Source organism: Saccostrea echinata, unplaced genomic scaffold (genome assembly GCF_033153115.1).
Source record: "Saccostrea echinata isolate AGI-Se365-2 ecotype Australia unplaced genomic scaffold, CSIRO_AGI_Sech_v1 ptg000011l, whole genome shotgun sequence".
Taxonomy (NCBI): domain Eukaryota; kingdom Metazoa; phylum Mollusca; class Bivalvia; order Ostreida; family Ostreidae; genus Saccostrea; species Saccostrea echinata.
This window is the reverse complement of record NW_026889760.1, coordinates 1,567,229-1,639,317: the sequence shown is the minus strand read 5'-3', so window position 1 is coordinate 1,639,317 and position 72,089 is coordinate 1,567,229. Positions and strand designations below refer to the sequence as shown.

Here is a 72,089-nt window from a genome sequence, read left to right as displayed (position 1 = left end):
GCCAGTTGACCTACCAAAAAAAAGAATAGATATCTATGTGAATATTTGGTCAGTTGAAGATATGAAGCGGAGTATATCAAATTTATCATTGACCCTCTATTAATGTTGTCTTGCCGATTACAGTTTATATGTCTTTTACGTGTTGCATCTTATATCTCTCTTTTGTTTAATTTTGAATTCATTTTATAGACCATATCAACCATATTGTTTACATTGTTACTTTTCAAATAATGCGGTCGAAATAGTGACATTTGTTTCCTCTTTCTAAACCATCCTGCGCTATATATTTATATGAAAATTTCCGCAATGAAAACGTTTATATAAATTACAAAAGTACTTAGCAATCAATTTTAAACATAAAAATTTATTTATTTCGAAAAAAAGTTCACGTTATTTCCTTTACTTGCATTTACAAGATCAAATGCAGGAGTTCATATTAACCTATTGGCAATATGTAATTTAATTGCGATATTATACATTTTTTTGCATGAACTTGGGGGAGATATGAAGATTTATTCAGCCGAGAAATATCTAATTCTCCGGCTTCGCCTGAGGGGAATATGATATTTCTTGGCTGAATTAATCTTCGTGCTTCCCGAACATTGTCATGCAATAAATTGTTTATTACACCGACACAAGCAAAAACTTGAATGAACATAAACTTTCAAATTCTGTACCACTCTCAAATTCACTTTCCCTGAGTGCCGAGTATCCTGTCTAAATTTGAAGATCTTCATCAGCATAAGGTGACGTCTCTATATCAGTAAAAAATAAATAAAAAACAACAAACAATCAATCAATTTTACCGTAAAATTAATGAAACAATTTACGGAAGTCCAATTTTTTCGAGGGGTGAACATTTTCAATGTTACATTCAAATGCATGCAATATTTATTATATTATACTAAATGATTTATACAATTACATATAAAAGTGAACCTTTCGCGCAGAAATTCTGTGCAGTCACTATTTTGGGATTATCACCCGCGGGCCGTCGTCAAGCAATGTTGACTGTTGCTACGCTGGAGGGCATGGCTTATCATTCAGTGAGTAATAGTGTTTTTTAACTAATGTTTTTTTAGAAGAATCAGATTCAACTAATTTACATGAAAGTAAAATATGAAGCTTTATGACCCTTTCACGTAATACTGTTAACCAACTATTAATCGTCTCATCTTTTATTCGGGAATCGTCAGTTCGAAATCAGTTCACGACAATTAATTTTCGAGACTGAGGGAACATAACTTACAAATACAAAGCAAAATAATTGTTTCGTGGCGATCAATATTCGCGAGTTAAAGTAGGTCGCGAAACTCGCGAATAAAGTAGGTTTACAGTTATCTAGAACCAATCAGATAACACATTGTATAGAATAATTATAATGAGGTATAATAATAAGTTTACCTTGAAATGCTGTGTATGTAATCGTACAGATGAAGATATTATGGTATAATTTAATTTTTGCCATTTCAGGGGAGAAAAAAAACCACCACCAATTCTAATTATGATGATGTTCCAGCTATACAAATAAAGGTTCATGTTTATTAAAGTATTCTAAATAAAATTTTTGGTATATGAATGGTTCTTCTCCTTATCCGTTTGTTTATCTGCATGGTGGGGAGTTATGATTGAATTTCCTTGATATTTGAAAAAGGGCGTGAAACTTGGAATACAAAAAATAGTTTATATTGAAAAAAGATCAGTTAACAGATATGAAAATGCTGTAATCTATGAGGGACATTCAAAAAAATTATTGATACTAATTATTTTATTTTCAGATTTCAGAATTCAACAGAAATTAGTAAACAGAATTGACTTTTGAAACTTATCATATCCGATGATACCGAAGTTCACCTGTACATCACTTAACTAATCAAAAAGATAATCTATTTGAATAGCATACGCTTGTTATGACAACCAGGAAATAAAGGCATGGAACATTATGATACTTTTTAAAATTGAAAATTGCAAACATTTAGTAAAATCATGAAGATTTTTACTTCCAGAATACTTGTGGGAAGAAGTACAATGGAAATGCAGTTTCAATAATATCATGGTGTCGTTAGACAAAGGTGATTCTTTGAAAATTAAATCACTTGTTTTTTTTCAAGCTGTTATTATAAAAGCGTTTTATTTCTCGAATTCTGTTCTATATGCCAATAGTATGATGACGGAAAGCCACCTAGGGTATAACTCAATACATACATGTATAGAATTGTAAAATAAGAATTGAGAACCCTGGACCCATTGATTACCATATATATATATATATATATATATATACATGTATATATATATATATATATATATATATATATATATATATATATATATATATATATATATATATCCAAATTTGAAACATTCACAGTGTCCGGTTTTTATGTAGATAAAATTAAAAAAAGAAAGGCAACACAGGTTGAAACGTTAGCGCTTTCATTATCATCTAATACATAGTAAAGTTTTCTTGACTGTAATGTCTAACAAAACTATTAATATTTTAAAAATCATTATCTATAATTGAATCTGACGACTAGCTATAAAATGTTGCCGTATGTTCACACCTCTGAAACCAAATCCAACATACATGTGTTTATATTACTAATTGGAGAACATGGGAAGGTTATACTCTGTGTGAAAGTTTTGTCAGAAATCACATTAAATCAAACTGTTAAGACTGGGTTTAGATTTTTGGATAAAATGTTTTTCTTTTTCTCTTCTTTCAATTATATTGTCTCTAAAAAGTTTATAAAAAAGAAATACTATAAATTGTCCGTGTCCGCATATATCTATATGTTTGCTGAATTTCATCTTGCGGTACTCGGGAACTTGAATGTGTTGTTAATGCAACATACTATTGTGCATATTCTTCGGGCTAGGTGTATGGTATTGCTCTTTTAATGTGTCGTGGGTGGGAAGAACCAAAATGCAAATACTGATGAGTATCAGTATTTTTATAAAATATATCTGTAGAAATTTTGTTGTTTTCCTTACAGATTAAAACATCTAAAAATGGTAGTTGAGTGGAACTTTTTTCTATTGTAAATTTAATATCTGAATCTAATTCATTTAAGATATTATTTAAAATGCTCAAATCTGAATCATCTTTTTTCCATATAATAAAACACTCATCTAGATATCTTTTCCAGTTTTTCTTAAGATATTCGCCAAATTCTTCATCAAATTGTTCAATGGCTTTTTTATAAAGTGTTTCTCCTAGATATCCAAGAGTGAGAGTTGCATATGTAGGGGCCATTTTGGTACCCATGGCTGTGCGTTTCACTTGATGAAAATATTTTTCATTGAAAGTAAACACATTGTTCTTTAGCCCTTTACACCCCCCCCCCCCGAGAAGCATTTGGACGCATTTTCAGCATAACAGATATTAATCTGTTGACGTTTTCTAAATATTCGGGTTACAACAAAACAATTGATATTTTCTGAAACTAGAGAAGAAACTAAACATTTTTTCTGTTCAAAATTTTTCTGTGCGATGTTGAGAAATTATCATAAACTTGATCTGAATATTGCATATCATTCCAGGAAGTTGATAAACCTACACATAAATGACCATTTTTTTTATGCTATCTTCTGTTTGCTTTATCTAAATTACAAACACAACAAAATGAAAAATGAATACCATAACCTGAAGGCTGGGAATATGCCCTACATTTTTTATTCGGGACATTATAAGGTACATGCATCCTTTACAGAGATATTTGTTTTTTAATTATTGGAACTTCTACGAGTAAAACACACAAAATGCACTATGACGTCATTTGACGTTTTACACGCACAATGAAATCGTTCATGAGCTTAGTGTAAAACAAACTGGCTCTCTTGATATATGGAACAGATTTATTTTTTTTTTAAATAAATTATTTGAAAAGAAGAGTTAATGTACGACACGTTTTGAGCCATAAACATGTAATAAAAGGAATTTTCCATAGCTCCGGGAGATACATCCATGTAGTAATAGTCTTTCACCCAACGCCCCGATTGCGTGCACCCATTGTATCAGAAATCCCTGTCGAATTTTGTATCAGTCCTACGTGTAGTAGAAATAATAAATCAAATAATTTAATATCATCCTTACCATTTTCGAAATCTTCAGATTTATTATTGAAAAATGAAAAAATAAAATATATTAATCTTTTTTTTTTAGTACTTGGTGTACTTTGAAAGGAAAAGTGCATTTTTATTAAAGCAACAGGATAGATAACGCAGTTGTCCTTTTATAATGATTACAAGATTAAAAAATAACTGTCACAATGAAAAAATATATCAAAAGTACTACGTCGTACGTCGAAAACGTAGCCAAACAAACAGCTGATTTTAATCAGATTGCTATATTTATAGAAATAATTTCTGAATAAACACACAGGAAACTCAGGTTTCTTTGTTCGTGTTAAATTCATTTTTCAGTCTTCACAGAGCAAAGAACAATATCAAACTGGATAAAAATGGAAAACTTGGGATAAACTAACAAATTTTCCGTCATTGCCCAATCCTTTAAAGATTAGCCGGGATTATAAGTATGTGTATTGAAGAAACTGAACAGTTGAATCTGCTGCTACAACAAAAATAAAACGGAGCAAATATGTAAAAGTATTTGCCAGAACATCGAGCGAAAATAGCAAAATGCGCTTTTGAATATAAAAACCGCCATTTTACTATTTTCTAAAAGCTGTGGAGAAATGTTAATGAAAGTACAATCAGAAGTATTCAGAAACTATGCCTACGCTCTATAATTTTGGAAAAATTTGTGTTTTTCACTATAGAAATCAACGGAAAATGTTTTTAAAACATCCCCCTTTCCTTTTTACAGCAATTTTGAATTATTATTTAACAAATTCATACTAAAGCTCTTGTTGTTCACGAGGATGGGGGTGGGGGTATGTATACAGATAAATTACATGAGTTAATCATATAAAAAAAAATGAAGAATAATTTATCCATGTTTATGAGTATTTTAAAATCAGAGTACTAATTTAAAATCTGTTGATGTTTTACATCGTCGGATACCCACGGGTGATCTCGTCTTTACTCATCACCAGTGGGCATATCGCCGTAAAATATGCTAAGAAGAAAGTACGGTTTCAGCTTTATTGTGTCCTAAAAATTTAATGTTTTCAAAAAGTTTTGAAACCGGCTTAAATATCAGTTGAGTATATTGCTGTGATAAATCAGGAAAGAATATGGCATGAAGGAGTACTATTCTTGAACTATGACGTCATTAATTTGATGCATTTCTCTATTTTAAACAGAAGAAGCCTCAAAATGACCCATTTCAAGAGCTATTTTCCTTAAGAAAATAATGTCCTCATCCGTCGCCCACTTTAATTTTCGGATATGTTGTGTAAAATTCTTTGAAAAATCACATATATCAAAATCTTTGTGGGCTATGCCTGTGGAGAATATTATCTGAAAGAAAATTTCATTGAAAATTGGTGTCTTCTGCAATTTTTTAAAAAATACGGGAAAATGCACAAGTTTATGACGTCACAATTAGCATTTAGAAGGTCATATGAGAAAAAGGATTTGTATGATCTTTCTGCATGGAAGTTCAATGATTCAGAAAGCATGAGTTTTAATTTTTTACATCACTTTAATTTTTAAGAAAAACACAGGGCTAGATTTGTATTGAAACCGTACCTTGTTCTTTGTTGATTATAGACAACCAATCAAAAAGTTGGAACTCTTCAATTTTGAAAATACGTTTTTTAGTTTGCTATTTATGGTAAATATTTTGACGCTCGTTAAAACGTGCGAAGTTTGTTTTAAAACTAATAAAGTCAATTCGTACAGGTCACTGACATTAAATACCAGTCGGAAATTATATGGGAGTACCTTTTTCAAACTGCAAAATGCACCGGTGAGTAGATTTATTAGCAATCGGTGTGTTAACTACTAACTAGGGCCTGTTAACTACGTTTTTTTTTGGCATTGCCGAACATACATACATAATGTGAACTTTGATTCGTTGATTTGCCATCGCGACTCTGTTCAGCAGCCAATCAAATGACCCACGCATATTAATTACATACCGATTTTTGACGAGTTTGCCCACAGGTGATGAGTAAAGACGAGATCACCCGAGGGTATCCGACGATGGATGTTTTAAAGCCTGAATTCAATGGATACATCTTCTAGACCCCTTATCAAAAGAGTTGTGATTAAGAGCAATGAACAATTTGACACTGGTTTTAATAACGTCATATTGTCATTTTTGAATTTACCGGGTGGTAGTAAATACAACAAGAGGCTGGGCCACATCGCTCACCTGAGCTCATTGGCTAAGAAGAAGTAGTAATCAGTTCAGTATTGAAGGGGGAGGGGGGCAAACTTTAATTTAAACTACCTCAGGATGCTTCCATATCAATATCAATAATCATGGCTTTGCTGTTCTTAAACAGAAGAATTTTAAAGATTTTTTCCCTATGTTTTCCACCGTCATGGTCGCTCATTCTGTAGAGCTCTCGCTCCGTGATCGAAAAGTAAGGGGTTCGAGCCCCGGCCGCGACTGACATAATTCGATAAAAAAAAAAAATAGGTAGCAACTGTTCCTTCGCCATGCGCTCGGCACTTTGAAGTGAAAGTTGCAGGTCCTTCAGATGAGACATTAATGACCGATGCCCATGTCATGGCAGGCGTAGACACGATAAAGATCCCCCACTGCTCAATGGCCCTGAGTGCCGAGTAAAGGTCTAAATTTGAAGCCCTTCACCGGTATATGGTGAAGTCTCTATACGAATGAAAAATTCTTGTAGGGAACGTTTGTTTGTTTTTTGTTTAACGTCCTTCTCGAGAATTTTTCACTCATATGGAGACGCCACCACTTGCCGGTGGAGAGCTGCAAATTTTGTCCTATACTCGGCACTTACGCCTATTGAGCAGTGAGGGATCTTTTTCGTGCCAGCACCTACTGCGACACGGGACCTCGGTTTATACGGTCTCATCCGAAGGACCGGTCTCCACGTCCCACAGTGGGATTCGAACCCGCGACGTAAGGATCAACTCCTTACTCCGCGACTCTAGAGCAGACGCTCTAACCACTGCGCCACGCGGGCGACTGTACAGAACGTACAATCAATCAATCCTATGTTTTCCTAAGTAAAACTCTGATCTCTCATTGTGGCCCCTCACTACCCACCCTAAATTTGAACAAAATTGAATCTACATTACCAAAGGATGCTTCTATAACAATATGACTAATCATGCATATGGCTTTGCTGTTCTTGAACAGATTTTTTCAATAAGAAAAAATATATTTTTTCTTATACAAAACTTAACTGACCCTCTGTTGTGCCCCCATGATTTGAACAAACTTGATTCTATAATACCTAAGGTTTGCTTCTGTATAAATATGACTAATAATGGCTTAGTGGTTCTTGAGCAGAAGATTTTAAAGATATTTCCTATGTAAAGGCATTTTATAGTAGAAAAGGATTAATCAAGAGAAAGTTTCAAAAATGTAATTAACTAAGCAGTAATTAGTTAACAAAGATTGCATTAAAGTCTAAGGGGACAAGGGATTTTTCTTTGAAAAATAAATATTTAAATAAAAAGAATTTTAATAAATGCTGTGGTGGAAAGATGCATAAAACATTAGAAAAAGAATGACAATTGAAAACTTTTTTTACCAGATAAGCTTTTTATAATTGAATTTTTCAAATAAAAACAGATAGAGATAACCCTTTCCAAAATTGAAGGTCATAAATTAGGACACATCCCACCCTTACATGGTAATAGTAATAAATGAGAAATATGTCTAAATATACTGAGTATTAAACACCTATATATCTGTCGAGTATTCAATTTCATTGAATCTAATGCTATTAGGGATGGAATACCTTTGCTTCTTTATTGCTGATTCAGCATCTAACTTCTTCTGCTAGCTTCTGAATGCCTGAGTTTCCCAAAGCTTTGGCTTATATACCCTTTGAGTTGGCTAGTCCATTCCAAGGGTTGCCAGGTCATTCCACTATTTCAGGTCCTCAATGCATTTTACTCGAATGCCCCTTAACCATTACACCTATATATTCCCATGTAAAACTCTGACCCACTGTCTTGGCCCTGCCCTATCCGTGGGGTCTTGATTTGAACAAACTTGAATCTACACTACTTGACGATACTTCTATATTAATATGACTAATTATGGCTTAGCTGTTCTTGAGAAGAAGATTTTTAAAGATATTTCCAATATTTTCCTATGGTGAACTTTGACCCTTTGTTGTGGCCCTTGAATCTTGAATCTACATTACCTGAAGATACTTCTATTATGATATGACTAATCATGGCTTTGTTGTTCTACAGAAGAGGATTTTAAAAGACATTTCCTATTTATTCCTATGTAAAACCTCGACCCCCTCTTGCGGCCCTGCCCTACCCTCGGGGGTCATGATATGAACAGATCGGAATCTACAGTATGTCATGAAGCTTTCACATAAGTCAGGCCCGTAGGAAGCAAATTCAGTTGTTTTTTTTTTTTTTTTTTTTTTTTGGGGGGGGGGGGGAGGGGCACAGCCATACATTTTCTTTAAGGGTGCACTACCAAAAATTTCCTGACAATCAAAAAAAAAAAAAAAAAAAAATGGGGGGGGGGGGGCATCAGACGTTTTTATTGAGGGGGCACAAGCATATAGAGTATCTATGTTTACTATAGTAATCTATATATCGGCAAAATTATTGGGAGGGGAGCAGGCCCCCCGTGCCCCCCCCCCCGGTTCCTACGGCCATGTAAGTTTCATCTTTTCTTGCCCAGTTGTTCTTGAGAAGAAGATATTTAAAAGAAGCCACCAAATTTTCACGAATTCTTAATTATCTCCCCTTGAAAGAGGGCGCGGCACTTCCTGTGAACCAACTTAAATTCACCCGAGGATGCTTTGTGGCAAGTTTGGTTGAAATTGGCCCACTGGTTCTTGAGAAGAGGTCGAAAATGTGAAACATTTACGGACTACAGACGACAGACGGACGCCGGACACTCTTTTATCAGAAATGCTCACTTGAGCCTTCGGCTCAGGTGAGCTAAAAAAATTACAATATGAGAAGTTGTAATATTGTAATTTTGTATTTACTTTCATCCGGTAAATTCAAAAATTACAATATGACAGTAATATAATTCAATCACTAGTAAACTCTCGTTTGGAATATGAAAAAATAAATTATTGAATAAAAGGGTGTAAAATATAGGCTGGAATCGAGAGTTAGTGTGCGTAGTTCTTTGCCATACTCTCCACATGACCTTCTTTTAAAACTTAATGATGAACTAGTGATAATGTATGTTCGAGTACATATCAGGGTGTTGTGAATTCTCAGATGCAGGTCTCTGGATTAAGGTAAGTAATTTTATTCAGTTATAAAAATCTTCTGAAAGTAAATGGGGGACCATTTGATGTCAAAAACGACTAATCATTCATATTGTTTATTCTAGAACACATGGGTTTTCCAAAAAGAAAAAAAAAAATATTTAATGCAAGATATTTTCTCGCATGATTCCCCGGACATCAAATCAACATTTAACAAACGAATTAGAGACAATATTCAGCAATATCCCTCCTCCTCTCCGTTCGATCAACGCTTAATATATGTCAACTTTTGTAACGTTGATATTTGTAATTTTAATGTGTACCATGGCGTTAAATATAGTATACCCATGTTTTGTTAGAAATTCCCCTTCTCAAATTGCTATTTTTGTAACCATGGCAACACTGTTCATTGAAATAAAAATACTAAAATACTGAATTTTGTATCTTAGTGTTCTTTTCATGTGTACAAAATTTTATTGAAGTCAGGCAAAAACTGTAGGAGGGAAAGCGATTTAAAAATTGCTGAATATAGTATACCGGTGTTTTGTTAGGAAGTCCCGTTCTCAAAATTGTTATTTTGTAATCATGGCAACACTGTTCATTGAAATAAAAAAAACTTAAATAAAGAATTGTGTATCTTAGTACACTCTAAAAGTGTACCAAATTTTACTGAAGTCAGGTAAAAACTTTAGGAGGGAAAGCGATTTGTTAATTGCTTGTAATTACGACAATCAGAGAGCTGTAAAGCCATAGTCATTACGGATGACGGATATTGTGTAGTTGTATTTAAACCCTTTCTATCAAATAAAATTGGCCAGTATAACTAAAAACTAATTGTTTGCATGCTTTGTTTTAACAGTATCACTAAATCCTCTGTTGCGGAAACATTATTTGTAAATTTGTTTGTATTTCTGTGATGTAAAAGGGGGGGGGCACATATTTTGGCAATTATGGGTCTCATTCGTTGCTATGGCAACCACGATGTCATTTTACTCTGCATAATTAAATACTTTAAGATATTACCTTTCAGAAAATGTATAGGTTGCTTTATGTAAAAGTGACTAGAAAATGTTAAAATTTCAATTCGAAATTTTTAGGCAGTTTTGCAGAAAAAATGCAAAATCTCTGGTAGTTAAAGGGTTTAAACTAATTCTGTAGCGTCTAATAAAAACTCCGTTTTAAATCGGTTGTCAATTTCATTTCTGTTATTTTCAATCCAGAAATTTATTTACCCTTGTTTCCTAGGGTACTGGTTGTATTGGTGTATAAATTCACTACAGTTTTGTGCATAATCGACTTGGTTAGGTAGATGTCGTAAAAAATCTAAATCGTCTCGGATAAAACTTTTAACGTGTTGGCTGAGAGATTTCAACACTATATCTAGTAGATTGCTGAGACGCTGTAGGTGCTGCGGGTCCTCAAACAATTAGTCGGAATGTTAAATCCTGTGGATTTTCACAAACAATGTATTCCGAGTTTAAATTGTTATTTATATATATATATATATATATATATATATATATATATATATATATATATATATATATATATATATATATATATATATATGTGTGTGTGTGTGTGTGTGTGTGTGTGAGAGAGAGGGTGTGTGTGTGTGTGGGATATTTTCAGTCTTTTTTATGTTGGTTGTCAACGTAACAAGCTAAAAGCAATCATTGCTTTTTGCTTTTTGTATTCAAGGATTGTCTCTCAAATCCCAATATATCAAAGATTATTACAACTATTTAATTTTTTTGACAAGATATGTACATGTATTCGGCTTTGTAAGAAAAAAAATGATTGAAAAAGAAAACTGTTTGCATCATTTTATTTCTTACCTTATTTCTGGGTGGAATTTTAAACTACATATGATACTCAAAAAAATGTTATAAAGTTTTGTAAAAAAAAAAAATACTTGGAACATTAATTCGTTGGTAAAGCTGAAGAATGTGCACGATTTAATGCTCTCTAAAATTAATTTAGTCTAACATAGATAATATAGTAGTTTTAGTATAAAATGCCAAAGTATACTTAATGAATGTCATCCATCAGCTTCTGAGAAAAGTTCGCTTACAGCCTTAAATATCAAAATTTTCAACTACAATTTAATTTCAACATATTTGAATTAAATACTACGAATTGTACAGGGTTCAATTAAAAACGTCGGAAAGAAAAAGAATTATTGGGAATTATGTCTTATAATGGAATGATTATAAGATGAAAATATTCAAAGTGAACAGATTTGATTTTTTAAAAAATTGTTGGAACTTTGGACCTACATAATTTTACTCACAAAACTTTTTTTTGCGTTTTGATGTAATATGCCAATTCAAATTAGATTGCATCTATTGCTTATGCTCATTGTCTGAAGCACAGAAGCCCATGATTCTCATGCTTATTTTGCAGCAGTATTAAGCAGTTTGATTGTTTTCAGGCAGGAACGTGAGTGTGGTCATAATCATCAAGGTCTCGTTCTTCAGTCTTTTCATTTAGATGATTGTATATATCTTCCCTTTCTCTCTTTGTATTCTGGAATGTAGAATACTCTTCGTTGCTTTCGCTGAATGGTCCAACTGGCGATTTTTTCTATTACAACCAAAATAAAACATTGTATAACGATTTCATAATGAAATTTCAGATTATCTTAAGGTATGTCATTCGTCAGCTTTTAAGAAAAGTTCAGTCAGAACCTCTCACATCAAAACTATTTATAAAATTCAATTTTTATAACATATTTGACTTAAACAAAGCAAATTATACAACATTTAGTTTAAAAACTGCCCACAAAATTATACATGTAAAGAAACAAGATTTATGGGGGACTACTCCTTAGTTCTGAATGGAGGAAAGATATTTAGAAGAAAATTCTTCAAATCTATGCATTTGTTAAATTAGATATCTGGAATTTTAGCCCTTCATATTTTTACTCAGATCAGAGAATTTTTCCATTATTATATGCAAGGGATGTTAAATTTAGGTTTTATTTAATATTTTTAGAACAAATTTTACACATTCAGTCAAAAAACTTTGCCAAGAAATAAAGATACATTGAAGAATTCGAGACAAAATTTACACTGTGATTTTTTTTCCCCTGAAAATCGCATATTTTTACCAATATCTCAAAATTGATATCACTGGCCCCAACTTTTTCTTTCATTATTTTAAACTACATGATACGTCCAATCGTAGTTGGATATGATTTTTATCCAACGAGTTGTGTGTGTGTGTGTGTGTTTTTTTTTTTTTTTTTTTTATCCCTGAGCCTTGGCGAGGTGATTAAAAACCTAAAACGAGTTGGAAAAAAAATCATATCTAACTATAAATCATGGGGGATTCTTTTTATCCCACTTTTTATACATCACTCTCATTATTTTACACTGTTTTATGTAGGAATCCACTTCATTTTACTTCATCACTCTCACGCAAAACGCATTTTGACGTCACAGCTGTGGGATATGAATAAAATATCCAATGAGTGATATTCACGGGATAAAAGGGTAAACATGGGATAAATGGAAATATTTTATTGCCTATTTAGCTTCTTAATACCCCAAATATGATTATTTTTAAGTGCAAACAGGTCACAATAATGTATGCGAATTAATTTTCATGATTTGTCCAATTAATATTATTCAAACCATTTTTTCGTAAATAAGAATACATTTATTGCCCTGATTACATCTGGTAAAATATGATAAAGGTTAAAGTGATTAACCTAAGCGTTACAATTTAAGTGCATTTTTTTTACTGGTGCAAGAAAAGGTCAAGTTATTTTGTACCGTTGCTCAGTAAGATGCACACTGACCCCCAATTCTCTTTGCGATTTTGGGTCATGCTTCATGAATACTTATTTAAAATATACTTCTCAAAAAATCCCTGATATAAATAATGTCACGAGTGACATACCTTAAACAAAAAGTATTATTTTCGCTTACGTTTTCTGCGGGTTCGATGGCATTTTTGCTGATGTTTACCTCCATATCTGTTTTACAACTGCTGTTATTTGCTAAATGCAAGTCAAGATTTCTATTAGAAAGAAGAAATAATGCTAGTGAGTAGTTCGTATGCTGGAAATATATACAATGCTGACAGTTTCACAGGGTTTTTTTTAAAATTAAGTTTTGATATTAAATAAGCAGCACGCTTCTGGTAGATCAGATTTCCTGTAAATTTAAGCCATTTTCGACCGACTGGCAGTCAGATATTGATGCTCTACAATTCTGAAAACAAAGCTTACTCGGATTTTTCCTTGATGTGTTTTCGGTTTTTCATAATGCAGATTACTACAACAGCACATACTGTTAATCCTAACACCAAACCACCAATAGCTGCAGCAACAATATAACCGATCTGAAGTCCACTGCTCTGTATTTTAACAGGGAAAACAGTCGAAACTTCAAAATCTAAATCATTGAAAAATAGAACAGCACTGATTCAATAAGTAATTTTTGAGATTAGACATACGTGTATAAAAATTGAAAAATCATTGAAAATCACTGAAAAATCTCCTTTTTAGATTAGTTTTTGAAATAGCTCGAGCATTTAATTAGGAATAAATTTACAAAACTGAAACATGAAACTTTGTAAAATATAAATAGCGAATTTGAAAAAAAAATCTTCATAACATATATAATTATTTTTTGTGACACTTTTTTCATATAGTCCCTGAAACATTCTACTTTTCAAATTTTCCGTTTGCTTAACATTCGTACTCATTCTCACCGTTCATAGTTTTGCGTTCAGCGTTCACCAATCGCTCGCGTTAACCGTTCACAAAATGTCATGATCAGCGTTCGCTCACCGTTAAACGTTTTGAATCAAGTAAATGTTGTTGTAAGTATGTAGATAAATTTAATTAGAAAGATACTGAAAGATTAAATTAAATACGCAATATGCAGATATTTCAAGGGCCGCATCATTTTCTTGTTATGTCATAGACGACATATCATTGATAGAGAGATGATATTCCAAGTCGTTTGATTAACCACATTTAGCATAATTACAAGTACAAATATATTCATTTCTACCACGCTTTACAGTTACTATAGAAATACATCTAAGAATAGTTTTGAGAATTAGATAACATTATGGTTTAAATATTTATGGTGTGATGGACAGTAATAGTGTTCTTAAAAATATTTATGGAAATTGTAATACACGGAAAAAAGCAAATTCTTGGAGGAGCTAAAAGGGGATAATATTTTCTTCCTTACATATAGTCTACACATGAACTATGTATGTTTATTTATTTTAAACAGTATTTTATTCGCAGAGGTGAGTAACTATGTATGTTTGCCGTTTGATCTAATTAAGAACACCACTCTCCCTTTTTTGAAATCAGACACTTAGCTTATTCAGTATTTGCAGTATGGGTGGGTGGATCAAATTTGCAATTGGATTGTGGCGTTCATTTTGTTTTATCCCACCCTTTTTTGATGGCACGCATATCAGTGCCTGCTTTATGGTATGTTTATTTTAAAGGGGATCAGTTTGCATAATATGATGCCAAAGATTTTTGTGTTCTTAGAAGTTTTTTCTAGTCTCTTCTGACCCCCTTACTATGTGTATTTTTGTTTTGCATCATTTACTGAAATAAATGACATTTTTTCACTTTCAATACTGTTGTTATCTTCTTCTATCCATCAAAAAACTAGCTCAGTTGACTTGGCTTCAGACTTGCAACAATAACAAAGGAACATAAAGTATAACTTAATAAACATTAAGCAAGAGGTCAATGAGATTTATACATTAAAACGTCACTCTCCAGAATGCATATATCTAAGAAAGTCATTTGAGGGTCGTAGTTCAAAATACACGCGCCAGTGTAAAGACGAATAATGTCCTCCGTAGAAAAATGACCGAGGCTATTTTTCGACGTAGAAAATTGTCCACCTAGCCGTAGAAAAACGCAATTATTTGTAGAAAAAAAACTAAGGGTCCGTATTCTCCATTTCTACGTTTTGAACAGCCTATATGAAATTGAACCCCATTGTAAAATAAACACCATCCAAACAGAATGATACAGAATTTAAAAGAGGTGATTGATGACAATGTTTGGGTCTCAGTGCTTAATTCTCTTGCGTTTTACTGACACACAATGCACGAACACGCAATTAAAATGTAATAAAACACATCAAATGTAATTTAGATCTATTATACCCATTTGGATATTTAACATGTACTAAGTCTAGCAAAAGATACATATAGCAAACTAACAGTAACACTTTATGATAAATGTGATAACTTCAACTTTTCTATCGTCAACTCCCCTTAATTATGTACCAATATACCATTGCCTGTAAATGGAGTATGTCTCCATGTTGATTCGATACGGAAGAGTGTGTTCTACTTACGAACAATTTTAAGATCGAAGCAAACTATTGACAAATAAGTATATGATACAAGGATATCAAAGTCTCGTTTGAAGGCAACATTTTGCACATTTTGTGGTCGATACAATGACCTTGTTCGCAAATACAATCTATCCGTAAGTCGAATGTTTACTGACTTTTTCATACAAATTGTTAGGCAATTATTTTCCCACTGAATTGTCTACGGATTTTTTTTCCATTTGCCCGATCATAGCAAGGAACACATAGTGGGTGTGACCGGTCGATTGGGATGTTTAACTCTCCATGGCACCTATTCCAACTCTCATGTATTTTTTAAAAGTCCTTGTTTGTTCTTCCCCCATGTAATGTTCTAATGGATTTGTGAGTTTCCTTACTGCTGGTTATCTTCATATTTCACCTATTTTGATTTCAGAAAACAGTGCAACCGCACAATAGACATGTCACGCTGGCTATTCGTCAAGACTGCTGTCTTAATTTTTCATTCATTTTATGTTTGGATATTTTAGCGATTATAGACAATTAAAAACTAAACTCCTATGACAATCGGAATGACGTCCAAATCTGCTTTCCATCGCAAACTTGTTACATATATATATATATATATATATATATATATATATATATATATATATATATATATATATATATATATATATATATATATATATATATATATATATATATATATATATATTCCACTATCACCTGCACATGGTATTTATGTCTCCGTACTTATTTGGAACGCTAGAAAATTCTCTTGAGTACGATCGTCCTTTAAACAGAGGCAGAATACTGACAAATAAGATGATGTTACAAGGCTTTCAACAGTCTCAATCAAAGTCAGCATTTTGAAAAAATTCCTCGGTCATTATAATGACTTTATTGTTTGGATATATGTTTGGGGAACTTAGCGAATTACATAATCGTTCAAACAGATTTGATGTTTTTTTTTTTTATATAAGATTTATCATTCCTGATTCCTCTTATACCGTTCACGGTAGGTCAGTAGGTACAGCTCGCTCTGCGATCGGGAGGTCGTGAGTTCGAATCTCGGCCGCGACTGTCCTAAGTCGATAAAAAATGGGTAGCAACTGTTCCTTCGCCATGCGCTCCGCACTTTGAAGTGAAAGTTGCGGGTCATTCGGATGAGAACCTTAAAAACCGAGGTCCCGTGTCACGGCAGGCGTTGGCACAATAAAGATCCCTCACTGCTCAATGGTCCTGAGTGCCCAGTAAAGGTCAAAATTTAAAGCCCTTCACTAGTATATGGTGACGTCCCTATATGATTGAAAAATTTTTGAATGGGACGTAAAACAACAATCAATCAATCAGTCCTCTTATAAAGGAGAGCATCTAGAAAAAAAAAAAAAAAACAAAGATGTTACATGTACTAATCACATGGATTAATTGCACTTTGGGGATAAGATTTGGATATCTGCACGATCAATTTCAATGGATAGATAATTAGTGATTGTTCTATTGCGGTAAGTTAAAATGAACCAAAGTATCTAAAATATCACACGATTCTGCTTATTCAAATTGTAATATATATTTACTGTATGTCCGAAAGTTACATGTATGTACACTGTTAAAATCATTGACATAAAAATACTGTTACTCAAACACATCCACACAACCTCTTTAACCGGTAGAGAGACGTTATAAACAAATCTCTCTCTCTCTCTCTCTCTCTCTCTCTCTCTCTCTGCGTGTGTGTGTGTGGAATATAAAAGGGAACATTTTTTAAATATCTACTTGAAAACCAGAAGTCTCTGATGAGACTGTAGCTCTACTGGTTTGTACGCATAAAGGAAAAGTAGCACTTGGATTTGAAACTTTGTAACATGCAGCAATGAATATAATTATGTATCTTAATGTAGTCTACTTGTGTGCCAAGTTATATTTAGATCATAAGAAAACTGTAGGAGAAGTAGCGTTTTGAAAGTCTTTCACAGAAATAACTATTTTTAGTAACCATTGCAACACCATTTACTGAAATCAAAAACTAGATACTATTATGTTTCATAGTGTAGTCTAATTGTGTGCCAAGTTTGATTGAAATTAGACCAAATCTATACATAGGAGGAGTAGCATTTTAAAGGAATTTTACAGAAATTTCTATTTTTAGTAACCATGGCAACACCGTTCATCAAAATCATAAACCGATGCACTAAATTATGTATCTTAGTGTAGTCTCCCTCTGTGCCAAGTTATACTGAAATCAAACCGAAACTGTAGGAGGAGTAGCGTTTAAAGGAATGTTATAGAAATTTCTATTTTTATCAACCATGACAACACCGTTCATCAAAATTAAACACCAATGCTCTTAATTATGTATCTTAGTGTAGTACTTTTGTGCCAAATTATATTGAAATCAGACCAAAACTGTAGAAGCAGTAGTGTTTTGATAAATTGTTTACAGACAGACAGACAGACAGCTAGACAGACAGACAGACGGACGGACGACGGATACCTTACTATCGCATAAGCTCTTCTGGTCTCTGACCAGTAGAGCTAAAAATGAAAGATTTGTCATATCAAAATGGAAGCATTTCCACATAGAGTTGATTGATATTGATTAGTGTTGTCTATTTATCATAAAAGACAGATCATATATTCGAAAGATTTAATGAGACCAGCATATCAACCCTAAAACTTCATTTTACGTATACAACATGTGAACATTTTGGTCCACAGGCCTTTTTATTTATAATTTTAAAACTTTTTTTATCCAAAAGGAAACATACATGTATATCCCTAGCAAAATATATAAGGGGTCATTATTTTAGGTCATTTTTCTTCACGTAGGGAATGCACATTTTAAAGGATGCCACTTTTCCTACAAGCAAAACAGTCAATTTATAACTGGGGTGATTTTTCGACGTGGAAAAATGATTGACCCCTGGTCATTATTCTAAGGGGTCATTATTCGTCTTTACTTCAAAATTTAAAGTTTGGCAGGAAGTAATCTGTGTTTTCAAATTCATGGGTCATGATCATGTGTTTATGTCCAAAATATTTTTGAGAAATGTTAAAATTACTTCTGGAATTGACCAATAAATATACCAAACTACATTGGAAATATTAGTACATGCACTTCGCCTTTGGCGTGACTTTCACAGCAACATAGTGTCAAATGATTTTGACTTACAGGACAAGCACGTGGACTCCATATGAACTTAAAGCAGAAAAAAAAACTGGTTGTGACTAACAAACAATATACAATTATTGCCCCCCCCCCCCCGATCAATTGACCTGAAAACAGCTAAAATTATTCAATGATTACATGATACAACTCATTTAAAGCAAACCATCTTTTTAATATTTGCAGATGTCCTAGAAAAAGGCAGTGAGAGAAGCAGGGTTAAAAAACACTAACACCTTTATTAATTTGGAATTTTTAAATCTACTTTTGGTGCGATGTCACGCACGTAGCATCGATTTTGAAAAAAAGGTGTGGGGGGGAGGCATTATAAGAAAAAAAATGACAATTTACCAGAAATAATTTCTGGCCAGCCCAAACAGAGAAGCCCTACGGGTTCGATGAATATTGCACTACTCAGATGACTAAATCATCACACTGACCTCAAAGCAGCAATAATAATTATTGTATATTATTGTAACTGCAGTGATCAATGATCTGTAACTAAACAGCTTCATTTAAATATATTATTCATATGCAGAAACTATTATAAGAACATAAATATGCATACATAGTGTGCATGTACTGGTATATGTATCATGCAATGAATGAATCTATTTTAATTATTATCATTATTATTTATTCTTGATTTAGTGTTCAGAACAAAAAAAAAATAATTTGGTCTGGTTATATATGTCGGCACTATAAAATACAATGCAAGGAAAACATCAGAAACATTCCGGAAAAAAAAATTATATTGCGTTCCCTGTTCGTTTACCGTTCACTTTGCGCTCGCGTTTGCTGTTCGATCTAGTTCTGCGTTCGATCACCGTTCAATGTTTGCTAACCGTTCACCAAAATGCGTTCAGCCTTACACAACCATTCATTCACTTTTTGCTCTGCGTTCTTTCAGCATTCGAAAATTTGACTCAGCGTTCGCTCACCGTGCAAGTTGGAAAGTAAAACGTTTCAAGGACTGTACAAAGGACCAAAGTCTTGCAACTGAATTATCTATGAGTAATTTCTTTCTATCCAAATATTCTTTGAGTACATCTATTATCAAATGTTCCCCTCGGCCGTTGTTGATAGCTCTCCTTGGCGAGAAACTGAGATCATTGAAAATTTTGCCTTATAGAGAACTGCAATTTAGACTCTCATAACAATTCGACCCACTATTGATTCGCAAATTGATACTAAATGACTTGTACTGGTCAGTTCATTTGTTTTAAATATTCAAAACATATATTACTAGCAGTATCTAAGAGCAGGAGCCACTTAGGGCCTTTTTTAGCCCTGAGAATTTCTTAAAAATCGAAACTGCTCAGTTTTGGTTGAAAATGCAGTATTTATAACTTGGACCCTTGGTGACCGTGTATTTATTGAACATGACGTAATTTTCTCTCTAGTCAATGCATTATGATGTCATAAAATGCGTCATTTTCCCCATATCATGTAAATTCCTTTAAAATTGGCCAAAAGTTGAGGTATTTTTTTCAATATTTCATATACAGCACAACCTCTGATCCAAAATATGCAATTACGTAATGAAAGATCTGTTTCTATAGATCACAAGACATGTTATAATTTTTGGATCGTGGGCTGTGCTCATACTTTAATTCTTTGTTGAAGGTAGTCAAATACGCATGTTTTCTGCAAAATTCAAGAACATTGTATTTTCTCAAAGCCTGTTTTCCGATACCTTGATTCTCAAAAAGAAATTTTGTTATAGGAATTGAAAGCACCAAGTCTCTACTTTATTTTGATATATGAAATGGGACAGAGGGTGATAGTCAATTAATTGATATGAGGACAGGACCGTTTTATGCATAAAGTGAATCTAGCTCTTTAATTCAAAATCGTAAGAAAATATTTTCAGCGCTTGTTTGAATATGAGCTACGAGGGTTGTTCAAAAAGTAATTTCACAACTGCTATAAAATCTTAAATAATCGAAAGCGTTGAACAAAACTTTATATACCGGTACTTATACCTTTATTGATTTTGGCTTTCGTCCTTAAATTTCATTCAAATTTGCAATACTTTATTAGTCATCTACCGGTGAAACCGGAGGGGACTATAGGTTTCCTCTAAGTCTGTCCGTCCGTCTGTCTGTCTGTCTGTCTAACTGTCCGACTAGCTGTCCCTTTGGCTGTCTGTCAGTCTGTCCCACTTGGTTTTCCGCACATTTTTTCTAAACGCTTGCAGATATTGAGCTGATTTTTGGTATCTGAGTGTATCGTGGTAAGTTACAGATCAAGTTTGCATTTCGTTTCGCTTCAATGATTTTTGGCGGAATTACGACCTTTTCAAATTTCAGGGTTTTCCGTAATTTTTGCTAAACGCTTGCAGATATTGAGCTGATTTTTAGTATGTGACTTTACCTTGATGAGTTATAGATCATGTTCGCATTTCATTCCGCTTCATTGATTTTTGAGGGAATTATGGCATTTTCAATTTTTAGCGGGAACCAGATTACATTTGCTGGTTGGGGACTAGTATTACTGATGCAATACTCTCAGAATGCTTGTTAAACATTAAATATAACCACAATCTTGGGTCTCGTCTATCGTCGCACGGCAAGAATGTATCGAAGTCTTTGTGACGTTTAGAACTCTTCGACACTCATTTCGAATCCGATGGTACATAAGATTTGCGGAAAAAGATATAAATTTAGAAATAATATTTAGACAAAGTTCAAATAATTTCAATACTTCAACTCAAAATTGTTTGGAGCAAAATGGCAGTAAAGATTATTTAAAAGAAGCACGTGAGAGGTTAAAAAGATATGCGGATGACCTAAAAATGAGTGCCGAAAACTCACGACATAACGAAGTCGGTAACATTCTTGACGTGCAACAATAGACAAAACCTAATAACGTCTTTTTTATCTTAAAATTTCGAGAAGTATTTTATGTAATTGAACGAAATTTTAAGGCAAAAATCGAAATAGATAGGGATATTTGAAATTTTATTGATAACTTTGGATTATTAAAGTGACACCGTGACGCACATTGAGTCAAAGTTACATAGTTTGTTTCAAACGATTGTATAACTAATCGAAAGAATTATGAAAAATATAAGTTTTACGAAGATTTGACGAAATAAAGTGTCTTGCAAAGCATGCAAAAAGTGCTATTTACAATGCCGGAAAAACAAAGGTTTTGTCATTCGGATCGTTTTTTATCGTCCATGTCAACGTCACCTGGCTTTCACTGACAGCAAGAAAACCCACGTGGAAAGATGGAATCGGAGCATGCAGAGGTAATAATGCATCTGTAAACGAGTTTTGTCCAGAATATTTTTATTCAAAGAAAAGTATACGTATAATGTGTTGCATATAGATGTAATGCGACCTGAATTGCACATGATTCGTTATAACAAACTTCATAAATGGTGTCGGGGCGCCATGAAGGGACACAATAAACTGACATATCCGCGGGAAAATAATATGGAATAGAGTGTGCATGTAAGTTGCATACTGATATAAGTTTGTATTACGTAGAGCACCGACAGCGAAAAATTAGAAGAGGTGCCAGTGCAGAGAAGAGGACGTGGAAGGCCAAGGAAACATAGAGGGGGTAGAGGACGACCCAGATCACTGCAACCTCGAGCACCAAGGCAAAACAGACGTAGAAGTAGACAGCAGCCGCCTGTGGACGAGGCAGTCGTTGCACTTGAGGAGAGAAGGGGAGACATTGAGGTACACAAGTCAATTTTTTTTAAACGAAGATCTACCAGAACAGTGTACATATAGGAAAATGTAAATAAATGAAAATATATGAATCAATACTTATTTTTTCAGAGAAGAGTAAATGCCCTTTCCCCTACTGAGATGAGAGAAACCCTTATGACAGTTGTCCAGGAGAATCCAGAGTATCTTTTTAATATCCTTGGCACTAAAGAACCTCATCTACCTGAGGCTTCAGGACCATCACAGCCATCTTGGTGTGTGTGTACCTTTTGTAAAGAAATGCCCACAGAGAAAGAGCAACTGTGTTGTCAAAAAAGTGAAGACAGTTGCATTTCCAGACTTCCTGTAAGTTAATTATCTGTATGAAATAATGGATTATTGGGTCTTATTTTAAACCCATTGTGTATTGAAATTTTTTATCTCACCTGAGCTGAAAACTCGAGTGAGCTTTTCTGATCACCTGTTGTCTGTCCATCTGTCTGTAAACTTTTCACATATTCAACTTCTTCTCAAGAACCACGGGGAAATTTTTAACTAAAATTGGTAGAAAGCATCCATGGGTGAAGAGAAGTCAAAATGAAAAAAATTAAGGGCCAAGACCCTTCACAAGGGGAGATAATCAATATCTTTTTTTAAGGAGCACTAGGCCAGAAATGCTGAAACTTATGTGGGAGCATCCTGAGGTAGTGTAGATTCTAAATTGTTCAAATCATGGCCCCTGGGGGTAGGGTGGGGCCACAATAGGGAATCAAAATTTTACACCGAAATATATTGTAAAAATCATCAAATATCTTCTGAAGAATCACTGGTCCAGAAAAATGAAACATGTGGAAGCATCCTGGGCTAGTGTATATTCTAAATTGCTCAGATCTTGACCCCTGGGGTTAGGGTAGGGCCACAATAGGGAATCAAACTTTTACAGCCAGGAAAGCTGAAGCTTATATGGAAGCATACTGGGGTAGTGTAGATTCTAAATTATACAAATCATGATCCCCGGGGATGGGTGTGACCACAATAGAAAATCAAATTTTTACATTGATATATATATAAGGAAAATCTTTAAAATTCTTCTGAGGAACCACTGGACCAGAAAAGCTGAAATTTATTTCAAAGCTTGCTGAGGTAGTGTAGATTCTAGATCATGTAGATCATGACCCCAGGGGGCTAGGGTGGGGCTACAATAAGTATGACAAGGGGTAAATCTGGTGAACATTACTCAGGTGAGCTTTGTGGTCCATGGGCCTCTTGTTTTACAATGTATTTTTTTTTTAGGATTTCAACATTCTGATGTTGGATGAGGCAGTCCTTGCTTTGGCTAGACTATATCGACAAGATATATTGGCCATGCTGGAGGATGAGGACAGAAACAGAGCCAACAGGCATACGGCATATAGACAATTTGTTCTTTGGCATCATGGAAAACTCCAAGTGGGGGACAGAAGGGTTATTCCCAGCTGCTGAGTGTGTCGGATCAGGGAGAAGTTTCCTGATCCTTATGGACATTATGAAGGGTTTAAAGATGGCCTATTACAATAAATTCCTATAGAATATGTGACTTTGTTAGTATGTACATGTTATAAATTGAAGTTTTAGATAATATGTCACTAAAAAATTGAAGCATTTATTACAGTACTAAAATAAATACAACTGTGTCTAAGTTTGCATCATTACAATACTATAGAAAGAGGGTTTTGGGGGTTACAAGTTTCTCTTGCTATGGCCATATTGGGCCTACTTTGAACTGAACTCTGTCTTCTATGACAACAATTATATAGTCTAATGAGGACTATGTAACATTATCATAAGCTTTCTCTTTGAAGTTTAGGAGATGCACATTGTATAATAAACATTTCAAGATATGACCAAAATAGGCCCACCCTGGGGCCTGTTACCTGCATCAATGGACAGAAATTTTAGAATTTTTGTAAGAGGCTATCTTCACTGTATTTAAATCATGCAAACAATTTGCCTACTATTATTCAGAAAAGGAGATATAAAAGGTTTTCAATACATGACAAACTTAGCCGTACATAGCTGAAGGCTAGGTACATGAATTTCACAATTTTGTAAAAGGGCTCATTATTGTCCCCCGCTTTCACAAAAGCGAGGGGACAAATCTCATTCATCTGTCTGTCCATCTGTCTGTCACAAAAACTTTAACATTGGTCATATCTTTTGAATGAGAAGAGATAGGGCTTTCATATTATACATGTACATTACCTGTGACAAGACCTTTCCAAATATACTATGATTTCTGACCCCTTGACCTTGAAGTTTGACCTACTTTTCTAAAATTTTTCTTTACTTATAACTTTGGATTGAGAAGAGATATGGCTTTCATATTAGACATATGTATTACCTATGACAAGACCTTTCCAAACATAAGTTGGTTTTTGACCCCCTTGACCTTGAAGTTTAACCTACTTTTCAAAATTTTTATCTTTGCTTATAACTTTTCATTGAGAATAGATAGGGCTTTCATATTTGCCATGTGCATTACCAGTGAGAAGGTGTTTCTGTGCATGCTATGATTTTTTACCCCTTGACCTTCATGTTTGACCTAATTTGCAAAATTTTTTTAACTTTGGTGATTACTTTTGAATGACATAGGATGGTGCTTTTATATTAGACAAGAGCATTTCCTGTGTCAAAATGTTTTCGAATATGCTAAAATATCTGACCCTGTGACCTTGACCTTCAAGTTTGACTTATTTTTCAAATATTTCATCAGTGTTGCTAACTTTTGAAGGAGCAAAATAGGGCAATCCTATTTCACACGTGCATTACCTGTGACAAGCATTTCCAAATGTACTTTCATTTGTAATCCCATGACCTTGAAGTTTGACCTACTTTTCAAATATTTTAACATTGCTAATAACTTTTGATTGGGAGATTACAATTGACATGTGCATTACAAGGTTCAAGACTTTTCTAATTGTATACTCTGGCTTTTGATATTTTTACACATGTGCATTACTTGTGACAAGACCTTTCGGATTTTAGTATGATATTTGACCTCATGACCTTGATCTTGAAGTTTGATGTAGTTTTGAGAAGCTATAATCTTTGTCATAACTATTATAATTCAATAATTTATATCTTTTTTGTATAGTGCACAGACAAGACAGGACACACAATTAAGACAGTTACAATATGCCATAAATAATGGCATCCCATCCACTAAGACACCGAAAGCGGGGGACCATAATTCTTTGAACTTGCTTGTTTTAATTGTGCCAAAAGTTTGAATGTTATGCAGGAGTACAGATTTTGAAAATGGCATCAGTTTTGATGGTTTTGGTTTCAGAAAACAATTAATGTTTCCCTTTTAGAATAGACGCTACATGTATATACAAAATTTTGGTATACTAAAGGTAAAATCTCCTACTAGAAAATATATATTCTTTATCATGGTTTAAGAAATCAATTTACAAACAAAAACAGTATACATGTGAGTATAAAAACAAGAAAACAATTAGGTCTGTAGTAAGATGTTATATTTTGGCTCTGAAATGTATTAATAACAACATCATAAGCATTTAAATATCACATTAGGAACATCTGAGAATAATAAGAACAAGAGGTCCATGGGCCACAATGCTCACCTGAGTAATTTTGGCCCTGTTGTTCTACACCAGATTCCCCTCCTTGTAATTACTAATTGTGACCCCAACCTAGTCCCAAGGGTCATAATTTGAAGAATTTAGAATCTACAATACCTTAGGAAGCTCTCGCATCATTTTCAGCTTTTCTGGTTTGGTGCTTCTTGAAAAGATTTTTTTTTTTTAAATTCCTTATACTCCTATGTACATGTTAAACTTTGATTGTCCATTGTGGCCCCACCCTACCCCCGGGGGTCATTATTTGAACAAACTTGAATCTACTTTACCTGAGGATGATTCCACATAAGTTTCATTTTTCCTGGCCCAGTGGTTCTTGAAAAGAAGATTTTTAAGATGCCATTAATTTTATACTAATTTGTAATTATCTCCCCTTTGAAGAGGATATGTCCCTTCATTTGAACAACTTTGAATCTCCTTCAGCTATGTATACTTTGTGCCAAGTTTGGTTGAAATTGGCCTAGTGGTTCTGGAGAAGAAGATGAAATTGTGAAAAGTTAACGACAACGGTGACAATGACAGACAATGGACAAATTTCAGTCAGAAAAGCTCACCTGAGCCAAATTCAGCTGAGCTAAAAATACATGAATCAGAAAATTCACAAAAAGTCATTTGCAAGCACAGTTATGCCCATCAATACAGTGGTATATGCTACACTCGTATGGGATATTATATGCCAAAATTGTACCCGTAAAAATAATGGTTTTCATGTAGAGCCACCTTTTATCACACCAGATATTCTACAATAACATGAATACTGCATAAAAAAATACAAAATTGATTAGTGCAGTGGTTCTTGAGATGTCTAAAATGTGAAATTTACATATGGACAGACAGATGGAAGCTGAACAATATGTTGATCAGAAAAGCTCAAGTTTTCAGCTACAATGAGGTAAAAAAAAAAATACTTCATGTGAAGCGACCAATTGTTGCATACAATGAAACAATCACACATGAGATAAGTTTTGTGAAAAAAATCAGTATTTGTGCAATGAAATTAACGACATTAAATTAAACAAATTTGAAAGACTTCAGTTGAATATTAGTCTTTTGCCATGAAACGAGAAACTTTCTCCTTTAGTAATACTGCAGTTGGTTTTGGATCCACTGAAGCAATGGTCCTGCTTAGACGACGTGGGTCATGGATGTCAAGCACTACTGGTAGACACATCCCCTCCTGATCATTCAGCCTAGCCACTGCTATTCGGTTCATTAAAACCTCAACATGATTATAACTTTTTTCAACCTTTACCGGTGTGACACTCCAACGGCTACTTTTTTGTTAAAAGTTCTGTGTTGCCTATTTAAAAAACAAACAATATGCCAGTATTCCAAACAGTAAATCAATAAAATTTAATGTTACAAGTGATAGAATCAAGACTTAAATACAGACTTAATGAGCTAATGGCAAGACCAGCAACTTGATTTAGGTAATTGAACTTCATACTTAAATAACATATTTTACAATCAAAATTAAGCCTGAGGCCCATGGCCCACAATGCTCACCTGAATCACACTCGCCCCTGCTTTTCTTGAGAAGAGTTTTAAAAGATTTTTTCCTTTTACTGTAATTTTTCAACTATATATCGATGGGGTGTATAGGTTGAAAGGCTCATTTTTAGCCTTAATTTTTTTAAAAAAATTCTTAGATATGGTGAATTCTGAACATAGGACGAGGTGTTGTTTATCGATTTCTATAACATTTCTATCCCTTGTGATCTTTATTTGTTGAATTTGAATTTATAATACCTGATTTCAGCAAATTAATATGAATAAACATACCCTGTAGTTCTTTTGAAACTAGATGTGTCAGTGTGAGAGGAATGCCTGCATTATTTTTTTTCTCTTTTAAAATAAAAAACACTAATTAGGTGTAGAGGCATCATGCTTTTTTGACAAGTTTGGTTGAAATTGGCAGAGTGGTTCTGCAGAAGTTGAAAATGTGAAAAGTTTACAAATGACAAATGGCACACAGACAGACACTGTGCACTTTGTAATCAGAAAAGCTCACTTATGCCTTTGGCAAAAATGAGCTAAAATTTGAATGTGGATTTATTAAAATATTTACTGAATTGTGCCATCAGAATTTCTTTTGACTTCTCTGTCCATATTTGCATTGTAATCCAATGCTGCCAACTGACTTCTAGCTTGATAAACAGGAGGTGAGAAGGCAAATCGTTTACCACTGTACATAAGTAACATATTGTTGAAATTTTCCAACTCTGCTGTGCTCCTGAAATACAAATTTAATGATCAAAACAAAGAAATAGTACATTCCTCACACAAAGATAAAGAGTATAAATCAGTGTAAAATGAAGAAAAGGAAAGAATACCTGAAATTCACATAATAATATATACATTTTTGGTATCTCTCTATGATATAAACAGGCAGAGAGCAAATATCTTCATACCTGTATGAAGTTTTTTGAAGGTCATAGGTCATTACGTGACCTAATCACACAGCGCAGTAATATCTAAACATAAAAAGACTTACTCCACTTAGCAATATACAGTCCCTGAAACGTTCTACTTTCCCACTTGAACGGTGAGCGAACGCTGAACGAACGGTGAACGAACGCTGAACGAACGCAGAGCGAACGGTGAGTGAACGATGTGTGAACGCTGAACGCAACTTGGTGAACGATGTGTGAACGGTGAACGGTGAGCGAACGCAGAACGCGAACGGAGCGCAAACGCGAACGCAAAGTGAACGGTGAACGAACGGTGAACGCAAGTTGAACGATATATTCGGAATGCCTCTGATCTTTTCCTTGCATTGAAACTATTTTATTGTATTATAATGTCAGGTGCCAAAAAAAAAAAAATAATAATAATAAATAAGTAAACCAATAAATGAATGAATAAATAAGTAAATAAAATAAATTCTCCAAAATTGTCCTAAGAAAGATGACTCATGCACATTAAGTTTTTAATCATACGATTTTTAACGCATTAAAACATTGCAATTGTTGCCGAACGCTGAAGTATAAAAGATATTTTTTTAGTTGGAAAATAAAAATGTTTATTCTTATTTGATAACAAATCAGAGAAAACTTCTGTCTTATAGAATGAATTAAAGCGATTGTAACATCCATTCATATATGTATCTCCGTGTCAAGGCGATTTCATGTAAAGTAATAAAAAAAATTAATTACAAAGGTCAGTGGACGTTTTGCATTTATACACTCGTATTTTAAATGTTTAATACAATAATATATTATGTGTCATTTCTATTTTTCATGATGATTTATTGAGCCGACTTCTACATGTATCTGTAGATGGCCGTGATTATACTCAGACAAGATAATACAAAGATACATATTCATATTTATTTATTTGTTATAAATTCAATTTTCAGAACTTGATATTTAAGTAATATGCTGTTATAATTTTTATCAAACAGACAAATGAGAGAGAGAGAGAGAGAGAGAGAGAGAGAGAGAGAGAGAGATTCCGTTTCGCCCCCCCCCTTCCTTTCAGGCTTCACTAAATGTTTGCACCTATATCAAACAATAACTCTGATATTTTTTTCTAAATATATTAGACAGTGAAAGTAACTTTTTTTTTTATCAACAAATCATATCCATCTGTTTGACAGTATTACTCGTTTTTATTTTCCTGCTTAAGTTCACACGAAGTCCACGTGCTTGTCCTGTCAATCAAAATCATTCGACACTGTGCAGGTGTGAAAGTTTCGTCACATCGAAGACGAAGTGCGAGTATTTCCAACAAGTTATAACATTTATTTTTATCATTTCTAGATTTGATACCAACATTTGAATAATTAGTGAATAAAATATATTGGGCATTAACACTTGAATTTGAAACATACTCTCTGCCAATTTCAAATACCACCGCCGACACGTGTACATTTTGAACTACTATTGTTTTGTGACTTTTTTAGATGCATGTTTGTTTTGAGACTGAAATTTTTGTTCTAAAAAAGACCTTAACTTTTTTTTAACAGGTTAATTAAAATTTTCTGGAAATACAGTACTGACTAACTAACAGATTTAGGGGAAAAGGGGGGGGGGTATTAATTATATCGAATAGCAAACATATAAAGTTACGGTGAAAAAAGATTTTTTCTCTATAACTATAGACTTTACATACATGTATTATAGTAGCGAATATTCTGTAGTGCATTACATTTTAAATAAATATTTCCTTTAAACACACTATCAATTTAATTCGCTCCAAAGATAATAAATTTACAGGATATCCGTAGTACTATGTATAACTCTCAGAACTAGTTCTATCATATTTTCTGTAGTAATTGAATAAAAAAACGCGTTAGAAATAAATATTTTGTAATTTTGCTGCGTAATTATTTGACTTGGATAATTATATCTCCATTAACGATTTGTCGTCTTTAACAAAACATCAAAATGTTGCAGTGCTTGAAGTATTTGCACATTGGCCTTAGTTAAATTTAATATTTCAGCATCGTTCTACACAGGTACAGGATGTGCTTATAACAACATTTTTTTTCCAGAGTAATTTAATAAATAACCTAATAGCTAAGTTAGAATAATAAAAATATATATCTTAGATTTTTCCCCCATGAAATAATGATTCTTCAAACACGATATGTTAGTATTAAATTAAAAAATCTGTAACTCCTTACCTACAAAAAGATAAGTCCTTTCACTTGGGAGTTCCGAATGGCAATGACAACTGAACGATAGGTGAACGCTGAACGCAAGTTGAACGCAAAGTGAACGGAACGAAGAGCGAACGCTGAACGCTTTGTGAACGGTGAACGCGAGCGCACGGTGAACGGTGAACGCAAAGCTGTGAACGGAGAGCGAACGGTGAACGCACGGTGAACGAACGCTGAACGAACGGTGAACGAACGGTGAGCGAACGGAAAAATGGGAAAGTAGAACGTTTCAGGGACTGTAGCATGTTTTTCATGCATAAAAATGTACAAAATACGCAAGTAAAATAATAATCATTTTATTTACAATGTAAACGAGTATTTCATACAGTTCTTGATCGATTTTATATAGAGAATAGAAAACTACGTGTTAGAAGTTTCATGTCTGAGCTGCATATCTCAACGTTTACCCTTATTTTTCTCGCAGACCTCTGATTGCTATAATTTTTTTTCATTAAACTTTACTCACAATAAATTTGAAAATCTGTTGAAAAATATCAATGTAATACAATCACGCCACAAACAGCTGACAAACACTGCACTTTGGAAGTTCGGTAGGCACACTTCCATCATCGAGATCGTTGTCGCGTAAGCTGTCGTGTCTCCATATCAACATCATAAATTAATGAATATGCCTTACTGAAATCGTAGATTTTATGTTTTTGATCAAATTTTGTACTTGATTTCAAGTTATCTGGTCCGGACAAGTGTCTCCATCCATCCCTTTCCGACCGAAATTCCTCCAACTTTTTATTATCAAACATCGGACGTGTTTCTTGTGTTTTTTAACATCGAATATGGGTTCTCATGAATACGAAAATTCCCAGACACCAATATGCTCACTATAATTGATCACAAGTAGCCTTTCACAGAATATTCCCTTCAAAACAGAATCATTTGCCAGATGAATTTGAAGCGTAACCGCTTTTCAAGCCGATTTACACCTAGCGTAATTTGTCAAAATCTACGACGTGCGGTTAGTGCAATATTTATATTCGATTACATTCAATTGTCCGTCTCAAATGTATATATAAGTAATAAATAACAAGTTTAAAAACTTCAATGGGAATTGAAGTGGGTCGGTACGTGATCAAATCTTCTGAGAAGGCCTTCGGCCTTCACAGGATTTGATCACGTGACCGACCCATTTCAATTCCCATTGAAGTTTTTAAACTTGTTATTTATTTCTTAAATGTATTTGGTTCAGAAATCGCTTATTAAACACAATTTGGATGAGAGCTTTATGGGCAGGACTGCCTTTCTTTAGCCAGTTGTTGTGCTCATCCTCTATAGGACCATGCATGCATCTGTTGGCACCAAAGAAATTGCTGGAATAGGACATATTCCATTCATGCTCATTTACGACATGGTGGACAACTCCACACCATACCTCCTGTGATTTTTAAATGCATTAATTTAAAAAGCAAGATCATGCTATTAAAATGTATGTGTATTTTTACAGAATATTGCATCTTTATTAAGCTTTTATAGATAAATGAAAAATGAGGCAACTGAGCAAAATCAATGTCACAAATTATATGATTTTCAAAATACCTGGTGTATATATGTACATTTATTTCATATGGTACTCACCATAAAGTTGTCCCTATCTGTGGCATAGGAGCATGAATACCAAAAGTGGTTTATGATGTCCCTACTCCATTCTAAAAGTGGTTTGCATTCCTTGTTCTGTCCAGCAGCTATAATTTTTTTCATCAGATTTTTAGCAGCATGCCAAATATCATGGGAGTGTTTGATTCCTGGAAACCTGTTTTCTGCAAAAGTTGTCAGAAAAAAGTAGCACCAATACACACAGAAATGAAGAAAGAAAATGAGAGAGGGACTATCATTTACTAGTACTCACTCATCACTGCTCCAATTTGCAGGTGTGCATCAGTTACCACTTCAGAAACTACAACACCATTCTCCTCTAAATCCTCCATTGCCTTTAAAAACATGCCTTTTCCATATTTACACTTTTCTTCCCCGTCTCTCTTTTGTCCATTGTTACCAGTGACACTATTTTCTTGGTACAGTTGTCCATCACACTGTATGTGCAATATTGTGCACTATGACCTGAACTGTCATTTCTTCCATCACCTAAGTGAAATATAAATGAGAAAAATAGTGTAATTCATCATCATCAACACCATTCTCCTCTAAATCCTCCATTGCCTTTAAAAACATGCCTTTTCCATATTTACACTTTTCTTCCCCGTCTCTCTTTTGTCCATTGTTACCAGTGACACTATTTTCTTGGTACAGTTGTCCATCACACTGTATGTGCAATATTGTGCACTATGACCTGAACTGTCATTTCTTCCATCACCTAAGTGAAATATAAATGAGAAAAATAGTGTAATTCATTGTCCATCCAGCTAAAAGTATTTATATCAGAAGACAAAAATAATCTCCCTGTGAATAGAAAATACACAAACCTAGAGCAATAATACTTTGTCCTTGCAAGTTTTCAATGATTTCCCTTTGCTGCTCCTTCCAGAAGGCATTGATGGTTGGCACAAGGTATTTTCTTTGAATAGTGGTAAACTTTGAACAACTTGGAAAATACAGCTTCAAAAACTTTGCAAATAGTGCACACTTTGCAAAATTATTTCCTGATGTTAAGATGGCAGAAGAAATTTGGAGATCACCTCCATGAAGCCTTCTATTGAGCACTGGTTGGGAACACCATCTATATGCTTCATGCTTATTGGTACATTCCTTAAAAATGAAAAAAAAATGTTAAAATGTCCGTATGTATTATTTCTGTGGTAGAATGAAAACACAGTTGTTTTCTGAGAAACAAGGTGAATTACCCAGTATATATACAGTGTTGATCCTATATTTTCTGTGTGTAGACTCACTAGACTTGTACAACCTTTCACCTTACAACTGTCTTCTATATTAATGCTGGCTAACCTCAGCAGACACTTCTTGTAAACAAGACAGGTCTCATCTTGAGTCAACAAATGTACATTTTCCTCATCTTTTATCTGTATGATGCCAGAACCCACCTCCTCCTGTATATCCCGTTCATCTTCCGCTTCTTCGCCCTCTGTCTCCTCCACACCAAACTCTTGTTCCTCAAGAGTCACTTCCATTAGACCTAACATGTTGCTTGGCCTAAAATGAAAACCGACACTACAATACTACTTACTTTGACAAATAAAAAGCATTTTATTCTTATTTGTCATGATTTTTAAATTGAAGAGGCAGTTCATATCAATATTATATTGGGACCTATTGGTGTTTAATGTAGCAGCATTATTCTTACACAATGTAGGAGAGAGATCTTTTGTGTGAGACAGATGCCACAATGCTCACCTGAGTCACCCTGGCCCTGCTCATCTTCATCAGACCTTAAAAAGATTTCTCTTTACTGTTATGAAGCCCCCCCCCCCCTCCCCATATTGCAACTCCACCAGATGATCAAGGACTTACATAGGCTTCCTGTTCTGGGGATGGGGATTTTTTTAAAGATTTTTTTTACTATTTACAAAAAATATTATCCCTGATTCTAGCCTCATTCTAACCCCAAGGTCCATGATCTGAAAAAAAAAATTAATCCACACTGCATAAATATCTCCATATTAATATGATTTAGTGTAGCCCTGATTCTCTTGAAAAGATTTTTTGAAATTTTCTTCATATTCCCATATAAGACATGTAGTAGTAGAAAATGTGAAAATTTAACGACAAAAGATGAATTTAAGATGACGGACCACAGGTAATCAGAAAAGCTTAATTGAACCTTAAGCTTAATTGAAGTTCAGTTGGACTAAATACCATTCTAGATTTAGAAATGTTCAACAATGTGCGCAGTTGCAAGTCTATGCTAAACATGCTAAAATTTCTTATCCCTCTAACAGAAATTTGTGAGTGCCCATTGTAAACAGGCCTCAGTTGTTCTCCCTGTTGACAAGTTTCCTGATGAATCTCAACAGTTTTCTAATTGCACATCTACCAGTATTTCAAAATGTTCATTTTCATTTTATATCATTCTAATCAAATAATATTTTCCAAAAAGAACCTGCTTTTGACTGTACTTATTGCATGGTTATCAAGAAAAATTACACATACATGTAAATATGTTTATAAATATGATTTGCATAAATAATTACCTTAGAGTAACATTAAAACTAGGTTCATATTCTTCATCTGAATCCAAATCAGTGATGCTTTCTTCAGTCACATCTATTGTTAAACTGCAAATCCAAAGTTGAAAAAATAGCTGATATAAATGTAATCAACTAGTGAAAAATGAAGAAATAGGACAGTGATAATATGTCATTATCCATTTCTTACATCTCCGCTAGCCAAGGGTTTTCAGTCCACTCCACTCCTTTATGGGGAGTGGAGTGGACCAAAACCCTTGGCTAGTAATGTCTTAGTAATTCCCCAGTAGGAATTCGAATAACAACATGTTAACATCACTCAGCAGAGTTCTGATGAAAATCATTTTAGATGTTATTCAGTTAATCCAAATAATGAAATTTATTATGTTTTTACTTACTCAAATGGATCAATGAATGAGGATTCTCTGGTGTTTGCAGTACACAACTTTCTTTTTTATGACTTGGACTGTTATAAAGTTATACACAAGTATTATTTCATAACAAAATAAACACTAATAATGTTTACTTTTCACCAGTTTGTTTTCACAATAATTAAATATTTTTTTTTGAAAACTTACTTTGCCTGTGTGATATGTCATTCAGTATAACTCAATGTTTTATTATCCAAGCAACATTTTATCTTTAAAATTAAAAAAAAAAAAAGCAAAATTATTTGAATTTACCCAGGAGATTCTTCGTTACTTAATGACAGTTGTATTGGCTGCATCAGTGGCTTCTTAGCTACATCTGTATCTGTATTCTCACTTAATAAGAAACAGAACCATGCATTAACAAGGTACCAAGTGAACTTGTTACCTGACGGACTCATAACCAAGTCAACTCGACATTTACCTTAGGGCTGAAGAAATCTCAGATACATCTGGTGGATGAAGGTCTTGTACTCTCTGTTTTCTTATAGGTGTTGAAGAAACATTTTGCTGAAGCGAATAAGAAGCTGAACCTGACTCTGTCTCACTGTCTGATGAAAATCTAATAAATACATTAGATTATGTTTTGAAAACACATGTGTATTTATTTATGACATTTTCTTTTCATGTTATAATACTGGCCGTATGAAATATTTTCAAACACTTGCCAAAAATCAATTATCTAAAATGAAAGATATACATAAACTACTTTTACACATACTCATAGCATTTAGCTATATTTTTGTTGCTTTTTACGATTTTTAAGACAAAAACGTATATATACATTATTACTACGTACCCTTTGGGGGGCCTCAAAATCCAGCGAATTTCGAAGTGCAAAATTACGAGCATTGCTCTGTTCAAACGGATTTTCTTTACAAAATTGATTATACTTATCTTTTTCAAAGTATTAAATTTGTTGTTGTTATTATTATAACTTTGAAAATATTACAAAAAGTAAAGGAAACTAGCAGACCTGTCAAGCAAGATTTTGGCTAGTCCAGCATGCGTTTCATCGAGTTCTTTTTTTAGCATCCATCTGTCATACTGGTCACCGAGGTATATTCTAGTCCTAAAAACTGGTGCCTTGGTGCCTTGTTTCGCTCTGTTCTAAGTCGTTTTTTCTCACATTCTGTCAAAATTCTCGGTCTGCCGACATTTCGCTTCTTCGGACTTGAAGCCATGCTGCTTTGTTTATGCTTTCTGCGCATGCGTAAAAGCATGGAGGGAGGAACGAACAATATTTTCTTGTTGGGGCATACGATAATTTATTTTTCTCTGTAAAAGTAGATTTTTTAGGTTCTGAAACGTATAATTTTATGAAACCCCATACTTTCAAGAATCAAACAAAATTTGCATGGGCCTTGTAAAAATTCTACTTTTTAAATTATTCCAGTTTTTGCGTCACGGTGTCACTTTAAATATTTTATAGCAGTTGTGACATTACTTTTGGAACAACCCTCGTAATACATCCAATTAAACACAATGGATGTGCATCTTAAATTGTCAAATATTAAATTGGGTAAATGTAAGCACCTGTTATAGAACTATAATCATGTTAAAAAATACTAGATTGTGAAATTTTATGCACAAAGTCTTAAAAACACATTGAGTGAAGTATCAATACATTCATAAATACATGCACGAAACTCACTGGATCGAATTGTCAATCAACGAAACAGGCAAAATTTTCTATGGTCTAGATTTCAGGACCAGGAGAGCTAGTACAGTCAAAGCTCGTTCTCGAACTCAATGGAACGAAGAAATTTTTTTTTTTTTAAAAATTCGAGATATCCAAGTATTCGAGATATCCAGGGCAAAATATTTAAAGAATAAGGGGTTAAGACTTCCAAATCACTTCGATATACCCATGGTACACATATTTGAGATATCAGTGTTCGAGATTTGTGAACATTATGAAAGTGAAAATCATCTAATCTGGAATATCGGTACTATGAACAAGAATACTAGTTGATATTATTATTCGATTGGAAGAAAATGCATTGATATATTTTTTTACAGCACAGATTATGTCAAAAATTCCAAACAATAGTGACATATTACCACAAAGAACGTCTGAAAGAACATTACCCGACTGGTGAAATTGATTTCCAATAACAGTATCATTTTTACAAGCTCTGGAACACACCCCTAGATCTCCAAACATGTTACATTCTTGATCTTGTAGGCAATCAGAGGTATTCCTGCACCAGCGTTGATAATAGAAAGCTATACAATGAAAATAAACAAGGTCCATGTTTAAGCGACAAGTATCATGCATTTCCAGAAGTTATACTGTACTTGCAATTTGCAAATATACATGCAGTGTTAAAACGAACTTTGAAAAAACACACTTTGATTTTTTTTTTCAAAGTGCGTTAAATTTGGGATCAATTTAACGGATGTTGAAAATAAAAATCATTACATTTCAAAGTGCGTTAATATCGACCATATTAACACACTTTGAAAAAAAAAATGTGTACTGCTTGGTCAATTGTGTAAGTCAAATATGTGTAATTTCTACAGAGAGATTATCAGATATGGTGACAGATTGATATGTGACGACGGTTTAGCAAAAAGGTCATTAATTATTTGATTTTTATGACAATGGAGATTAATGGACTTTCAATTTTAAAAGAATTGAAATTCAAGGTACTTAGGACTTCCTTATACTTTTCACTGTATTTAGAATTTTCTAGTTTTGTATTTTTGATATGACCCATAGGGGTACATGTACGAGAAATGCGACAAAATTGTGTCCAACTTTATATGCTCATTGAAAATAATTTTCCCGCACAATATGATGCTCTTTTTATAGTTATTTGATAATTATTTAGAAGTATGAAAAAATTGTTTATTCCCGTACAATATGATGGCTTTTTATTTTTTTATTTTTTACAGTTATCTGATTAGTATTAAGAGTATTGAAAAATATATTTATCCGTTTTATATAATTTTTTATTATTATTATTCTTTTTAGATTTATATTGCATTTATTTTTGTAAAACTACTTTGGCCAAAGTATAGTCAGTTGGCTATTGTTGCTTCCACTTGAGCTTCTCCTCCTTAATATAATAGCGTGATTTATTGTTATTATTATTATTTTTTTTTTAGGAAAGCTTATCTCAATGTTTTTTTATTTATCTTTCGGTTGACTAAATTTTTTGTGAGAAAGTATATCAATGCCATACCAGTTATGTAAATACATATATTTTGGTAGGAAAGATAAAAGTTTGGGCTGAGGGACCTTATACCTGCCTTCTCCTTGTTCTCAGAATTAGATAATTTCATCAGTTTTTTCAAAAGAAATATAACAAAATAATGCTGTCTATTACCAAAGTCTAGGTCAAGAATTTTGTGTAATACGTATTTTTTCAAAGTGCGTTAAGTGTCTGCATGGTAAAAAATGGTGATGAACACTCTTAACGCACTTTGAAAAAAAATTAAAATGCGTTGATTTTGTCGCAAATTTAACGCACGTGGAAAAATGTTTTCACAGTGCGTTGATTTTGTCCAAATTTTACCTCACTTTGAATTTTTTTTTTCAAAGACCGTAATTGAAGTGCATTGCCGCAGTGCAAGTCCCTGTTCATGTACCTGAAAACACATCTTTCCCAGTACATAAAAGCAGTGTATATCATTAATATAATGATATCATTAAGGGCTTTATTATAGCCAAGTCGATGTATATAAGTACTTGCATACAGACTAATCCAAACTATGGCATGATCGTATGGTCCATGTCATAAGAAGAGTACTTTTACAAACAGGGGTACATGTACTCGTTTCATGCCTGCTGCATAAATGAAGCCTTTACTTGATGTTTGACATTAACTAAAAGAGAATATTTCCAACGTTGATGCTACATGAACACTAAGACATGTATTCATATCAGTAAAGTAAGTCAATTAATTCATGTTATGAAGTATACACTAAAGTATTTTGTTTAAGAAACTGCTGATGGCATATATATATATATATATATATATATATATATATATATATATATATATATATATATATATATATATATATATATATATATATATATATATCCAAAAAATGAAAAGAAATATCACAGTGTCCGGTAATTAATATGAAAATTAAAAATAACAAGGCAACAATGTTAGTAAAACGTAAGCGCTTTCATTATACTTCTTCAGACGTTTTACAATTCAAAACAATTCAAACATGTGACGTTATAACGCTACCAGGTAGCGTTATAACGTCACATGTTTGAATTGTTTTAAATTGTAAAACGTCTGAAGAAGTATAATGAAAGCGCTTACGTTTTACTAACATTGTTGCCTTGTTATTTTTAATTTTCATATATATATATATATATATATATATATATATATATATATATATATATATATATATATATATATATATATATATATATATATATATTAGGGATGTCAACGAATATTCGAACATTCGAATATTCATTCGATGAGTTGATATTCGAATATGAATTTAAGATTCGAATATTCGGTGTTTTTCAGATTTCATAAAAAGAAGTATTGTGATTTATAAATTTTTATTAGAACAGTGCTGGAATCATCCCCGTTTACTGGAGATCAATTTTGATCGCCTGATTTCCTTCACTTACTTTCTTATCTTATAAATGTACTAAATTATTTTGTTTTGAGTAAAGTGTCAAAGAATTATAAAGAAATGTTTTATATATAATACAAAACGTACTTTCGTAGTTTTTATTAGTTAAATACCATCGGGTCTAAAATCGAGGACAACAAAATGAAAACCGTCTTTAAATGTCTAAAAGACGTGAAGATTATACTTATCAAAATAAATTTAATTGATCATTGAATGAATGATCGATAGAATTAGTCTGTAATCACATGTAATATTTCAGAATAAATGTGTAAATTACTTGATTATCTTGGGTTGTACATAATCCTGAATTTTATATTCATTATCGGAAAATTAGTTAATTACCTAAGAATATTGTCTATGGAAATGTTTTTTTTTTTTTTTTTTAATATTTTAAAAACATTGTATCAAAGATTATAAACATATCTCTTATTAGGCTGATAATTGTAATTAATTACAAGTATTGAAATCTGAAAAGTATACGACTATCCTGCCTTTGGAAAGACGGCTTGTTCCTCAGTTGGAGCTACTATAAAAACACGTGTACCATTTGTTAAAATTATACTTTTCCACATTTAAATCAATTATTTATTTCAAACATTGTCAAATACCAAATGGAATTCCTTATTGTACACCTACAAAAGTCTTCATACAATTTTACTTCCAATATAAGAATACCTACGCTAAACCTTTCATGAAAGTAGGATGATGCATATTTAAGATAAACCAGATTTTATTTATTTTATCGGATATTTCATTGAATATTCGAATATGAATAATTGACAAAATTGACATCCCTAATATATATCTAATATATATATATATATATATATATATATATATATATATATATATATATATATATATATATATATATATATATATATATATATATATATATATATATATATATATATATATATATACAGACAACATAGAAGACTGTTGTTTTCAGTTATGGAGAAGATTGTGGATCAAAGCTTCAGAACCTTTTGTTAAATCTGAAACACATGTCTATATATTTACTTCTAGAATTTTATTACGTTGCTTTTTCGCATAAGATAAACAGTATGAACTTGTATGTTTTTTTTTTTTAATCTTTTCATTCTTCAGTTTCTAATTAGAGTTAAGTAGGTGTTTTTGACTGTGAAGTATGTTTATGAACCAAATGAAATCGCATTTGTTTATAATGATAAGGATAGCATTTAATGTTGAAATCGCTTGAATTTTCGTATTTAATTTTAGAAGAAAACTTACCATTATTTTCTACTTCTTTACACTTTATTGATAAAATTCGACGACTGTGATTATTAACTTTTTTACAGTCAACATCATAGAGCCATGTAACATTCCTAATCTTGTTGAAAACAGTTATTTGTGCCTGAAAAATGTCGTACAATCTACCGTCACGTTCATCGTAATTGAAATATGCCAAGCAAGATGAATTGCATCCTCCTTTTTTATCTACAAATAATAAAATAAGCAGCAGATAAGCTAGAATACACATCACTGTTCAGGTAACCCATTTAACAAGTCAACAAAATAAAATTTTATTTTCGTGCAGGATACATGCATGTCGATTATTATTCAGACCTTACATGGTGTATATATTTTAGAACATTTTATCAAAATATATCTAAGGCTTATTATAAAAACACAATGAGTTGACATAAAGGAAGAACACCAGTATTTAGAGTAGTGATGATTATTCCAACAACTAGGCTCTTTTTTGACATACATGTAGGATTTCATTCTATGGATTATTAATTTATTTCAGTATTCCATGTTTCTCATTGTTTCTGAGGGGCTTTTTACTGAACATGAGGACCAATAAAATACATTATAATAATTAAAAATGATAATATTAATAATAAAATAAAATCTTTTATTTATTTTTTTTTCCCACTTTTAAAAGAAGTATTCCATTTTAGTTTTTGAGAATTTAGGTTTTTATTTCATCTGATCCTCTTAGCTGTCTAGTGTCTATTATGTTACACTTGCTTTATTTTATTTAATTATTTATTTATTTATTCATTTTATTTTATTTATATATTTTTCTTTTGCCTTTATCTCTGTCATTATTACATAAGACATCTTAGTTTGGGATATTCCTAGGAGAGTTTTGATTTCATTCTAAGTTTGTCAAAGATGATTTTCAAATTTTTTTGAAGATGACGTTTACTCAGGGTTTTAGGTAACAAAAGCATATTGCTATAAAGTTAAACTCTTCAATTAAATATTTTTCTAAACGGACAAAAACCATGTAATAGATGAATATCAATTTCAAAGTTTGCTTTTAACTAATTGATGCATATATAAAACATCAAATGTAGATTAACGGTAGTGCAGTGGATATTCAAACTTTTTTTTTAAAAATCAGTTTTTAACATTATTTCTTTCATAGATGACAATGTTTTCTCTAAGTGCATCAGAGGAACATAGAGCTGAAAAACAAACAGACCAAACAAATATTTATAAAATACTTGAAAATTGCCAACTTAATATTGATTTACATACAATTTGAGAGAACATTTGCACGCAGAGTAAAAATTACGTTTACACACCAAGAGAAAAAATTGCATACATATAAAGTTTACACCTGTAAGTAAATGAGAGCATGTGAAAGGGATCTTAGATTAAAATTTGGTTCAATTTAGAAAATTGATTGAAGAAGCTCGGTCTCGAATATTTAAACAAGTTTATAGCTTAAAATCTAATTGTCTGTTGCATTGTGTAATACATCCTTATTTTCATTATTTTTCATTGCCAAAAGAGTTTTAATACTTGTTCAGTTATGCTTAGGAAGAGGATCTTGGTCATAGTGCAAATTTCTTAGAGATTTTTCTAATTTTTTCCTTTTTTTTCTTTTTCTTTCTTTCTTTCTTTTTTCTTTTTTTTTAAAGAAATACCTAGAAGCAACTAGGAAAAGAAGTTCATTGACGTATATATCTAATATTTCAAAAATGACACCAGAATTATAGGTCTACAATGCTCAACAGGTGTTCTTCTGTATTACAGTGTACCATTAGTGAAAATTGTTTACATCTGAGCATACCTCATCCTTAAGGCATGTCTTAGGATATTTTCTAAGAAGAATCTTTGAAGACTAATTAAAAATTCCCGCTGAGGCCTCATAGTGTACAGTATATGATTTTGCTACATACAGTTCTAAAAACATTGCGTATTCTAAAGAATTAAGAGCTCTGAAAAAAAATATGCTGTTAACTTTCCGCATTGATTCATTGTTTACGAATGTGAAAAACCTGGACAACAAGATGTACATGTATTAATACATGCAGGTTACAGATAACTTGAAAATTTATGTTTAATTAATACGTGTACAAACGTATTATGATCTTAAACTTAAAACATCGTTATCTAACTATACATCAGTGACTATTTTGCGCCACAATGCTAGTTGAACTTCACGGATATTCAAAATGAACTGTATTTATACGAATAAGTGTATGTCGTTTGTATGACTTATGTCGTAAATCAACTTATTCTGTCGTTTATGACGGATTTTACGATTTATTATCTAATTATTAGGAATTAGAATTTCTGGTAAGTGCGACTTATCATGTCGCACGTACAACTCGGTACTTGTCGTTCGTACAACTCATTATCACATAATTATGGCTTGTTATGTCGTGCCAACTACGATATAATGCGTAAGTGCGGCTTTGTATCTCGCACGTGCGACTTAATATCTCCTTTTTGCGTCTTATTGTCTGGCAGGAGGATAAAACGAAAGCTCAACTAGGACCTCGGCCAGCTCGGGTCATCCGCAAATAGTTCGTCATTTTGCGTAGTAATAAAATATTACATGAACTCTTCAGGCATTAAAGGCACTAAAGTAAATTCATCTATATATATACGGTGACCGCAGGTCACCTTATATTTCAATTGAATTTTATTTAATAAATTTTAAAAATCTTACTCAAAACAATTATATTAGTAGCTTTATATCTATCTACATTCTTATAGATTGGCACTAACGTGAAAGCAATAATTTTAACGTTCAAACACAAGACGAGTTGTTAATGGGTCAGGACCATAAGAAGCTGTGTCGGACGCCTCCCCCTTCCCCCAAAACAATTGTGCCAGTATATTCTATAAAAACAAAGAAAATTCTTTTCTTGTGCCCCCTTTAATCATTTTTCAAGCCCCTTTCAATAATTTCTCAAGCATCAGCCTGGCATTGCACACATTCGTAGATCTAATTCATAAATAAATTTGATTACTTAACAATTTTTTGGTTTCATTTTAGGATTTAAATGTTAATAAGGTTAATCTTTTCACAAATGTTAATTGCTTAACTTTTTCAAACAGTATTATTATTGGCCGCTGGAGCAGCCGACTATTTGTAGTTTTGTTAGAAAGTGCACAATGGGAAATGAGTCATTTATTTTAAATTTACTTTATTCATTCAGTTTCATCATTTATCATTTAAGAAACTGGAATCTTGCTAAAAGACTTTTCAAAAACAAAGGCAACAAATATGAAAATAAGCATCTGAACATTTTATCATGTGAAGAAAAAAATACTTATTTCACTCTATGCTTTCTTTCTACCTTACATAAACAAAGATTTATTTACTACTTTCATTCTTTTATATCATAACACAAATAATAAAATATGAAGGAAATGAAGATTACGAACAGTTATCAAATTCAAAGTCCATTGAAACAATATTTTACATGTTATTTGGAGCAGAGCAAACACGAACCTCCTAAAATCATCAAAGGCGGGACCAGCCGCCAAAGAGGAGCAAGCACCTTTCCGACCAGCCACACCCGCCATGTGCTCATTGTCATGATAAATGGAAAAAATCGTTGACAATTCAGTGTTTAAATAATGGCTTAACAAACAGCACGAAAAACGTCAAGCAGAATTCGACTTAATGATAGATTGTATTTGCCGACAAGGTCATTGTATCGACCATAGAACCTGCAAAATGATGAACGTAAACTAGATTCTTTTCATCCCCGTTTCATCAACACGCCTGTCAATATTCCGCCCTGTTTCAGAAATTGTTCGCACCCAGATTTTTTAATATCTTGAATTTATTTTCAAACAAGTTTTACAACTGATGTTCAACTACAAACATATGCTAAAAAATGAAACAAGAGACCCAAGGGCCTTAACGGTCACCTGAGTATAATACAAGAAATTAGAGGATCCATAGAGTATGAAATGAACTGAAAGGTGAAGCTTTGTTGCCCAAAAGCAAGAAAAATAGGGTGATCAGAATCAACAAAATAATTAGTCTAGTATTCATTAAAAGTTCATAAATTAGGTTTTAATCTGTTCCCCATTTATCACTCTCACCAGACAGTATATAAACAAACTATCAGTGCTTCTGTACTCTTTTAATTCCTTGTTGAAATACATTGGCCTCTCTTGGTCTTTGATGAACATTTAATAAGACAAGTTATTTTTGTCTCATTTTTATTTATCTATTACTTACAAGTCTACCTATTAAAACTATGAACTTAAGTACTTTTTGTATTATACAATAAAAATTCTTGCATAATTCTCTTATTCTATTAACCTTTCAAGTACATTATTTACAGTGATTATTCATCACAAGTAATTGGCAAAGGGGAATAACTCCTCTCAGTAGAATACAAATTAATAGAGCCCTGGCCTGGACCAGAACACTTGACCAAATGGTCCTGATGTTCAAAAATCTGGTAAAAATACCCTTCCTTATTAAAACTTTTACTTTTTTGCCTCTGATATGCCAAGGTGCAAAGAAGATTTTTAAAGCATTAATGCGTTTTCACTATATAATAAATAGAGCCCCGACCTAACATCAGAACCTCTGATCCAGGGGTCATGAAATTCACAATTTGGAAGAGGCATCCTTGCTTATCATAACTATGTATTCAATTAAATAATACCCAGGAACAGAGACGAAGATTTTCAAATAATTAATGAATTTTTACTATATAATCGATAGAGCCCCGCCCTAACACCAGAACCCCTGACCCTGGGGCCATGAAATTCACAATTTTGGAAGAGGCATCCTTGCTTATCATAACTATGTCTTCAATTAAATAATACCCAGGAGAAGAGAAGAAGATTTTCAAAGAAATAATGCACTTTCACTATATGATCTATATAGCCCCGCCCTAGCACCAGAACCCTTGACCCTGGGATCATGAATTTCACAATATTGGCAGAGTCACTCTTCCTTATCATAACTATGTATTCAATGTGTTTCAATAATACCCAGGAGTAGAGAAGAAGATTTTCAAAGAAATAATGTACTTTCATTAAATGATCTATATAGCCCCGCCCTAGCACCAGAACCCCTGACCCTGGGGTCATGAATTTCATAATTTTAGTAGAGTCTCCCATGCTTATCATAACTATGTATTCAATTTGTTTCAATAATTCCCAGGAGTAGAGAAGAAGTTTTTCAAAGAAATAATGTACTTTCACTATATGATCTATATAGTCCCGCCCTAGCACCAGAACCCCTGACCCTGGGGTCATGAATTTCACAATTTTGGTAGAGTCACCCTTGCTTATCATAACTATGTATTCTATTTGTTTCAATAATACCCAGGAGAAGAGAAAAGGTTTTCAAAGAAATAATGTACTTTCATTATATGATCTATATAGCCCCGCCCTAGCACCAGAACCCTTGACCCTGGGGTCATGAATTTCATAATTTTAGTAGAGTCTTCCATGCTTATCATAACTATGTATTCAATTTGTTTCAATAATTCTCAGGAGTAGAGAAGAAGATTTTCAAAGAAATAATGTACTTTCACTATATGATCTATATAGTCCCCCTTTAGCACCAGAACCCCTGACCCTGGGGCCATGAATTTCACAATTTTGGTAGACGACTCAATGCTTATTACAATCATGCCAACAGTTTGACTGCTTGATGTTCAGGAGTAAAGAAGAAGATTTTTAAAGATTGCGTTAATTTTGATGGTTTTGGCCCCACCCCTCAGGCCCCAGGGGGGCAGGGGCTACGAATATCACAATTTTTGTTCCCCTTTACCCATACATGCTATATGCCAGAATTGGTTGAAATTGGTTTGCTGGTTCCAGAGAAGAAGCTTAAAATGTTCAAAAGTTTACTACCGACGAACGACGGACGAAAAGAGATAGCAATAGGTCACCTGAGTGACTCAGGTGACCTAAAAAGGTTAAGATAGCAAACGGAGATCGATCTAAACAAGAGGCCCAAGGGCCTTAACGGTCACCTGAGTACAATACAACAATTTAGAGGATCCATACACTGATAAATGAAGCTTTGTTGCCCAAAAGCAAGAAAAATAGTGTGATAAGCATCAACAAAATAATTGGTATAGAATCTATCTGTCCCCCATTTATCACTATTACCATGCAGACTATGAACAAAATGTCTATTTTTAACCCCATATTATTACTTCTCACATTGGTCTCTCTTGGCCTTTGAAGAACATTAAAAAAGATAAGTTATTTTTGCCTCACTTTTATTCATCTATTTTTTCCAAGTCTACCTGATCAATAAAACAATGAAAGTACTTTTTGTATTATACAATAAATATTCTTGCATAATTCTCTTATTTTATTAACCTCTCAAATACATTATTTACAGTGATTAATTATCAAAGGTGAATGGCAAAGGGGAATAACTTTGCTCAGCAGAATACAAGTTCATAGAGCCCTGGCCAGGACCAGAATACTTGACTAAATAATCCAGGTGTTCAAAATTCTGGTAAAAATACCCTTGCATATTAAAACTTTTACTCTGTTTGCCTCGAATATGCCCAGAAGAATACAAGATTTTCAAAGAAATGCATGTTCACTATGTTATTAAATAAATAAAGCCCCCCTCCCCCTTTACACCAGAAAATCTTACCCAGGAGCCATGAACTAATAATTCTGGAAGAAGCACTTTGCTCATCATAACTATACACATGTTTCTTTGCTTTATTACCAGTAGTAGAAAAAATATTTTGAAAGAAATTATGCATTTTCACTATAATATCAATAGAACCCCCCCCCCCCCCTTCAGAAGAACCCCTGACCCAGGGGCCATGGATTGCACAGTTTTGGAAGAGGCATTCTTCCTTATCATAACCATGCACTTCCTTTGTTTGAACAATACCAAGGAGCAGAGAAGAAGATTTCGAAAGAATTTATGCATTTTCCTTATATATCAATAGAGCCCCGACATAACACCAGAACCCTTCATCCAGGGGCCACAAAATTCACAATTTCTGAGGAGGCTGTCATGCTCATCATAACTATGCACTTAGTTTATTTAATATCCAGGAGAGAGAAGATTTTCAAAGAAATAATGCATTTTCACTATATATATATCAATTGAGCCCCACCCTGACACCAGAACCCCTGACCCAGGGGCCATGAAATTCACAATTTTTGAAGAGGCAACCATGCTCATCATAACTATGCACTAAGTTAGTTTATTTAATACCCAGGAGTAGAGAAGAAGATTTTCAAAGAATTAATGCAAATAATTAAGAGAGCCCCCCCCCCCCCCAACACCTGAACCCCTAACCCAGGGGCCATGAAATTCACAATTTTGGAAAAGGCAGCCATGTTCATCATATCTATGTTCTTAGTTAGTTTATTTAATATCCAGGAGCAGAGAAGAAGATTTTCAAAGAATTAATGCATTTTCACTATATAGTCAAAAGAGCCCCCCCCCCCCCTTACACCAGAACCCCTGACCCTGGGGCCATGAAATTCATAATTTTGGAAGAGGCACTCTTGCTCATCATAACTATGTACTTAGTTACTAAATTTAATACCAAGGAGCAGAGAAGAAGATTTTCACAGAATTAATGCATTTTCACTATAAAGTCAATAGACCCCCCCCCCCCCCAAACACCAGAACCCCTGACCCTGGGGTCATGAAATTCACAATTTTGGAAGAGGCACTCTTGCTCATCATAACTTTATACTTGGTTTGTTTTTTTAATACCCAGGAACAGAGAAGAAGATTTTCAAAGAATTAATGAATTTTTACTATATAATCAATAGAGCCCCGCCCTAACACCAGAACCCCTGACCCTGGGGCCATGAGATTCACAATTTTGGAAGAGGCATTCTTGCTCTTCATAACTATGTACTTAGTTAGTTTATTTGATACCCAGGAGCAGAGAAGAAGATTTTCAAAGAAATAATGAACTTTCACTATGTGACCTATATAGCCCCACCCTAGCACCAGAACCCCTGACCCTGGGGCCAAGAATTTCACAATTTTGGTAGAGGGTTCAATGCTTATTACAATGATGCCAACAGTTTGACTGCTTGATGTCCAGGAATAAAGAAGAAGATTTTTAAAGATTGCATTAATTTTGGTGGTTTTAGCTCCACCCCTCAGGCCCCAGGGGGGCAGGGACCAGGAAATTCACAATTTTTGTTCCCCCCATAGATGCTATATGCCAAATTTGCTTGAAATTGGTTGAGCGGTTTTAGAGAAGAAGCTGAAAATGTTCAAAAGTTAACGCACGACGGACGACGCACGACGACAGACAAAAACCGATAGCAATAGGTCACCTGAGTGACTCAGGTGACCTAAAAATCCCACTAACAAGGGAAATTTGGGAACAGGGTTATAAAACACAGATCCCTAAATTCAAGAGATGGGATCAAGTGCATAAGAGTGAGCATCCTCCTGCGTATGGCATGATGTACCAGTAATAATGTATCATTTCAATACGGAGAAGACAGGTCATCTAGTATGGTATATCAATAAGGAGACAAAAGTGTCCAAAACAGTAACCAGAGGACACCAATGTGGAGAATAGATTAGATGACCTCTGATTTCCCTACTAATTTTGTACTGTATAAGGTGACCTCTGGTCTCCATAACATATACAATTTTATGTGACCTCTGGTCTCCCTAATGATATACTATATAAGGTGAACTCTTGTCTCTCTAATAAGGTTCAATATAAGGTGGCCTCTGGTCTCCCTAATAATTTACAGTATAAGTTGATCTCTGGCCTCCCTACTAATGTACAATATAAGGTGACCTCTGGTCTCCGTGTTCCTATTCAACTTTTGGTTTTATAAAACTTTTTTAACGTAATACATAACCTCTGGAATCCGTATTCCTATTCAACTTTTGGTTTTACAAAACTTTTTTAACGCAATACATTACCATATAACTTATATCATATATGTTAAAATATAACAGCCAATATTGTTCTTTACCCCCTATTGCATATTTCCTAACATCAGATGAAAGAAATGCATTTCTATTTGTTGTATATTACATTTGTAAAGGCTTCCCAGTAGAACGATTTAATCTACTTTCACTTTCACTTAGCTGAGTAAACAGGTTTGATAGTTGTGAATGAAAAGATGACTTTAGGTCCTATTTTAGTGTACGTTTTATCCTTCTGCTATTATCTCGGTCGTACGACTTAGTATCTCGTAGGAAAGACAAAGGGAAAATATACCTTATATGTATCAAATCTTTGAAGGTTTTTTTTTTCTTTTGTGTGTGTGTGTGTGTGTGTGTGTGTGTGTTTTGTTCTTTTTATCCCCCCCCCCCCTCTAAATGGATGAATTAAGCACATTAGATGCCATCTATATAAGAAGAGAAACAAAAAGTTCAAAATTAAAGTAACGTTATCATTATGCCTCAACCAAACAGTGTTCACGGTCAAACGAACACAATTTCCCAGCTGAGGGTGAGTATGCTGTCTTTTATAAAAATTAAGAATTTTTCAATTGAAATTTATTTATGACAATTTTCATATACAAATTTAAATTGAAAAATTCTAAATTTTTGTAGAGGACAGTGCCATAGTCCGAGAAACTTATGATAATCTGGTGATTGTCAAAGCCCATGAGCGCATTCTTATTCGCAGATTCCTTTGTAACCGTGATCAGTGTCAAATTCTTAATTATTTTATGATTCTTTGTTTCATGTTTGTTACAAGGATAACGATGTGAATGAGTTGAAGGGACAGTAGGAATATCTCGCCAAAGAGTCTGTATCTATAGCCACTTATTCTAACAAATACCTGTATTACGTTTAATCTTCCGAATTTAAATATGACTGCTTTAGGAACCCTTTCATTAATCTTTAACAAGTAAAGTTAGCCAAGAAAAATTATATACAGAAAAAAGTAAAACTTTCATTGTAGGAATGTATCCATAGAGATGATACAGATGCAAAGAAGGTTTGGCTTTGGATAAATTTCGATTAAGCTTCTGTTGAGTGAGCTGAAGGAGACTTTTAAATAGAGAAAAAAATCATGTATATTACCTGTTAAGTTAAAGGTATTGACAACCTCTTTTAATTCTTCAAGTGGTTTATTACATGCTTTACCCTCTGTAGCGTACCTCAGAGCTGTCAGTGGACAAATGTTTCTGAAAGAATTTTTCTTGAAAAATTATTAGGTGACCTTGACGAAAAAATTAAAAGTCTCACTGTTCTCAGGCTTGGCATCTTTGAAGTTCATATCAAGTTGAAAATTTGAATGTTGATTTTTAGTACATGTAGTTAATAAGAACATTTAACTGGTCCTTAAAGAAAGTAATCTGAATTTTCTTACCTGACTGTGTATCTGGCTGCTTCATTTTCTACAAGTGAAATCGTTAAAACTGTCATCCAGAAACCTTGACAAATGAAAAAATTCAGATTACAGTTCGTAACGCTATCTTTTATATTGGAATCATTTTAATTTATGTGGGTTAATGTTCGCGGGCAATCAAAATTCTGTTGGTTACGTGGGGACGTAATTTTGTGGGTAACTCGTATATACAGAAGATTCAATGAATAAATATACTGACAAAATAATTGTTCATGGGGATGTAAGTTCGTGGATTAGGGTGACCCACGATCATAGGTCCCCCACCAACATTGATGATTCAACAATATCTAAGAAATAAGTATTAAGTTTAAAACTTCACTTGGAATGAAATGGGTCGTTTACGTGATCAAATCGTCTAAGAGGCCTTCGACCCTCAGAGGTTTTGAATATGTGATCGAACTGCTTCATTTCACAGTTTTTCAACATGTTTTAGTCTTCTTATTCATTTCTTATATAAAATTTGAGACGGACAATTACATGTAAATATTGAACGAAATCTCCGTCGTAGATTGTGGCACAAGGGCACAAGGTGTAAATCGGCTTGGTGAGCAACGTCAACATTGAAATCCTTTGAAAGCAAGGAGTTCTGTTTTAAAGAGAATATATATAGATTACTCGGAGAATCTTACTGTTGTATCTTTAAAGACCACAGACACTTGTCTCATCAATTATACTTTTGGGAGAAAATTATTACAGAAACAAGTGCCTGTGCTAAAAAAAAGATAAGGATATCCATTTTTCTTGCGGGGCTGGACTGAAATTCATGAAATGCACTTTATTCAGAATGACTAAGTAAACATAACTTTTCATTACAGAGTTTAATTTAACATAAGAATTTTTTCAGGATAGAAACAGGGGAGGGGGATGTTAAATGGAATAAGTACTGAATTTCTTCAGTTTTATTTTGATGCAACGTGTTTATCAAATAACATCAATATACCACCAACTTGTAAAATCAAATATATCAAAACTCGGCTATTAATGCATGTAGACGCATGAATAGACTGACAAATCAATTCACTGTTTACAGAATTTCGAATTGATTTATGGCAAGCCCTTTTACTATTTATTCGTAAAATAAATTTTCACTCAAAATTACAGAGGTATCTCTTAATTTAGAGAGATATCTCTTAAAAAACAGAGATATCTCTCAACTTAAAGAAATATCTCTCAACTTAAAGAGATATCTCTCTAAGAAAGAGATATCTCTTTCACTTAGAGAGATATCTCTTACACTAAGAGAGATATCTCTTTTACTTAGAGAGATATATCTTCCACTTAAAGAGATATCTCTTTTCCTTTGAGAGATATCTCTTTCGTTAAGAGAGATATCTCTAAGTGTTAAAGAGATATCTCTTTCACTTAGAGAGATATCTCTTTCACCTAGAAAGATATCTCTTTTACTTTGAGAGATATCTTTCCAAGTTAAAGAGATATCTCTCTAGGTTTATCTTAAGAGATATCTCTCAAAATGAAAGAGATATCTTTCAAAAGTGTCCATAAGAGATATCTCTCAAGCAAAACGAGATATCTCTTTACTGTAAAGAGATATCTCTCTACATTATTTTTATTTAAAAAGCATTTTTAATGACTTCTCCCTTTACCGGAAGTAAGCTTTATATTCACGAAAATGCATTAAATCAAAACGAAAGTAGAGACGAGAAAGTAGAACATGTGGTGTTTTATGGTATTTGTGAGCAAATTACTGACTTGCAGGTGTAACAATGACCCCAAGATACGACACAAAAAGGGAGCTGTCCTTCTACAAGTGCTTGATCAACTGATTTAATGGAAAGAAGTTCAGAGTAAGAAACTTAGCCGATCATGAAACATCGTAAACGTATCACAGGGGCTTGCTCCCGAAATGTAAACAATATAAATTAAAAAATATATATATATTAAAACCCATCGTGATGACTGATACAATTTAGTACATCTACAAATATTTCTTTCTTTTTATTAACATTGTTTACATTCCGGAAGCACCCCCTGTGATCGTTACCTGCATACGAGTTGGATACCTTATGTTATTAACATGTTATTAACGCGTTCAACTCGACATTTAGATATATCGACGACGTATTGTCAATCAACAATGGCTATTTTCATTCTTATGTCGATACGATATATCCTGGTGAACTTGAGATAAAAGATACCACAGAGTCTGACACATCTGTTTCATATTTGGATATTTTACTTGAAAAAGACGTTAATGGTAATCTAACAACCAAGCTTTATGATAAACGTGATGACTTTAACTTTTCAATCGTCAACTTCCCTTACGTATGCAGCAATATACCTTCATCACCTGCATACAGGGTATATATCTCTCAGTTGATTCGATATGCAAGAGCATGCTCTACGTATGTACAAATTCTAAAACGAGGTAAATTATTGACAAATAAGTTGATGAAACAAGAATATCAGCTGTCTCGTTTAAAGTCATCATTTCGTAAGTTCTTTGGTCGATACAATGACCTTGTCAGCAAATACAATTTATCATTGAGTCAAATGCTGACTGACGTTTTTCATACTAATTGTTAGGCCATTATTTACACACCGAATTGTCGACGGATTTTTCCTTTATTTCCTGATCATGACAAGGAGCACACGGCGGGTGTCACCGGTCGGCAGGGGATGCTCACTCCTCCATGGCACCTGATCCCACCTCTGATGTTCGTTATCTCCATATATTTCATAATCTGAACCTCAAAATGTTGAAAACAAATAATTTGTCCTCCCCCCCCCCTTTGTGCCTGTATGTAAGGGGGGGGGGTTAAAATGTTATAAGTGAAGAAAAAATATATGTAATTTTCTGTATTTATCATCTTGAAAATAGTTAGTTTGTCCTTCACTGGTATGGAAAGAAATAAGCTGACTTGAAAAATAGCCCTCTATCCCCCTTCTTAGAATGAAATGATTGTTCCCTTAATTTGAAACATATTTAGCTTTCCTGTGCTGAAGGCTCAATTGAGCTTTGAATTCAGATCTAAATTTGTGGATCAAATGAAAGATGTTCATAGTTTAATTGACCCTTTAGGGTAGTATGGGGCAACAATGGGTGATCAAGTTTTACATTAGAATATGTAGGAATTTTTTTATAGAATCTCTCAATCAAGCTAAGGCATAATTGTTCATACAGTAAAATTTCATTATCTCAAACTCGATTGGACCAAGAAAAAACTTTGAGATATCTGAGGATTCAAGATATCAAGGGTATATTACTTAAACAATAAGCAATTGGGACTTCGACATATCCATGGTATTCGAGATATCTGAGTGTTCTCGATACTGAAGTTCAACTGTATTTACATGGAAGCATTAGGTTGTGTATAAATTTGTACGTTCAACCAAATTTGTTCAAATTATGACATGGGGGGTATGGTGGGGCCATTATGAGCAATTAAAGTTTTACAAAGGAATATATATGGAAATAAATCTTTAAAAATCTCTTCTCAAGAACAATAAAAAGATAAGTAATATTTCCAAGGAAGCTACTGGGATCCTCATGTCTCCAGGGGCTAGGATTGAGCCAGCTAGAACAGGCAAAACAATCAAGTTTTACTTCGGAAGATGGGGGGGGGGGGATCTGCTTATAAAGAACAACATGGTCATAGTGACTAAGGTGATCATTGTGGCCATGGGCCTTTTGACTTCATGTTTTTCTAGGGCAGCTGCAGACCACTGTATTTAATTTGAAAAGATCAGTTACATGTAATGATTAATGAAACATCCCCTACAATTTTTTTCTGTCATTGTTTCAGATATGAAGTGCAACAAGGGTATGTCCAACACACTTTCTGTGACACTTGTTTTTGAATGCGAAGGATGTCCAAGATTCCAGTGATTGTAACAAGTCAATATGATTACCTGAAAAAGTGCGAGTTAATTTTTACATGTGTATGTATTTTTTTTATTATAACTTAGAAATATGCTGTTAACAACATTGAAACGTGAAATAGATCAATTCAAAAAGACACTATGTTCTCTTAAAGTCTTAAAAGATTTTTCCTTGTGTATGTGTAGGTCACAAGTACAGTCTGCAGAGACAAGCACTTCTATCATTGAGGGAAAGTCTGCATTGTCAAGTTCTTTGCATAGACAGAAAAGAGATAAGCAATGGGGTGTATGGACCAGACTAGGATTTAAGTCAGGGCCCCCTGAATCAGTAGTCATTTTCTCTACCAATTTAACTATCTGGCCACCAGAAATTGAACCCACCTGAATGCCCTATATGGATATGTGGAACTCTGAAATATCCAAGTTTTATCAATAAGAGAGGTTTTACTCCACCTATGTCAAGTGACCATAATTTAACAATTCACTGTATACACTTCAACAAAACTGCAACCCAAGAAGAAATTATTGTCCTATTATTAATCTTCTGGCTACAGAAAAAAAAAAATTACATGTGATGTTAGTATAGTTTTTTATTATGTTTACTGATACTGTGGACCTTATTTAAACTTGTAGGATATCAATCTCCTATGCAGAGTTGTCATTTGTTCCTCTCTCAGACATGTATGGGCCAATGGTAGAGAGTGGTAGAATATTTCACATGTATAATATTTTTACACAATACATTCAATTTAACGGCAGTCAAGTTTATAACTTAAGATTTTTGTTTTTTTTTTTTTTTTTCAATTCTAGCTTCCAATACACAAGTTTAAGTTTCATTTTTCATTCATCTATAAGTAATATAAAATTTTTGTCTTTTCTTTCATTTTCTTATGTTGTTCATATTTACCTTACACTTTTTTGGGTGAGGGCTGAATGAAAAGGCTGACTGTAGCCCAAACCCTGATTTCCTATTGAAGAAGCATTGGAAGTTTGTGCCTCATGCATAAATTGAATATATGTGTGATGGCTTTGACCCAAGGTTATTTGATGAAGTTTGAGGTGATTTTATAAAATAAAAATTTATAAAAATCTATAATTCCTGTTTGACTATATCTTGTAATTGAGAACATTTAGAGGCTCATACTTATCGCAAATATTGAGCATGACCTGAGGTTATGACTAATCTTAAATCAAGGTCATTTTTAAGCAAGTTCAAGGTAACTGGCAGAAAAAGTGTATTACCTTTGTCAAATGCATAATTTGCAAATGATACTTGACACAAAGATTGCTTATGACTAAATGGTGTTTCATGACCTTATCCAATGTCAAGATTACTGGCAGTAAATGTGTGAAATTTGTTTTCATTTCATTACTCCCTCATGGATGAAAGTATTGAAACTGGAAACTTCAAAGATTATTTGTAAGCTGAAAGTACATCATAACCTTTACCCATGATATTGTGGCAAGTTCAAGGTCATTGGCAAAAAAAAAATTGCTCATGTCAGGTCCATAATGTCTTAATGGAGAAACAGTAAATATCTCCCTTTTATTTAAAGATTTATGATGAATAGAAGATGCATCTTTTCTTTCTTAACCAGTATCATTTTGGCAAGTTCAAGGTCACATTTAGAAAATTGATATTGGCATTTTCAGAAAAAAAATGTATAGGGGGTATAATGTTGGAGTTTGTTCACAGTTATTGAATTACATAGGCATAGTTCAATTATAGTATACATGCAGGTAGAATCCATGACAATTCAGCCATAACTGGAATGTATTTTTGAATCCTTAATGATAGAAATTTTGCAGATTTAGATTTTACTGACTTAACTTGGGAAGACCTCTTAAATAAAAAAGTCACATAAGTATAAGCATCAGGGCAACTATACTTTATGATATTACATTTTTTCATAGCATGTATTACCAGTACACAAAAACACAAGTATTGGTATGTACATGTAATAACCTTTTTATCTTGAATTCAAATAAAGATATTGAAAACATTGATACATTGTTTTATTGACTTGGGAATAAATTGCTTTGTTATTGTTGAAATGTGGATACATGCATATACACGGTACCAGTAAGTAATTAAACTTTTTCAAACAATTTTAGACATTTAAAAAACAAGTAAATGTGCAGAGAGTGTAGAAGTCTGTGCATCACTTTTCTTGGCCTGGAATTCTTCAAACAGGACAGGATAGGTTTGGTAGGACACCCTCAGATTCTCAACTTTGTTTAGGTAATTGCTTCTTGTGATTCACCTGTGAAATTATTATTTCAAAAATAAATATAACAAAATGTAGTAATGTAACTGATCATTCAATGTCAAGCAAATAAAGGAATAGAAAATATAAAATTAAAAACGAGAGGCCCAGGGGCCACATCGCTAACCTGAGCACTATGGATAGGAAAAAGCAGAAAGCAGTTTAGTCTTGAAAGGTTGAAAAGTTTAATTATATTAAATATAAAAGTGCTTCGGAGGAGGGGGGGGGGTGGGTATGAATTGAACAAATTTGAATCTACATTACCTGAAGATGCTTCCATTTAAATATGACCAATCATGGCTTTGCTGTTCTTGAGTAGAAGATTTTTCCTACGTATTCCTATGTAAAACTTTGATCACCCATTGTGGCCACACCTGACCCCCAGGGGTCATGTTTGAACAAACTTGATTCAACACTAATCTAAGAATGCTTCCATATAAATATGACCAAACATGGCTTTGCTGTTCTTAAGAAATAGTTTTTTTAAAAAGATTTTTACTATGTATTCCTATGTAAAACTTTGATCGCCCATATTGGCCCCACCCGACCCCCAGGGGTCATGATTTGAACAAACTTAAATGTACACTACCTCAGGATGCTTCCATGTAAATATGACCAATCATGGCTTTGCTGTTCTTGAGAAGAAGATTTTTAAAGATTTTTCCTACAGTACCAACCAGACCCAACCTGACACAAAGCAGTCCCAGAGCAGTCCCGGGGACTGCTTTCTGGGACTGCTCTGGGACTGCTAAAGCAGTCCCAGAGCAGTCCCACAGCGGTCCCAGAGAAGTCCCACAGCGGTCCCAGAGCAGTCCAGGCAGTCCCAGCGGTCCCAGAAAGCAGTCCCAGCAGTCCCAGAAAGCAGTCCCAGCAGTCCCAGTGGGTGGGGTTAATTAATTTAATAGGCGGAGCTTACTCAGAAATGAGATTACCAATAAACAATGTAACTATAAAAGGCAGTTGAAATTGATGATCCATTTCTTTCTGAGCAGTATCAATTCTCATGCGACAGTCATTTTTTAACTGTTAAGAAAATCACACTACGCGTATAGAAACAAATAATAAATATTGAACAAAGAAGCCGTTCACACCTATAAATAACATGAATATTTAAACACAGTTTTGTGGTATATTAATTTTTCACCAAATTAAATCAATTTCTAAATTACTGTGATTGATATTTGTTTCCATATTTATTTATTTTTTTATTTTTTTTTTTATAGGTAAGCTTGAGTTATTTATTTTCTATCAAAACTAGCTTTAAATAGGCCTTATAATTATAGAGCAAGGCCGATTTCCATACTATACTCTGAATGCAGTTTTCTTAAGTATACTGGAGCTTTTGAAAAATTCTTTGTGTATTATATTTCAGTCATGATTATTTTCACTGACTTGCCAATTTAATTATCGTTAAATTATCTATGTAACAGAAAACAATAATACTTTTATTATATAAACGTTTGAGTGTACATCTGTAAATCACACGAATGGAACCCTCAGATTATGTTCAAAATTAATTAATCCCGAAATAAATTTATACACATTTATTGAAACGAAGATTTTTTGCAGTACATAGATTGAAATTAGTGTCATTGTTGACCAGCATGTTCAGTGATGTGTAACACAGATACCCAAATAACATGCATTGACTTTCTGCTAATCATGCCCGAAGGCGATTGAAACTTCAGGTGTTGACACTATTTTATACATTTGTATTGCTTTTTAATAATCGGCCAGGAAAACACAAACAAAACAAATAAGAAATAAGTCACAATTCCCAATATTTTAAAATGTTTATAAATTTACTCTTTTAATTACTTGTTTATAAATCAAAAACGAATTCATAAATAAATCCCCCAGTAATTGTTCACAAATATAATGTTTTAAATGACTGAAGAATGGTAGAATAATTTTATTTCATGGTCATTTAATAAATTATTAGATTTTATTTGAGGGTGGTAAAAAATAGCATGGAATGCTCTTTTTTAGCATGCATATGGTTTTAGCTTTTTCAATTTAAAAAAAATCCAGTACAGTACGTCCCTCTGAATGTCTTATTGTAATGACAAGTTTGTTTGTTCTTTTGTTTGTTTGTTTGTTTTTAAATAGTGCTAAGGCAAACTTTGAGTACATTCCGTAACTTGACAGCATTAATTAATTAAATAGGCCTCGATATTTTTTTTTTCAAACACCTGTATTAAAGTTTTAATTAGCATTAATTAATTAAATAGGCCTAGATATATTTTTTTTTTTCAAACACCTGTATTAAAGTTTAATTTAAAGGATAAAAGTCATCTCCTTACTTCCCTTTTAACTACTTTCATTTTTTAAAATTAATTCTAAACTACAATTGTGTAAATTTACAGCCCCTGAAGATATTTAGTAATTACATGTATATTTATCTCTACTTATTAAAATGTTGTAAAAAAATCCTTGTTTTTTTTATTCTTTATCTTGAACACCTCTCTGCTGAAAGTAAACAAAACAACAACAGGGAGCCTGCAAATTCAGAATACACAAGGGGCGGAGCTATCATGTCACTCAGAACCTTTTTCATGCATGAGTGAACAAAGCAGTCCCAGAAAGCAGTCCCAGGGACTGCTGGGACTGCTGGGTCTGCTTTTTAGAGCAGTCCCAGAGCAGTCCCACAGTGGTCCCAAAGCAGTCCCGGGGACTGCTTTCTGGGACTGCTTAGGTGTCAGGTTGGGTCTGGTTGGTACTGTATACATTCCTATGTAAAACTTTGATCGCCCATTGAGGCCCCACTTGACCCCCGGGGGTCATGATTTGAACAAACTTGAAAGTACACTATCTGAGGATGCTTCCACATAAGTTTCATATTTTCAAGCACAATGGTTCTTGAGAAGAAGATTTTTTAATGATGCCATTAATTTTTCACGAATTCATAATTATCTCCCCTTGGAAGAAGGCGTGGTCCTTCATTTGAAAAAAATTTGAATCCCCTTTACCCAAGGATATTTTGTGGCAAGTTTGGTTGAAATTGGCCCAGTGGTTCTGGAGAAGAAGTCGAAAATGTGAAAAGTTTACAGACGGACGGACTACAGACAAAATGTGATCAGAAAAGCTCACTTGAGCCTTCGGCTCAGGTGAGCTAAAAATATGAAAGTGAGAGAGGGCCAAACTAAGGGTTTAATTATTAATTCATAATGGAAGTAAACAAGCTTGAAAGACACACAATTCAATCTTAGAACATGTACCTGGTATTTCTTAAATTTTAAGTTCATTTACAGTGTATGTAGGTGTCAACCTTTCATCAACTACTTCTGTATATTATATTGTAGGGCTTTAATTTGCGAGACAGAGTGAATTAAAGTTATACATGTATTTATTTATATTTATTTAACACATCACCATAAATGTGATGACGCAGAATGGTCTACAAACAAACAAACTTATTTTGTGTGATCTCATAAACTACATGTGTCTTCCTTCTGTGGCCAAACACGTATAAAATTTGAAAGCTAAGGATATTATAAAGAAAACTAATATTGTTGACTGAGTTATATCCCATTCCCATATAAATGTTCAATGAAATCGATTCATAGTGATTGGACCCTTACAACTATAGTTGTCTCTCTGTAATGGACAATTCCTCTGTGTAACATTTTTTTTAAGTAATGAGGTAAATCAAAGATTGTTGAACAGATGGAATTCATTAAGATATGATTAATATATTTTATTAATATTTAGTCATGCAATCAGTAAGAATAAATACCTGTTGGCTCTCTATTCCCTTAGGAATACACCAGGTCTAGAGCACAGTCCTAAGTTAGCTTGGAGTACATTGATCAATCTCAGCTTTACACTAGCTGGCATAATTTCAAAGGAGGGGACACAACTCAGATGTCTCAACCTGCAACACACAAATTATTTGAAGTGACCTGTTTTACACTGTATCAGAGATAAAAAAAAAATCTCCCAGTCATGGTTACTTTATGGAAGGTATACTCAATGAATTGTGCCATAGTCACTGAAACTGCTTTCTGTCAATACCAAACAGCCAATTTCTGGCATAAAATTATTTACACCTTTTGCATTTAAATAAAATTAAATGAAAAGTGATTTGGAATATTACTGGTATGTACCCTAAATGACTGCACTGAACCGTAAACTTTGCTTAATTTCAGAAATATTTTATTTCAAAAATATAAAAAAAAAAATTCTGAGGAATTGTCAGGGAATGTACATGTACCATGATAGATTAATTTTGCTGGGAAATGAAAACAAAGACCAAAGGGCAAGGATTTTATTTTACAAACTAGATGTGTGTGGTAACACCACAAATGCCCCCACAGACAGCCAAAATTTCAAATTGCAAATTGTAAATTGCACATTTGTAGCCAAGATAATGATTAGAAATTGAGAATTTTTAAATCTTTTCCAAGTTCAATGGGGATAACTGTCAATACCACGACCAAATTCAAACTTGACCTGCATATTCCTATGACGTATCCATATATCAAATTTGAGTTAAATGTGTACAACTGTTGCCGAGATAATTAATGAACGGAAATTCAATGATGATGGAATGACAGAATGACGGAACAGGGTAACACTATATGCCCCCCCCCCCTCGGCCATTTTATGGCGGGGGCATAAAAATTCTGAAGATTAAAGGGTACCTATATTCTCCTCCATTTCAGATGACAAGGAAAGTATTTCTATTCTGCTAAGGAAAATTTTCAAACTTCTGAAAAAAAAAACAAGTTCAAGCTATAGATTTCCATAAAAGAAGTGTTGCAATTATGACTTGGCAATCCATTATTATAATTTTTATTTCCATTTCACACAACAGAATTTGCATCAAAATCAAAGAATGTCTTGATCCCTTTCCTTTAGTGAGAGCAGAAAAAATTAAAATTAGACCCAACTAGATCGCAATGTGTAGCAATCTTGTTGGAGCGGAATAAAGATCTAATTTTAGTTAGACTGAATTTATTTAAATTTGTTAATTTTTTTTTTGCGATTTATTGAAGGATAATGACTAGCGCATATTATTGATCGTTGCAATCAATCAGAGTTCAGCTTATTGTATAAAAGACAAGAGACAAAATGTACATAATTAAACCACAGGTGCTTCACGGGAACAGGAACACAACCCACCCCAACCCTCTAAATTTTGGGCTTCCCGAGTTATTTTTTGATTTATTTTTTTAGCATATATGTTGACGTATAATGCACTATAAAAATTCACAATTAATGCATAAATAAGCTATGTATAAAAATATACCAATGATATAAATAGAGAGGTTATTTATTTATTTTTTTTTTTTTGGGGGGGGGGGATACATCAGATACCAGAGACATATATATCTCTGGATACATATACATGTACAGCTTATTGCATCAATTGTGAATTTTTATAGTGCATTATACATCAACAAATGCTTTAAAAAATCATGAAAAATAATTCAGAGAGCCATTAATGTTTTTTGGAGGAGTTGCTACCCCCCCCCCCCTTTGCCTTTTGAAATCGTTGCAACGGGCCTGATGGGGGGGGGGGGGGGGGAGTCCTGTCCCCAAGCACCTGTGCATTAAACCATGAGTATCAGAACCTTAAATTGTAGAATTGCTGTTGGTTGGCTTGGAGCAAATCTCCCCACTTTTTTTTTCACAAAACAACATTAATTACGCCCAATAAAAATATTCAGCAAAAGTTCACTGTTCAACGGAATAGACCCCCACCCGATTTCTCCAACTTCATTTCGACGAGGATGTTAATTAAAGTAGTCTTTAAATTTGACCTATTACAATATAACTTAAATAAATATGACAAGTAATTCAGTGTTGTCTAGATTTAAAATTAGAAACAGCTGATTATTTCAAAAGCTGAGAAAATTCGGTCCATCGCAGTTGAGATTATTGCTAGCCTACTTTCGTTTTCCTGAATATAAAGACTTTCTAGCATGTTTATCAACAAAGAAGTCATTATCCTTTTGTTGTTTCAAACAAGGGATTTAGCATTTCTTTCTACATACTTCATTCTGGGATTGGGCATGCTGAATCTATTCCAGAGGCAGAGATGATCATCAAACATTACACTTCCTGCCATATGGTGTCTAGCCTCGCTTTCGTATTATAAGGGAGGAATAATTATTTCATTTTAAGGATAACTTGAAAAGAGATATCTCTTTCATTAAGAGAGATATCTCTTTAACTTAGAAAGATATCTCTTTTTGAAAATCTAAAGAGATATCTCTCTAACTTAGAAAGATATCTCTTTTAACGTTGTTGAAGAGATATCTCTCTCGCTTTAAGAGATATCTCTCTCGCTTTAAGAGATATCTCTCTAGCTTAAAAAGATATCTCTCTAAGTAAAAGAGATATCTCTCTTGCAAAAAGAGATATTTCTTTTGTTTATAGAGATATCTCTCTAGGTTATAAAGATATCTCTCTTAGTCAAAGAGATATCTCTCTTGGTCAAAGAGATATCTCTTTTAGTTAAAGAGATATCTCTATAAGCTAAAGAGATATCTCTCTAAGCTAAAGAGATATCTCTCTTATTGAAAGAAAAAATTATTTTACGAATAAATAGTAAAAGGGCTTGCCATATTGATTGCATCTCTGTACCTATTGAACATTAATGAAACTATTTAATTTAAAAAATAAATAACATGCAATCGTTATTGTTGGGTGCCATTTTAGCCATTATTGAAAAGAGATAATAATAGCAGAACAAGTTTTTGTTTCCCGGAGTGCAGAGACCGTGATAGCTGTTTGTAATACGCAAGTTTCGAGATTATCTCCCTTGGTGCGCTCTTCCGTTACAGAGGGGATTTTTTTGCCCGCGTAAACAGGCAGGTGAAACAGTTACTTATATGTGTGATACATTATATCATCGATATACCATCATAACTGATTGTCGGGATTCACTCTTCAACTCGAAATGAAATTTTTTCTACGAACAAAAAATCGGAACAAAAGAAAATAAAAATCGGAACAAAAGAAAACGATGGAAGAGATATGGATCTCTAAAAAATACACACGCATTTGTTCATTGTACATCGGCATTCTGAATGATTCTTTCCCTTATTATAACTTCAAAGAACTTTTTAGAAAAGGTTTGTGCAATCAAAGAATTATTCTTCTTACATAGGTATGACGGTTCTTCGTTTTCTAGTATCCTAAATGAAAGTAAATTTTTAAAATATGTATAGTAGAGCTTTATAAAACCATCAAAATAATCATTGCTTAACACTATCATCTTTCTATAACATTAAATGTATTTTAAAAGCCATAGCCATCATTCATTTATTTATGCACGTTTGTATACATTAACAACCTGTCCCACTTCCATGCTGATATAGATACTTTTTGCGCTCTATCGTAGGAGAGTTACAATCTCGAAACTCGCGTATGACCTTGATCACAGTCGAAAGAGATTTGAAAGTGTAAAGAAGATTTCAATATATTTTTAAGGGTACATCTGGCATTCTTCCTAAAGAGAGAAAATACTTTTTAAAAATAAAATTATTAAAAACTCGTTGACCACAGAAATTGAAAGTATGTGTTTTCAACATCTCTCTCTCCCCCCCCCCCTTTTCGCCGAAAATATCTATCCTTGCGTTCGGCAATGCATGTAAATTATAAAGCATTTATTTGACAATGATTAATCAACCATTTTTCTGCATAAAAAGACTAGAAATGACACATCGTCGATAATTACTCTCTAGTATTATAAGGGCAAGAGCGTAGTCCTGATGAAGTTTCATTTGAAAAAAAGTTCAATATTCCGTTGTTGATAATTGATTTATGTTCTTGATTTGGGGTGTTTTAATTCCGGATATGAATGTGTTATAGACTTAAAAGTTATATTGCATTTCATTGTGACAAAAAAGCGAATTGAATACCTTGTTCTGAGAGAAGAACATTATCAAATATTATGCAGGATAGAAGATTTGGAGCCAGTTAGTTGACTTTTTAACCCTAAGCTTACATGTATTTTATCGAAACAATATGTATACGACAGAGAACTGACCTCGTTTAGATTCAATTATTTTGAGTACATATACATGCACATGCAAATATTTGTAATAAAATTATTCTTCACAGTATTCTAAAGCTTGCAACTGCATAATCACCCTCAATGAGGACGGAAGACGTAGAAGGAAGTAAAAAGTGTGCTCCATAATTCTGAATTGAATCATTGTTATCACAAGGGAGCGTCATGTTTAATAATTTACTGACTTAAGATAAACTGTTGTAAAGAGTAAAAGCACTAGCTGCCACTTGTACTTGTTTACAAATACAGCGCAAATGAATAATCTAGAATTGTAGTAATAAATGGTGGAAATTGTTTAGGAATTGTTATACGCTTATTTACTGGCTATGAGGAAAATAGCAGTTTATTGTCCCTTGAGACATCTCTCTCTCTCTCTCTCTCTCTCTCTCTCTAGTATATATATATATATATATATATATATATATATATATATATATATATATATATATATATATATATATATATATATATAAAGAGAGAGAGAGAGAGAGAGAGAGAGAGAAAGAGAGAGAGAAAAGATATAAACCTCCCATGAGTTAGTTCCAAAGCTATTTTCAAACTTTTGTTAGATGTAACAATACTCAAAGGAAATTTGAAACTCTAAAAAGACAACTTACCGCACAAATATGCAGTCATTTTCCTTATCTTTAAAAAAATAACTTCGTCAAATAGACGCGTTAGTCATGTTAGTATGGCGTGTATACTTTAGTTGGTGAATGACATCTTCTTAATAACTTCCGCATAAATATTAAGGAATACAAACAACGCGATTAATTGTTGTTTTACTCGAAAAAAAATCCCTTTTGAAAACATACAAGTGAGAATACTGGTGGCAACTTGCGTTTCCAAAAAGTAATTGCCTTTACAAATGTAATATGACTTTGAATGAAATGTTACTAATTTTCTTCAACAAAAAGTACTGTGATGAAGTTTTCTTCATCTACAAGAGCGGAACGATTTTTTTTTTTTTTTTTTTTTTTTTTTTTTTTTTTTTTTTTTTTTTAATACAGATTTCTAAAACAGTAAAGTTAACATCAGTCAATCTTTCCGGAAACATTTCTAGAAGAACTCATAATGATGCTATCTTTTGTATAATAATACAATGTACGAGGGTTGTCTATAATGTTCTTGGACAACAAAGTTTTTTTTTTTTTTGTTTTTTGGGTTTTTTTTTTTTTATCAAAATGAATGGTCGTAGACATACTTATGGTATACTAAAATATTTGTTATGAAAATCCAAGTCAGAAGATTTTAGTTTTGATTGAACTATTTATTTCTGTAAAAACGTAGTCTTTAAAGGTCGCAGATAGTGCGCACCGCCTAAGGTGAAAACGCCATCAACTTTGAAATAAAGTGTTCTGTTAAAATGATTATTTTCTTTATAAAACAAGTCAAAGCAAACTTAAATGTGTCATAAATTAAGAGACTATCGTCATTTTCTATATCTTTAGTATCACTTACAATACAAATAGTGAAAATATTAAGCCAAAACTGAGAGAAATATGTTTCAAAAATTGAAAGAAAAATTACAAATTATGTTTTAATATAGTAAAAACGACGATAGAGACGAAGTATTTATTTAAACAATTTAAAATATTTTAATATATTTAGTTCATTCATTTTAAATTGGTGTATATGATTTTCCAACGTTGTGTACAATTTTGGAGACACTACCATAAGTGTAAAATATTATTATTTGATGAAAACAGGATATCCCTATTCACGACGTTGTTATAAATGTAGTGCAAGCTTGACTGGGCTGCGCAGCCCGTGTATAGGAGTACTGATCTGAATTTTGAAATTGAATCAATTATGGTCCATACATAAATATTATTGCAAAAAATGGACGTATGACATAATACAGAAAATATAGCATGTGCCCAGCCAATAACATGTAGCAAAAATTCAAAACCCATAATTTTTTTACGGTAACAATATCATGAATTTAGCTTTCATCAGACTGGGCCGTTCAACTTGCATTACGTAAGTGTCAAGTAGTGAATTTATGTATTTTACTTTTATTTTGATGTTTCAGCATCTCAAATTTGCCCCCCCCCCCCCCCCCCTTGTCTTAATGACAGTATTGTATGTTTTGCATTCAGCGTAAGAATTTTTCCTTAATTAATGTCAACCAGTTTTCTTTGATGTTTTATTTCAGTTTCATCATAATTGAAAAAGTTGTTATAGTATTTGTCCACGAATTTTATGGACAACCCTCGTTAACTTTGAGGCATGTCTAAACTATTTTTAAGCTTATTCAAATTACTTTAAATTCTCTAAGTTTTATGATGGGTATCAAAATCATCGTCTCATTACACACAATCTGAATCCAGAATTTGTGTTATTGCTACTCTAAATGGCGCTTGAAGTAACAAGTTTCGTTCAAGTCTGCCCATGAAAATATTGGCATAAGATGGGGCTATTCTCTTACCCATAGCAGTGCAATTAACCTGCACGTAATGTTCTCCATTAAACATAAATTGATACATTTGAGAACATGTTCAAGAAGCTTGACAAGAGACTCAGTCGAAGGAGTATGTATTGATCTACTGTCCCGGACATCTCTTCAGGCCTCGATACCATCATCGTGCGGAATGTTTGTGCACAGAGATGTAACGTCCAGTCACGAAATGTGGAAGACAAGTCGAGGGCGTCTTGTTGATATAGTCTGTGGTGTCCTCAAGATAGGATGGCAAATTTTCTACATGTGGACGGAGATGCAAATAGTTGTATTCAGAAATTTTCTCCGTGGGGTGTCTGATTGCACTAGCTATAGGGCGACCTGGCATGCCTTATTTATGTTTCTTAGGAAGCAGGTAAAATTGTCCTGGTCTACGGTCAATAGGATTGAGTGTCTTATAGACGTTTATACCAATCTCGTTATTTTCAAACATTTCGTCAAGAGTTTTGGTGATAGCGACGGATAATTCCTTAGTAGGGTCAGAGTCAAGTTTCTTATAGAAACGATCGTCTGCGAGTTGTCTATGGGCCATGTATGTCTCTTTGACAAGTACTACGACTGTAGAGCCTTTGTCTGCTTTCTTGATCACGATGTCATCCCGATTCTTTAATTACTGTAAGGTGGATCTCTCTTTCTTACTTAAATTGTCGGGGGCCTTGTCTGGCATGGAAAGGAGTTTCTCAATGTCTGACTCAACGGCGTCAATGAACGACTCAAGGGCCCCGCATTTACCCGGTGCAGGTTCCCAGTTGATAGAGTTTGTGTTTCTCTAGGTCCCGCACTTGTACAGTTACGCTATTTTGAGAGAATAAGACGGTGTACGATTTACTACCTGGTCTTAATTAATTTGCGATAATTAATTTGTTCAATTATGTAAATTGCACCTCACAGAGTACACCCGAGAGACCGTACGTATCTCGTAGTGATCCGGATCTTTTTCTTTAGAACTGGTTATAAACTTCAAATTAAACATGTAACATTGTAAATACATAGTATTTGGTAGTTTAGTTGTAGTGCTAGTTGTTTTTTTTTCTTTTGATTATCTGTTTTCTTTGTATTTATGAATTCTTAACTTTTTTCTTTGTCCTGAGAAAGGGACAGGGCGTCCAGAAAATTTGACAATTTCTATTGTTCGTGTCGTTGGTCATTTTTAGTGGTGGTGCTTTATATATATATATATATATATATATATATATATATATATATATATATATATATATATATATATATATATATATATATATATATATATATATATATATATAGTTAAATAGATACATGTAGATAGATAGATAAAATTGTACCAAAGTAAAAGTAGCAATACAACAAATTCCGGATTCAGATTGTATGTATTAAGACTTTTATTTTGATACCCATTAAAAACTTTAAAGAATAAAAAAGAAATGTTAATATGCTTAAAAGTAGTTTGAATCATAGTTTGTTTTGGACTTAATCAGCTGACATCAGGGTATTGACAGGGCCGTCAGAGAATATCAGGGGGCATCAGAGGTTAGATAGTGGTAGAAGGGGCAAAGTCAGGGGACATCAGGGAGTACACAGGGTTGTCAGGAACAACGACAGGGGATCATAGGTGAAAGTCATGGGGAGACAGGAAAATGTCAGGGACTGACAGGTTTTTTTTATCTAAGGGGAAAATCATCACAGTAGTGATTGTTTGAATCAAATTTTGAGCTTGAATACTGTTTGTTATCTCCATATTTTATAAACACTTAACTCAACTGAATGCTTCTATAATATATAGAGAGTTTTAAAAAATTAAACATTTAATAGTTCCATGAAATAAATGAATTAAAAATTAACCCTTTTTGTATAAATCAATATTTTATTCCCGGATAACATTGTCTGCGTGCAAAGTATTTTCTATGTTTCAACAAAATATAATTATACATCAGAAAATCCAAAGTGAAGTATTTCTGCTCAGAAAAAAAATAGCAACAAGCATATAGAGAGTCTTCATTAGTTTATTTTTGGACGGTTTTTGTTTCTTACAATTGGAAACCCTAAAGCCGGATATACAGTCAGATATCCTATATATTTGTAAATGACACATGTAGGTCAAACGTGTGCAAAATCTGAGTTCCTTTTTTTAAGTCTTCGTCAACAATTTATTTTGAAATTCTGTATAAATGTGTTAGTTTTTATTTTTGTTTATAATTGGCATGGTAAGTTTCTTATCATAAATATAACATATGACATATATAGTTTGGTTTTGCTCAACATGCAAGTCTAGAAAATCGTTGCGAGTAAGTAACTATATAATAGTTTGTAAGTGATCATTTTAGAAATGTTTTGAAATCAACAAGACAAAAAAATCTTAATATTATAATTCATTTTGAATGCATGACACACATGTACTACATTCTATACGTAGTATCACAAAGTATTATTATGATAAAATCACGTCTTCTATATCCTCAGTAAAAACATCAAATGTATAGTCTGTGAGAACGATTAAAGAAGTCACTGCTTTAAAAGAATTTAAGAGATCATTGAACAGATTGATGTCTATTTTTAACGAAAAAATAGTTACCTAGAAATTAAATCTTATTTTTGTATTTTAGATTTGAAAGTGAAAGAATATATTACAATTAGGGATGTCAACGAATATTCGAGTACTCGACTATCGTTCGATCATACCGACTATCGACTAAAATTTCTTTAGTCGGTTATTCGTTAAAAATGGGTTACCTGAAAGTAATAATAAACTTGGATTCGCCCATTCCATTTATATACAGATCAATGTTCTTGTAAGTAAAAGTATGGTTTAACTGCTTAAAGAAAATTATTTGTATGTCGATTTATGTCCGGCAAAATATGCCTCCAAAATCTACAGTTGTGGAATACTTTAAAAGATTTCAGGATGGAAAAGCAGTTAAAAGTACATTTTCAAGGTTATGTGAAACTGAACTTGTATTCTGCAGTGGAACATCAAATATGATGTATCATATGCCGAATCCGTCAAACATAGTTACATGTAGTAAACACAGTCTTCAGGTGAAACGTTTCTTAAGTAAGTTCTCCGCGAAATGCCAAAAAAAGCAGAGTCGGAAAGAAAATGTTGCTATCACAAACATGATTATCAAGGATTGTCTACCACTTATTGTTGTAAATGGAGAGGACGTTCAAGACTTGTTTGGTTTTGTAGATTCAAATTATAAAGTTTCAATCTGCAATTCCATAAGATCTAACGTAATGCAACTATTCATAATGAATAATTAAACAGCTGTTACAAAATTGTAAATACACGTAAATTGGGGGACAGTTATGAGCGTAAGTAAATGGTGTTTCTTTCTGATATTTATATCATGCAATCTTTTTAAGATTGTATTGATTATTTGCAAAAAAATCTCATAATTAAAATTTATCGCAAGCTCTCTCTGTTTTTATAAGAGGCACGCTTTAATTGTTTACCAGTCAAAGGTCACTGAAACGACACGTAGAAATGGCTTCAATTTACTGGTACATGTACTATCGTTATGAAAAGAAAGGACAAATGCAAGCGTTTGATATCCTGCATTTAGATAAAATGTGCAGTAAATATTATACTAATTTTAAAATCATGTGCATTGGATAAACGTATATGTACGGTATTTATTGTACTACGTAAATGTTTGATTCAGAAATTTGTTGTATAATGGTGATAGAGTAGGTTAAATATTGTACAACTAGTCTATAAAAGACAAACAATGAAAATCACATGAAAAATTAATTTAAATTTCAACGAATATTCGACTATCGTTCGACTAAAGCCTCCTACTATTCGACTAAGCTGTCCGAATAAAATTGAAATCCCTAATTACAATATATTTCATAGGATATTTCCTGATAATAAATGACCAGGTTACACTTGGCAATTTTCAGGGAAATAAAAATAAAGTAGAGACACTTTTCCTTCCTTGAGTTCCAAAATAAACAAAGTATCTTGATACTGATAAGAGGTGCTATAATAAGTTTCCT

The 72,089-nt window shown here is 33.2% G+C and overlaps 2 protein-coding genes and 2 pseudogenes across 3 annotated transcripts; 1 reads left to right on the top strand and 3 right to left on the bottom strand.

Moving 5' to 3' along the window:
• Positions 1-11,457: 11,457 nt before the first annotated feature.
• On the bottom strand, positions 11,458-66,381 carry LOC133184802 (uncharacterized). Of its 2 annotated transcripts, none has more exons than XM_061319877.1 (8): positions 66,268-66,381; positions 51,482-51,545; positions 51,193-51,296; positions 41,190-41,396; positions 37,407-37,544; positions 13,546-13,711; positions 13,244-13,334; positions 11,458-11,894 (listed from the first exon to the last, which is right to left on the bottom strand). In XM_061319877.1, exons 1-8 carry the CDS (start codon positions 66,284-66,286, stop codon positions 11,739-11,741), a joined length of 945 nt encoding a protein of 314 aa, XP_061175861.1. In that variant the 5' UTR covers positions 66,287-66,381; the 3' UTR covers positions 11,458-11,738. The 2 variants fall into 2 exon arrangements, with proteins under 2 accessions (XP_061175861.1, XP_061175862.1); XM_061319878.1 differs by having other exon boundaries at positions 51,482-51,509.
• Positions 22,634-24,038, top strand: LOC133184904 (P2X purinoceptor 7-like). Its single transcript, XM_061319974.1, has 2 exons — positions 22,634-22,837; positions 23,765-24,038. The coding sequence occupies exons 1-2, from the start codon at positions 22,634-22,636 to the stop codon at positions 23,951-23,953; spliced, it is 393 nt and encodes a 130-aa protein (XP_061175958.1). The 3' UTR covers positions 23,954-24,038.
• On the bottom strand, positions 27,155-33,045 carry LOC133184903 (uncharacterized; annotated as a pseudogene).
• LOC133184827 (uncharacterized) lies at positions 33,533-36,499 on the bottom strand (annotated as a pseudogene).
• Positions 66,382-72,089: the final 5,708 nt, after the last annotated feature.

What these genes read in the sequence shown, in the direction of transcription:
- LOC133184904 (XM_061319974.1), top strand. Translation starts at nt 22,634, where the DNA reads ATGAGAGAAACCCTTATGACAGTTGTCCAGGAGAATCCAGAGTATCTT. An exon ending in GTTGCATTTCCAGACTTCCT is followed by an intron (nt 22,838 to 23,764) that starts GTAAGTTAATTA and finishes TTTTTTTTTTAG; the next exon opens with GATTTCAACATTCTGATGTT.
- LOC133184802 (XM_061319877.1), bottom strand. An exon ending in TAAAGAAGTAGAAAATAATG is followed by an intron (nt 37,545 to 41,189) that starts GTAAGTTTTCTT and finishes TTCATTGTATAG; the next exon opens with CTTTCTATTATCAACGCTGG. An exon ending in CCATCGAACCCGCAGAAAAC is followed by an intron (nt 11,895 to 13,243) that starts GTAAGCGAAAAT and finishes TGGTTGTAATAG; the next exon opens with AAAAAATCGCCAGTTGGACC.